Raw genomic sequence first — 72,089 nt, forward strand, 5'->3', positions numbered from 1 at the left:
TAGTTTGTTGTCTTCGCTAAACACTTAATGTGACTGAACTTTGGACATTCATCTCCCCCCTCCCCTTCACCCCCACCACCCTTTTGAGCTTGACTAATGGTGGTACCTGTAAAAGGCCCACAACGTTCTCAACCGCACACCGAGGTAGCGACGCTTTTCGCAGATTATAAGTAGTTAAACAGTGCTTTCGTTAACGCCCGCCCCGCCCCCCCCCTCCCCCCCCCCCCCCCGCCCACCGTTACCAGAGTTCGGGACTGCCAGACTCAGCATCGCACTGCAGACAAAGGCGTGAATTGTAAACAGCGAGGAGGAAAGAGATTGGCCGATACATGGTAAGCTGCATTCACTGAGATATTAGCACAGCTGAATGAAGCAGTTGTAGATATTTTTACATGCCATTGTTGGAGATAGAAAACGCTGATGGCAGTGGACAAGAAACATCCAGTTGCAACATTTCTTGAACAAGTTTCTTTTCGCGGAAACTGCACAATCAGTCAACAAATTAATTTTATATATCTTTCGAATAAATGTTTTTTGTATCCTTACATTTTACAGTATTTTTATCCGTACACATGTACTAATTATAATTAAAAATTACAGAACCTTGGATTCTATCACATCGAGAAAATTACTGGAAATAATTATGGGCAAAGCCCGAAAGTCCATTTTTATAACATTGGGTGGCAGGTAAGGGTAGGGAAAAAGAAAAAAATGAAATTATAATGAAATCCAGATCTTTAGCTGCTTACAGGTGTTGATAAATATCAACGGGGACAGTTGAAAAATGTGTGCCCTGACCGAGCCTCGAACCCGGGATCTCCTGCTTGCACATCAGACGATCTATCCGATTAACCTATCGAGGAGATCCCTTGTTCGAATCTCCGTTGATATTTATCAACGCCTGTAAGCAGCTTAAGGTCTGTATTTCATTATAATTTCATTCTTCGAGAGCTGCAAGATCATCAATGGTATCTGTACAGATACCAGCTTCATATCAAAAAGAAAAAAAGCAGGATAGAGCACTACAGTATGACTCTGGAAGTCTTAGGTCCGTCCAGAACGGGCTACTGTGAAATGAATGCCGGGAATAAAGGGCGGAAAAAGGGATGGGCTTGCCACCCTAAAAAAAAAAAATCTTACAGCACTTGCCCCCGCGGAAAGAAAACGTCCCACGCTCGAGTGCTGGTCCGGCACACGCTTTGAATCTGCAAGGAAGTTTTGTTTAATCCCGCCGAGTCGTCGTCAAATGTGGAGTGTCTAGGAAACCACCTTTCTCGGATCGTTAGTCAACAACTCAGGCAAATTGTATTATCGAGTTTTATTTCAATAAAGTGAATGACAATACTTAACTCTGAATTTGTACACAGATGCGTCGCAAGCAAAGAGCGGCAAGCAAAATAATCAATGTTCTGCATTGTAAACAGTCCTAATAGAAGCGAAGTAAGAGTTTTGACGCTTCTATTCAGGCCGCTTCTCTTCGACTCGGCCGCGACGAGTCAGGCGCGGCGCTTATGTCGTCTAGCATAGAGGCAGCTGGTGTCGCGTTGTCGTCCTGGAGAGGAGTCATTCAGCGTGTGATTGGCAGACGTTTTGTCACAGACCTTTCGGCTCTATCGTTCCCGACTGGCGTGCCGGCGCTTGACTTTACGCCGTAACAAGTTTCATATCAACGAACACTCCTCTGCAGAGTGAAAATTCATTCTTGATACTGTGTTGTTGTTAGTGTTGTAGTTTACAGTCAGTAGAATGGTTTAAAGCAGCTCTCCACGCCAGTCTTCCGCGTGAAAGCCTCTTCGTCTATGCTTAACTATTGCAGCTTGCAGCTATTTGAAATTCTCTACTATAGTCGCACCGCGGCCTTCCTCCACATATTTTACCCATCATATGTTTCAGGTTCCTGATTTACTATCCCTTTATGCCTCAGGATGTGTCATGTAACCGAGGCCTTCTTTTAGTGAGGTTCTTCAGTAATTATTTTCTCCATAATTCAGTCCCAACACCTCATCTACAGCTATACGATATACTTGACAGCGCATGGCAAAGGGTACTTTGTATACCACTGTTATTCCCGGCGTGTCTTGTACCAGCTGAAAAGAGTTCAAACGAGTAACGATTCGTAGTAAGCAGTGTGAGCTCTTCGCCAAATATAAGTGGAAGGGCGCATTATATTGGCTGAAATTTCTAGGAAAGTATTCTCTAGGAATTTTAACTGTAAACCACACATTCAGAATGCCTCATTTTCAGAGCCAGCCATTGGACATGGCTGAGTCTGTGACGATATCGCGCTTACTGAAAGAATCTGTAACGAAATACGCACCTCTTCTTCGAATCTTCTTTATTTCCTCTATCAGTCCTGTCTGGTGCAGATCCCAGAATGAGGAACAGTAATCAAGTATTGGTCGAACGAAGGTTTTATAAACTAACTCCTTCGTGGGAGGACTACGTTTCATGTGGATTTTCTCAATGAATCTCAGTCTGGTATCTCCCGAACCTGCAATCATTTTTATGTGGGCGTTTTACTTTAAATCGCTCCGTACACATACTCTCAGATACTAAATGGATTTTACAGATTCCAGTGACTGTTCTGAAATCCTTTAATCGTAGAATACTGGGCCATTCTGTCCATCCACGTACAATGCGTTACATTTCTCTACGTTTAGGATCGGCTACCAGTTTCTGCAGCAATTGTCAATTCTCTGCGTATCTTACGGCACTTCGCTACAATTTCATAGCGTTGCTACTTATCTGTGTGCAACAGTATCATCACCGAAATCGAGCTTGCGCCGTTATGTACTAGGTCATTAGTATATACTGTGAAAGGTAAAGATCCTATAACATGTTCTTGCGGTGCGTGTATACTTACTTTGACTTTCTGGCGTTCCCCAAGGTAGTGTTATAGGCCATCTGCTGTTCCTTATTTACATAAACGATTTAGAAGACAATCTGAGCGGCCATTTTAGGTCGTTTGTAGACGATGCTGTCGCTAATCGTCTAGTAAAGTGATCTGAAGACGAAAATAAATTGCAAAACGATTTAGAAAAAGTATCAGAACGGTACAAAATATGGCAATTGACCCTAAATAATGAAAAGTGTAACGTCATCCACATGAGTGCTAAAAGGAATCCGTTAAATTTTGGTTACACGAAATATCAGTCAAATTTAAAGGCCGTAAATTCAATTAATTACCTAAGAACTACAATTACGAAGAACTTCGACTGAGAAGAACACATACAAAATGTTGAGCTCTGATTTCCCTTATTTTATCGAGGTGATCGTTTCTCCGTATGTAGGTCGGTGTGAACAAAATTTTTTCGCATTCGGAGGAGACAGTTGGTGATTGGAATTTCGTGAGAAGATTCCGTCGCAAAGAAAAACGCCTTTCTTTTAATGATGTCCAGCCCAAATCCTGTATCACTTCAATGACACTCTCTCCCATATTTCGCGACAATACAAAACGTGCTGCCCTTAATTGAACGTTTGCATTGTACTCCGTCAGTCCTATCTGGTAAGGATCCCACACCGTGCAGTAATATTTTAAAAGGGGACGGACAAGCGTAGTGTAGGCAGTCTCCTTAGTAGAACAATGAATAAATATTGTTGCTCTGGTTTTCAGTCCGAAGAATGGTTTCATAAAATCCTCCACGTTGATTCGTCCTGTTTAAGCCTCTTCATCTCCGCGTAACAACTGCAACCTACATTCACTTGAACTGTTTATTGTAGTCAAGAGAAATTTATCCCCCAACCCCCCGCCCCTCACCTCTCCTATTATAATCAAACTAACGATTATGTGTCTGTATGAGTCCTAATCACGGATCACAGGCTCTATAATAAATATAATCTTTCCCATTTCAATACTGTACCTCTTAATTAGGTAAGCGATTATTCCATCTAAACTTTAGCAACATTCTGTAGCACACCATTTCAAAACCATTTTCCATTTTTTCAAGACCGTTTGCCGTCCACATATCACGTCCATACAGCGCCTTACTATGAAAATAGTCTCATAAAACAATTTCTAACATAAAATTGCTGGCTAGATATTGAATTTTTTCTACGTCTTCATCCACAGTTATTTTGCTATCGAAATAGCAAACTTCGTTTACTACTTTTAGTACCTCAGCTGTAAATAGTATTCCTATTAAGACGTCTTGTTTAATCTGTCTACCCTCCATTGGACTTATTTCACAGTTCTTGAAGTTAATAATATAACAGCATTTCAAGACATTATCCTTTCTGTTCAGTTTGATAGTAAAATTCCTTTGCCGTCTTAGACAGAATTACAGTATCATCATTTAATGAGTTTCTATTTCTTCTCCCTGATTGCTAATTCTCTTTCTTAATATCTGATTCGTTTCCTTTAGTGCTTGCTCAGTGTACGACTGTTGCATATCTTTCAGGGTATTCTACTTACGTCACTGAAATCTAGGTTCTGGACGACTGGTAGATAATGCTCTTTCCCGCGTTATCCATGATAGATTTCAAATTAACAAGAGAGTATTCTAGTCAACACTGTAGGAAGTTTTGTTTGGACTTATAAATGAACCGCTAGCATGCGTGTTGCTCTCAAGTATAAGCTGATAATGAAGGACACTAGGCTGATTCAATATTTCTAAGTTTCCGGAAACAGTTTGACACATCATCACACTGCACACTGTTTTTGTTTTTTGTATGAATGCGTGGTGCCTGTTCTTTCGGACATGTCTGCCAGAAAGAACGGACACCACACAGAATCCTGCAGCTTTGATAAATTATATGTAAACTGAATGTGGAGAGGGGAATAAAGGAAAGGAAAAAGATCACTGCTGTCAGCTGCATCGGGTCATTACGCGGAATCAGCGGTGACGAGTGTAAATGTGTACCAGACCAGGATTCGAACCCGGGACCTCCTGCTTACTAGGCAGGCGCGTTAACGACTGCGTCATCCGCGGCACAGAATAATCGCAGCTGCGCGGACCATCTCGGCATACCTCAGGGCAGATTCACATTCCCACCTAGCGCCAGCTATTCGCAGTTCCTTTCCACTATACTCCTGTTCACTCCTCTGAGAATCCCACAGGACGTCGGAGATGTTTGTGCACCCGCACTAAACAAGGCGGATTCATTGCCCAGCTAGGCGCATCAGTTATGCGTGGTGTTTGGCCTCTCGGACATGTCCCTCTCCACCTTCAATTTAGATACAATGTTTTCTTTTTAATTCATAGAATCATCACGTTGTCCATTGGGGACAAGGACATCCCTAGAAGTGCCGCAGGACAATGAGAGAGGACCACTCTTGTTCGCTGTATACATAAAAGGCCTGACTCTTTCACGATGGCACCGGCAGCTGTAGCCGAGCGGTTCTAGGCGCTTCAGTCCGGAGCCGCGTTGCTGCTACGGTCACTAGGACACCGGACTCGCATTCGGGAGGACGACGGTTCAAACCAGCTGCCGGTCATCCACATTTAGGTTTTCCGTGATTTTCCTAAATCGCTTCAGGCAAATGCCGAGATGGTTCCATTGTAAGGGCACGGTCTATTTCCTTCCCATCCTCCCCTAATCCGAGCTTGTGCTCCGTCTCTAGTGACCTCGTTGTCGAAGGGGCGGTAAACACCACTTCAGACTTCAGACTCAGGCTACGGTCGCAGATTCGAATCCTGTCTCGGGCATGGATGTGTCTCGTGTCCTTAGGTTAGTTATGTTTAAGTAGTTCTAAGTCTAGGGGTCTGATGACCTCAGAACGTAAGTCCCTTAGTGCTTAGAGCCATTTGAACCATTTCTTTCACAATGGTGCTATAGTGTACAAGGAAAAGTCGATGACTGTAAGAGGGTACTGGTTGACCTGATATAATTTCTGTTTAATACATGAAATGTATTCGCAGCGAATATGGCAACCATCAGGTGTAGAATGGAATGACGACAATGAAAATTTCTTGCTGAATCAGGACTCCAACCCCGATTTCCTGCTTATATCGAGTGGTCGCCTTACCTTTAGGCTACCCGTGTGCGCCTCACGGCCAGACTCAAACGTACAAATGTCGTCAACCACATGCCTAGAACCTGTACTCGCACATCGATTATGTATATTTTCGCACAATGTAGACATTTTACTTGAAAGTCAGTTTCTCGGTGCCGGCGGATAAATACGATATTGTAGCCCCTGTGTTATTCCGAATTACGATCCAAGGTTCATCTGGACATGCATGTATGTGCAAAGGAAATTAGCATCGTAATTCAAATGGTTCAAATGGCTCTGAGCGCTACGGGACTTAACATCTGAGGTGATCAGTTCCCTAGAACTTAGAATTACTTAAACCTAACTAACCTAAGGACATCACACACATCCATGCCCGAGGCAGGCTTCGAACCTGCGACCGTAGCGATTGTGCGGTTCCAGACTGAAGCACGTAGAACCGTTCGGTCACACAGGCCGGCTGGTAATTCAAAATAACACAGGCACTGAAGTATCGTATACACCTTCCATTTGGTTTCATGAAATGCAGCTTGTTCTACGTGTGGAAAAAAGTAAGTTAATGAAGACCAATCGTCAAATCGTACCCTCCCACACATCGCCAGTCTATTTTCTGTCTCTTCATAAAGATTAATTCCTTTCAAAAGCTTCGAGAGGCGTAAGATGTACAAATAACGTTTTCACTTATCTTCATTTTTCGTTGTTTGCTGCAGTTCGTCACATATAGGGTTCGATTCTGCAATTTCTAACCTTTTGCGTTCCATATGACTAGATGAATTTTAAGTAAGCCTGTTGCATGATTTCAAGATTGCACCTGTTTTTTATTATTTCACGTTCTTCTATAACACACTGACGTTACAATCACCACTTCCATAAACCATAAATTTACATGGTTATTGCCGAACATAAAAACACGTCCGATTCCATCCGAGGCATGCCCGCCCACCACAACTACATTCTGTGGTAGTAACTTTTGTGTTGGCAGAAGAGCCAACACCGTGTTACTAGTGGAGGCCGAAATGCACTCGTTTTATCTCACGCAGGCTGGCGTGAGGAGGGAAGAACTATACTGACGTGAGGTCTGGAACATGACAAGGAATGAGAATTCAGAAAGCGGGCGTAATTAGTTTGATACATAACTTTAATCCATTAATGATGGACGTCGCTCTTGACGGTACATGATTCACAATATTATCTGTTCAGTATACGTTCTTGAAGTAATTATAGTAAATGAATATGGCTCCTTGCTAGGTCGTAGCAAATGACGTAGCTGAAGGCTGTGCTAAACTGTCGTCTCTGCAAATGAGAGCGTATGTAGGCAGTGAACCATCGCTAGCAAAGTCGGCTGTACAACTGGGACGAGTGCTAGGAAGACTCTCTAGACTAGACCTGCCGTGTGGCGGCGCTCGGTCTGCAATCACTGATAGTGGCGACACGCGGGTCCGACGTATACTAACGGACCGCGGCCGATTTAAAGGCTACCACCTAGCAAGTGTGGTGTCTGGCGGTGTCACCACAGTAACAATATTCCAAAGAATGTACAAAACGAAAGAGTTTACCAACTTTTTTGACAAAAGAAGACACTTCACCAAGTTATTACCTTATAAATGAATCCAAAAATAAATTTAATAAATATCGCCAGATTCTGCAATTAATAATATGAATTTAAATATGTCATATATTTCGTAATTTTAAATGTTTCGAAAAGAAGAGTAATTTTAACTGTACATACAGAGTTAATAGATATCGATTGTAACAAATTAACTGCTTTTTATACATTTTAGCCTGAAATGCAAGGGATCGTATACAAAATCCCATGAAATTCTTTTAGTGGATCAGCTATTGAAGATTGGAAAACATTCATGGTATCGGCTATTTCTATTAAAGAAATGTAACTCTGGAGGGAAAAAAAACTGTAGTGTTCGAATACAATATTAGCGGTGTGCTCCTTTGCGCAGTCGCGGCGATTAAATTGTTGAAAGCCTTGAAATGGAAGGAACAAATAAGACAGGTTGTAGGAAACGCGAATGTCCGACTTCGGTTTACAGGGAGTAACCTAGGAAACTGTAATTCATCTATAGAACAGGCCGCGTACAGAACATTTGTGCGACCTATTCTTGTGTACTATCCGCGTATTTCAGATCCACAATCGAACCATTTCAGAGGCTTTCTGCCAATTTTTTTTACCGGCAGCTTCGATCAACAAGCGAGTATTACGGAAATTCTACAAAAGGAGGTCTCTGGAGGGATAACAACGTTCTTTATATGAAACACTGTTGAGAAACGTTAGAGAATCGGCATTTGCGACACTCTTTAGAATAATTTTACAGGTAACAACATCGCATTATGGATCGCGATGGTAAGAAAAAAAACCAGAACTCAATAAAGTGTATTCTAAATAATTCTAATTGTTGTCATACATGGTGCTGGTAAACCATAAAATGTGATTTATTATATTACAGAAAAGTTTTATAGACCAATAAGTCAAAAGACCCGTTTGACAATTCCGAAGACAATACTACAACTAAAGGTCGTATGTGACTGCGTTGTATCTTAGTCCAGAATCTTTAGTACGTAAGAACGCAAGTTCCTTGTAAACAATGGTTAGTAGTTATCTGAAGATAGCGTAATAAGCCGGAAACTACACTACTGGCCATTAGAATTCCTACACCACGAAGATGGCGTGCTACAGACGCGAATTTTCACCAACAGGAAGAAGATGATGCTGTGACATGCAAATGATTAGCTTTTCAGAGCGTTCACACAAGGTTGGGACCGGTGTCGACACCTACAACGTGCTGACATGAGGAAAGTTGCCATCCGATTTCTCATACACAAACTGCAGTTGACCACCGTTGCCTGGTGAAACGTTGTTGTGATGTCTCGTGTAAGGAGGAGAAATGCGTACCATCACGTTCCCGACTGTGATAAAGGTCGGATTGTAGCCTATCGCGATTGCCGTTAATCGTATCGCAATATTGCTGGTCGCATTGGTCGAGATCCAATGACTTTTAGCAGAATATGGAATCGGTGGGTTCAGGAGGGTAATACGGTACGCCGTGCTGGACCCCAACGGCCTCGTATCACTAACAGTCGAGATGACAGGCATCTTATCCGCATGGTTGTAACGGATCGTGCAGCAACATCTCGATCCCTGAGTAAAGAGATGCGGACGTTTGCAAGACAACAACCATCTGCACGAACGTTTGCAGCAGCATGGACTATCAGCTCGGAGACCGTGGCTGCGGTCACCCTTGACGCTGAATCACAACCAGGAGGGCCTACGAGGGCCTACTCAACGAACCTGGGTGCTCGAATGGCAAAACGCCATTTTTTCGGATGAATCCATGTTCTGTTTACAGCATCATGATGGTCGCAACCGTGTTTGACGACATCGCGGCGAAGGCACATTGGAAGCGTGTATTCGTCATCGTCATACTGGCATACGACCCGACGTGACGGTCTGGCGTGCCTTTGGTTACACGTATCGGTCACCTCTTGTTCGCATTGACAGCACTTTGAACAGTGGACATTTCAGATGTGTTACGACCTGTGGCTCTATCCTTCATTCGATCTCTGCGAAACCCAACATTTCAGCAGGATAATGCACGACCGAAGGTTCAGGTCCTGTACGGGCGTTTCTGGATACAGAAACTGTTCGACTGCTGCCCTGGCCTGCACATTTTCCGGATCTTTCACCAATTGAAAACGTCTGGTCAATGGTGGCCGAGCATCTGGCTCGTCACAATACGCCAGTCACTACCCTTGATGAACTGTGGTATCGTGTTGAAGCTGCATGGGCAGCTGTACCTGTACACGACATCCAAGCTCTGTTTGACTCAATGCCCAGGCGTATCAAGGCTGTTATTACGGCCAGATGTGGTTGTTATGGGTACTGATTTCTCAGGATCTATGCACCCAAATTGCGTGAAAATGTAATCACATGCCAGTTCTAGTATAATATATTTGTCCAATGTATACCCGTTTATCATCTGCATTTCTTCTTGGTGTAGCACATTTAATGGCCAGTAGTGTAGTTCATACAATCAAAAATTCAGTACAAAAAAAAACCGCCTAAGTGTTATTCAACCCTCAATCAGGTCTCAAAGTTCAGCCTACAGACATTCGTTCTCCCATTACTCCGTTTGTCAGTGGAAGAGGGAAGAGATTTACTTGCAGTGGTGCACTGTATAGTGGCTTACGTAGTTTTTGTGCAAATGTGAAACATGTACACAATGCGGCTCTCTTGGAAACAATTCCATAACTCTGTGCGCATCAAAGGTAAAATTGAGCTAGATTGTTGCCGAGATTTACGTCCTCTAAAGCTTGTCTTCAGTACCACGGTCACTTATTTATTATCACAATATCGCTTTCTCATATGCACGCATTTTTTACGAAATGAAGTTAGATGCGTACTTAAAACCAAAACACAAGTAAAAGAAAAATGTAATAAATTTTATGTCTCTCATATCTTGATGTATTTTCTGCAAAAATAAATACTCTCTTTAATCTATCTATGCAGTTATAATGTAGATTTTCTGCGAAACGAATGAAATTGGGCAGCACAAATTAGTTTCAGAGAAATTCATTTTACCAGAACAGCCTTTCCAACACGCATTGGGGATTTTTGGGGATTAAACGCATTTTTTTCCAGAGCACCCTGCGCTGGCTAAACTGAACATGGATTTTACGTGAAATGAAGCGAGCTGGAATTTTAAAGGCTCATCAATGTAATTTCGACAGTACGACGTGACACGGTTAATTCCGTGTGACCTCCAGATTACCAGTTTTATTTGCCAATTCTGTAGTTACGTGAAGCTTATGGTAGATGGCGGTGATATTACGCCGATACGGCTGAGGGTGTGGTGCATCCACTGCAAGGTGATTAATTACCGCGTTTCTGATTTAACGTCGCGTCGACGTGAGAGTCATTAGCGCCAAGCCTCAGCCCTTATCTGACGGAAGCACAGTTGCTGCTTCAGCGTGGAGCACGTAATCTGACGTACTTTGTCCTCAAACAGGAAATACTAATGGTCCGACAGGACTGCCTTCATCAATCAGGTCACTCATTTTAGGGTCATTTACGAAGAGAAACTTTGTATTTACGTTTTATTATTATCGTTTAATAATAATGATAAAAACATTGACCGAAAGCAACGGTCAGTTGATAAGAACTGTAATGATTGTCCTCATGTATGGAAGGAAAAAAATGAAAACATGGTTACATACAAATTTTGGTGAACAGGCTAATAATCGAACCGTGTTATAACTATACAAAATGCACGACTTGTCTCATAGGTAGCACTTTCACAGGTAGTCTTGTTACGCAAATCAGTCCCTCGGAGCTACGTAAAGTTATGTACTAGCTTTCTTTCTTTCTTTCTCTCCCTCTCCCTCTCCCTCTCCCTCTCTCTCTCTCTCTCTCTCTCTCTCTCTCTCTCTCTCTCTCTCTCTTTCTCACGCTGAAGCAGCAAGTGTGCTTCAAATGGTTCAAAGGGCTCTGAGCACTATGGGACTCAACTGCTGAGGTCATTAGTCCCCTAGAACTTAGAACTAGTTAAACCTAACTAACCTAAGGACATCACAAACATCCATGCCCGAGGCAGGATTCGAACCTGCGACCGTAGCGGTCTTGCGGTTCCAGGCTGCAGCGCCTTTAACCGCACGGCCACTTCGGCCGGCTAGTGTGCTTCCTTCAGATAAGGGCTGAAGCTTGGCGCTAATGTCTCTCACACACCTTTTGCGTTATTATACAGATATCTCCATAGCTACTTTCATCCCCTAAAAAATATTTTTATATCCAACCGAAGAGGTGCAATACCAGCTTTAACACACTTAGTTGTAAGATGTTTTTAATATAACGAAATATTTTCATAAGAATTTCATTCTCTATTGCACTCCCTTAGGGGTTGAATATCCAAAAACATTGAAACGTATATTTCATTATTTCTAAACAAGAAGTCAAACACCAACTGTCATAGATATAGCCTTAAAAATCCCTTGCACTTATTTAGTAATTATTTATTTTCAAAAAAATATTTCATCCCCAATTTTACCCCCTCAGTGGCTGAATTTCGAAAAACGCTGAAACACTTTTTTTTATTTTCTGACAAAAAACAAATACCAGTTGTCATAGTTGCAGCTTCAACATTCACTTTATAGTGATATACTTTCAAAAAGCCTTTCGTCCCAAAAAAAACCACCCTCTTAGGGTTGAAATGTCCAAAAATCGCTTCTTAAAGATGGTTAGAGTATAAGACCACCACCTTCCCCAAATCTGAAGTTTCTGTCCTTAGCGGTTTGGGCTGGGAGATGGCGAGTCAGCATGTCAGTAAGTCAGGACATCGCCTAGTATTCCAGAGCCTTTGCATCAAACGTCTAGGGGTGACAGTCTTCGTGAGCAACTGTAACAAAAGATGCTCACTAAGACTGTCGCCGCTAAACGTTTGATGCAAAGGCTCTGGAATACAAGGCGATGTCCTGGCTTACTGACGGGCTAACAAATGTACGCTGACGTTCCCCGAAGACAGTAATGAAAGTTTAATTGAGTCGGCTGGTCCTTGGGAGACGAAATTTCACCGACCTGGCAAGTAAATCAAGTGTGCTGCATACTACATGCCCCAGCAAGGTGCTAGAGTCTTCTTCAATACGAAAATCCTAGGAACGTGTGTCTCTTTGAGAAGACAGATATCATAGAAACGAATAAAAATCTAATTTTTCCCTTTCACGCAGTAGAGATGACTGAATTATAGGCAACACACATTTCATTCATATGTCACAGGGTGCTTACCCCCTGTCGTCTCTCAGGTGCATAACCGCTACGAGAGGATGCGTAGCATCCCATACGACAAGAGAATATGTAGTCACTGTCTTTATTACTTTATAATTCAACCCTAAAATAAGAATATATATATATATATATATATATATATATATATATATATATATATATATATATATATATATATATATATGGAAAAATAATTGTGAGATTTCCATTCGATTCATCTCTAAACACAAAATATATTTACAGAATTTATTACAATTAATAGTGAAAACTGATGCAGCAAATTACAGTTAACTGAAGCCAAAATGTTCTAGTAACTATGAGTAACAAAAATCATGGAATAATATCTTTGATATTTCCACTCGATAACTCTTGAAACACACAATATATTTAAATCGTTTATAGTAATTAACAGTCAAAGCCGACACAGATGAGAATACGAAAGGGTAACTGAAACCAAAACGTCTTAATAATCTTGCATTCGCAAATAAACAGTCTGCACACATGTGTTGCAATGATCCACCACAGACTTCAGGTTGAAATATTACCTTGATCGGTACAAATGTATTATAAATATAAATTTTTCGATTAAATCGTGATGTAATACCACAGAAGTCTGACGTGATCCTACGTGTTGTACATATGCCATCACACCGTTTCTCGTTGACTGTGAGCTTAAGGGTAGCAGGTGATCATCTCATTGGGCCACACATTATTCCAAGAATACATAGTGGTTCATTCCGTTTCTGGGGATAGACCTCCCATCCTCACATGGGAGTGTTCTCCTTCTACAACGCTGGGGAATATTGTACATGCATGATGGCATACCGGTAGCTTACGCTATGGAAGACATTTATAGCCTCAATATGGTCAAAGATGAAAAGGTCGAACAGGGCGTGTGACCTTGCGTGGTAGATCAACAGGTCTCAAACTTCTGGATTTTATTTCTAGGGAACTCTTAAGAGTGAAGTTCATAGCATTCTCGCCGATATGATTGAAGAACTGGAACAGTAAATCGTCAGTAGCGGCTTGTCAAGATTTACGAGACTATCCGTGGACTCAAGGCAGGGATAAATGCAGTGTTCCATGGAAATGTGAGGCCAACTCGTGGAACATCTCCTGTAACAGCTACATCTACAGCTACATCTACATCTACATCTACATCCATACTCCGCTAGTAATCTGACGGTGTGTTGCGGACGGTACCATAAGTACCTCTATCGGTTCTCCCTTCTGTTCCAGTCTCGTATTGTTCGTGGAAACAAAGATTGGCGGTATGCCTCAGTGTGGGATCTAATCTCTCTCATTTTATCCTCATGATCTCTTCGCGAGATATACGTAGGAGGGAGCAATATACTGCTTGACTCTTCGGTGAAGGTGTGTTCTCGAAACTTCAACAAAAGCCCGTACCGCGCGACTGAGCGTCTCTCTTACAGTCTTCGACTGGAGTTTATCTGTCATCTCCGTAACGCTTTCGCAATTACTAAATGATCCTGTAACGAAGCGCGCTGCTCTTCGTTGGATCTTCTCTATCTCTTCTGTCAACCCTATCTGCTATGGATCCCACTCCGGTGAGCAGTATTCAAGCAGTGGGCGAACAAGTGTACTGTAACCTACTTCCTTTGTTTTCGGAAGCATTTCCTTAGGATTCTTCCCAACAATCTCAGTCTGGCATCTGCTTTACCGACGATTAATTTTATATGGACATTTCATTTTAAATCACTCCTAATGCCTACTCCCAGATAATTTGTGGAATTAACTGCTTCCAGTCCTCCTATATTGTAGCTAAATGGTAAAGGATCTATACTTCTTTGTATTCGCAGTACATTACACTTGTCTACATGGAGATTCAATTGCCATTCCCTGCACCATGCGTCAATTCGTTGCAGATCCTCCTGCATTTCTGTACAATTTACCATTGTTACAACCTCTCGATATATACTACAGCATCATCCGCAAAAAGCCTCAGTGAACTTCCGATGTCACCCACAAGGTCATTTATGTATATTGTGAATAGCAACGATCCTACGACACTCCCCTGCGGTACACCTGAAATCACTCTTACTTCGGAATACTTCTATCCATTAAGAATAACATGCTGCGTTTCGTTGTCTAGGAATTCTTCCATCCAATCACACAATTGTTCTGCTCGTACTTTGTTCATTAAACGACTGTGGGGAACTATATCAGACTTGCCTGCGAGCTCATAACGTGGTTTTAAGGAATACACAGATGTATGTAGAACTTCGCAAGGAATCTGCCTACAAAGCAAAATTGCTCATGAACATCTTAAAAATAGTTCATATTAAAAAAAATTTTAGTTATGTTCCGGCATATAGGATGCAACTTTCTAATGGAATTGTAACATACCCGGAAATATTGGAAGAAGGAACTGAACATAACGGTGATGAACATACACAAGACCAAAAATAATTTGTGTAGAGAAATGAAATTTAGGGGATTATATTTGTTTAGGTATACATTTAAGTAATTGACGTCACAGGATCACAGGTTAATGCAAGCGCAAGATAAGCCATTGCAAATGTGAAATACTGGTACATTAATAACCAGTGTAACCACCACGAAGTTGAATGAAAGCATGTAACATGCATTCAATACGTTTCGCAGGCGTTGGATGTCACTTGGCATTCCATGCCTGTGGCACTTGGTCGGTCAATACAGGGATGATTAGTGTTGTTTGTGGATGAAGCTGGAGTTGTCCTCCGATGATGTTCATATGCGTTCGTTTGGGATAATACCTCGTGATCGAACAGGCCAAGGCAACGTGTAGACACTGTGTAGAGCATGTTGGGTTACAACAGCGGAATGTAGGCGCGCGTTATCCTGTTGGAAAGCGGGTACTGCAACGCTGTTCATGAATGCTAGCACAGCAGATCCAGTCACCAGACTGACAAACAGTTTTGCAGTCAGGGTGCGTAGAATAACCAAAAGAGTGCTCCTGCTGTCATACGAATTCGCACTCCAGATCATACACTACTGGCCATTAGAATTGCTACACCAAGAAGAAATGCAGATGATAAACGGGTATTCATTGGAAAAATATATTATACTAGAACTGACATGTGATTACATTTTCACGCAATTTGGGTGCGTAGATCCTGTGAAATCATTACTAAGATCAACCACCTCTGGCTGTAATAACGGCCTTGATACGCCTGGGCATTGAGTCAAACAGAGCTTGGATGTCCTGTGCTGGTACAGTTCCCCATGTAGCTTCAACATGATACCACGCTTCATCAAGAGTAGTGACTGGCTTCTTGTGCCGAGCCAGTTGATCGGCCACCATTGACCAGACGTTTTCAATTAGTGAGAGATCTGGAGAATGTGCTGGCCAGGGCAGCAGTCGAGCATTTTCTGCATCCAGAAAGGCCCGCACAGGACCTGCAACATGCGGTCGTGCATTATACTGCTGAAATGTACGGTTTCGCAGGGATCGAATGAAGGGTAGATCCACGGGTCGTAACACGTCTGAAACGTAACGTCCACTGTTCAAAGTGCCGTCAATGCGAACAAGAGGTGACCGAGACGTGTAACCAATGGCACCCCATACTATCACGCCGGGTGACACGCCAGTATGACGATGACGAATACACACTTCCAATGTACGTTCACAGCGATGCCGCCAAACACGGATGCGACCATCATGATGCTGTAAACAGAACATGGATTCATCCGAAAAAAATGACGTTTTGCCATTCGTGCACCCAGGGTCGTCGTTGAGTACACCATCGCAGGCGCTTCAGTCTGTGATGCAGCGTCAAGGGTAACCGCAGACATGGTCTCCGAGCTGATAGTCCATGCTGCTGCAAACGTCGTCAAACTGTTCGTGCAGATGGTTGTTGTCTTGCAAACGTCCCCATCTGTTGACTCAGGGATTGCGACGTGGCTGCACGATCCGTTACAGCCATGCGGATAAGGTGTCTGTCATCTCGACTGCTAGTGATACGACGCCGTTGGGATCCAGCACGGCGTTCCGGATTACCCTCCTGAACCCACCATATTCTACTAATAGTCATTGGATGTCGACCAACGCGAGCAGCAATGTCGCGATACAATAAACCGAAATCGCGATAGGCTACAATCCGACCTTTATCAAAGTGGGAAACGTCATGGTACGCATTTCTGGTCCTTACACGAGCCATCACAACAACGTTTCACCAGGCAACACCGGTCAACTGCTGTTTGTGTATGAGAAATCGATTGGAAACTTTCCTCATGTCAGCACGTTGTAGGTGTCGCTACCGGCGCCAACCTTGTGTGAATGCTCTGAAAAGCTGATCATTTGCTTATCACAGCATCTTCTTCCTGTCTATTAAATTTCGCGTCTGTAGCACGTCATCTTCGTAGTGTAGCAACGTTAATGTCCATTAGTGTAACTTTGGTTACAGCTCCAGCTTGTCTTGCATGGTTGCACGCCCTTACCTGTCGTCCGTCTAACCAACACAATGACGTCACTGGCATGGAGGCAGAACCAGCTTTCATCAAAAAATACTACAGACCTGTACCTCGCTCTCCAGTGATTTGTCACTTGACACCACTGAAATCGCAAATGGCGGTAGTTTGCGGTCAGTGGAATGCACATTACAGCGCGTCTGGCCAAGTGCTGTTCTTCAAGTAACCGATTTATAACAGTTTATTGTGTCACTGTGATGCTAACTGCTGCTAAAATTGGTGTTACAGATGCATCTGGATGGTGCCACAGCCATACATCGAACACGATCTGGGTAGGGCCACGTTGACGTCCGGAGTCCGGTCTTCTTGTGACCGTTCATTCTCGTGCCACCTATGCCATCAATCATGTACAGTGGCTACATTCCTGCCAAGTCTCCCTGCAATATCACAGAAGGGACATTCAGCTTCTCGTAGTCCTGTTACACGAGCTCGATCGAACTCAGTGAGGTGCTGATACTGACAACTTTGCCGCCTTAGAGGCATTCTCAACTAACATCAATGCACCACTTCCAACGTCAAAGGTAACTGACGCTTACAACCGTTACAGCTTGCATTTAAGGCAAATCTTATCCGTGTTGTGTTGACAGAAGAGCCAACACCGTGTTACTAGTGGAGGCCGAAATGCACTCGTTTTAGCTCACGCAGGCTGGCGTGAGGAGGGAAGAACTATACTGACGTGAGGTCTGGAACATGACAAGGAATTAGAATTCAGACAGCGGACGTAATTATTATGATACTTAACTTTAATCCATTAATGATGAATGTCGCTCTTGACGCTACATGATTCACAATATTATCTGTTCAGAATACATTCATAGTAACTGAATATGGTGCCTTGCTAGGTCGTAGCAAATGACGTAGCTGAAGGCTATGCTAAACTGTCGTCTCTGCAAATGAGAGCGTATGTAGGCAGTGAACCATCGCTAGCAAAGTCGGCTGTACAACTGGTGCGAGTGCTAGGGACTCTCTCTAGACTAGACCTGCCGTGTGGCGGCGCTCGGTCTGCAATCACTGATAGTGGCGACACGCGGGTCCGACGTATACTAACGGACCGCGGCCGATTTAAAGGCTACCACCTAGCAAGTGGCACCACAATCTGCAGCCTCTCTGTGTCGCTACTAACGACAGGCACGAAATTCGAACAGATATCTTTCAGACGTAGAAACAAGCATACAACTATAGATTATCTCGCAGAAGCCCTTCTTGGTGATGCGGCTTTTTTGCCGTATGTAAATTTTGATGCAATAATGTTTCAAATTAGTTTGATAAAAGTATAAAAAATAAATTTATATCCTCAAAATATAAGGCCTCTGACTTGTATTCCACATTGTTTACTGCGAAAGGGGCACGTGTCCATTTTAAAAAATAAAAGTTATGCTGCCGGTAAAACAATTAGATTATGGAAAGCACCTTTCAACCACATATATTTAGAAAAAAAATCTAGAAGAGTTTCGGTTGACAGGTTTTGTATAAAGCAGTGTTTTTGTCTCTCTCACTAAATTTGTAAAACTGGGCCTATTCCCTTTCCTCAGTTAATAGGCTATATGCAGACCGGCGGGGGCAGCATTATGCTATGGAAAATATTCGAGTAGACTTGCTTGTGGATTGTCTTACTAATTGGCGCCAACGCGACAAATGTCGACTACGTGAACAATATCGCGGATCACGTGCACCCGTTAATGTCGTCACCGCCAACGATGGCATCTCGCCGAAATATAAGGTTCCGTGTTCCGAGGCCAGAATCGCCTTACTGTTGTTTAAGAACCGAGGTGGTGTAATTTCGCTGATATCTTTACCACCAAATCTGACTGATATGAACCCGGTAGAACACATATGAGACGCTAAGATGTGCCAGCCCTGCGGCCTCAACCAGCAGGCAGCAGTTTTCTCGAATTGAGTGACCTGTGCGTACGCATCTGCTGCCACACACCTCTGGAAACCTACTGAGGACTTGTCAAATCCATGACACGCCGAACCAAATGCCGAAGAACGCTCTATTACGCAGGTAGCAATAGTCCATTGGCTTACTGCTGCATATGCAGTATCAAGATTACCGTCAAACATTTGAAATGAGCGTTTCCATAAACGCCTTCTGTTGACTCTGGCATGCATTACAATCGTTTGCTTTACTTTCGCATTTTGCTACGGCATACTATTTAGGGTTCTATGTGTTGTGACTTGGCAAGACAGCCAAGCCACTATGAGATAGCCGAAAGGCACGCGTTTAAGCTCACGCAGGCTGGCGTGAGGTCTGGAACAGTTAAAGGAGTTGAGTCTAGTAAAAAAAGTACGTAGCTTCTGGAATACTTAACTTTAATTCATAATTGGTGAACATCGGTCTGACGGTACATGCATCACAAGATAAATAGCAAATGATAATGGCGCCTTGCTAGGTCGTAGCAAATGACGTACCTGAAGGCTATGCTAACTATCGTCTCGGCAAATGAGAACGTAATTTGTCAGTGAATCATCGCTAGCGAAGTCGGCTGTACAACTGGGCGAGTGCTAGGAAGTCTCTCTAGACCTGCCGTGTGGCGGCGCTCGGTCTGCAATCACTGATAGTGGCGACACGCGGGTCCGATGTATACTACCGGACCGCGGCCGATTTAAAGGCTACCACCTAGCAAATGTGGTGTCTCGCGGTGACACCACACTATGCTCCAGTCGGTAAAAATGAACCCTTATCGGATTGCTTTGTTACCCGTTTCTCTATGTGTCTGCCTGTTTGTCCGACAGAACCGGTAGAAGTATCCAGTTGACATTTATGTCACATTCCAAGGTCTGTGCTCACTTAGTGGTGTAAAAAACGGAAGCTTCTAAGTCAATGCAATCTAAAGACACGCCCATTTGTCACATATTTTAATATTCTTAAAAATCACTCAATAATGGTTCAAATGGCTCTGAGCACTATGGTACTTACCTTCTGAGGTCATCAGTCCTCTAGATCTTAGAACTACTTAAACCTAACTAACCTAAGTGTGTCGCATTCTCGGGAGGACGCGTTGTTGCTCTTTTTGTCTTCGTATCGCTCTCAGCCCCGAGATGGTCGCTCGCCGACTGAGTTGCTCCACGGTCGTCCTCATCGAATCTTGATGTCTTTGCTGCATCCGCCGCATCAGGTTCCTGTGCAGCGGCAGACTCCTGCTTTTGCTCCAGGCGACGTTGTCTTTTATCGCAACTATCGCGGTTCACGGCGTTGGATCTCAGGGCGCAGTCTTCGCTGCCTCGGCCGCGCGATGTATTTTTGTTTTGGGGGCCTCTGGTGAGGTACGTCGGCATCTCAATCAGCTACGCCTCTGTCGTCGCACGGGTTCTGCCGCTCCCCGTCTGCTTTCAGCGACGGTGCCGTCCGGTCAGCGCCCTGGGGACCCATCTACTGGCTCGCCTCATCCCCAGGTGTTACCGACGATGCCTTCCATTTTGCCCCATGGCGACGCGCCGCCGCAGCCGCCGCCGCCGCCGCCTGTTCTCCCGCCGGCGCCGCCCGCATTCGACGCTTCGCTGCAGCAGCTAAACGCCTCCCTGGGTCACGCGCCGCCGATCGCTTCCCGTGACCAGCTGCCTTCCGCCATGGAACTCTTGCCCACATGGCGTCTTCGCGCGTCGGATACCCCGACGCAATGGAGGTCGACCCTTCGGCCCCTCCTGTCTCTCTACGGGCGCATACACCGCATGTTGACGTGCACCCTGGACTAGGTTTTCAGGCGTTTCCTAGATCCCCTCCGACCGAATGGCCGGGTGCGGGTGGCACAGCCTCGCCTGTTGTTAGGCTCCCCACCTCATCGCATACGTCAACATGGGGTCCTCCCCACGGCGGGCGGATGCCTTATAACACGACCGTTCGCCGATTTGCGGGGGAGGAATGTGGTGTCACCGCCAGACACCACACTTGCTAGGTGGTAGCTTAAATCGGCCGCGGTCCATTTAGTACATGTCGGACCCGCGTGTCGCCACTGTGATCGCAGACCGAGCGCCACCACAAGGCAGGTCTGGAGATACGGACGAGCACTCGCCCGAGTTGAACGGACGACATTGCTAGCGACAATACGGACGAAGCCTTCCTCTCATTTGCCGAGAGACAGTTAGAATAGCCTTCTGCTAAGTCCATGGCTACGACCTAGCAAGGCGCCATTAGCCTTACCTAGTTTGAGAGTTATCGTATAAATGTCTCAAGAAGAACGTTGTAAACCAACAAGGAATAAAGTTAAGTATCTTCCAAAGCTACGTATTTTCTTGATAGCAGTCATAACGTATCTTGTTCCAGACTTGACGCCAGTCGGCGTGTGTGTACGCGTGCCTTTCGGCTCCCTTCTCAGTGTGGCGTAACTAGCTTGTTACGCCACAACACTAAGGACATCACACAAAACCATGCCCGAGGCAGGATTCGAAACTGCGACTGCATAAAAAATTACTCATCATAACCCTTAGGTTACTTACCATGAAATTTGGCAAAAAAGAAGAGTTCACACAACAAAAAAGGAAAAAATCCGAAAATTGTAAATTTGTATATAATATCCTATCTGACTAACTTTTCGTCCTTCTCTTACGACTCCCTTTATCCCAAAGACGGGCGACCTATCATCCTGAAATTTACGTCACTTACTAAGATAATTAGACCCTTGGTAGTGCAATAAGTGTAAATTAAGTCAATGCAACCAAAGGCTACGGATATTTAGGTTTCGTATTTTGATACTTTCATACTCATTCATCAAGACATTCAGGGCACTTCCTGTTCATCTGTAATGACGAAATTTGACGAGGAGCAAGGTTTCACAGTACAAGCAAAGGAAAAAAGAATCTAAAAACTTTGATCTGCAATTATATCACATGATATTTTTTGTCATTCGATATCAGATACTCTTATTGTTCTTCCGTATATATATATATATATATATATATATATATATATATATATATATATATATATATATATATATATATATAGTGGTCCATTGATAATGACCGGGCCAAATATCTCACGAAATAAGCACCAAACGAAAAAACTACAAAGAACGAAACTCGTCTAGCTTGAAGGGGCAAACCAGATGGCGCTATGGTTGGCCCGCTAGATGGCGCTGCCATAGGTAAAAAAAGGATATCAGTTGCATTTTTTAAAATAGGAACCCCCATTTTTATTACATATTCGTGTAGTACGTAAAGAAACATGAATGTTTCATTTGGAACACGTTTTTCGCTTTGTGATAGATGGCGCTGTAATAGTCACAAATGTATAAGTACGTGGTGTCACGTAACATTTCGCCAGTGCGGACGGTATTTGCTTCGTGATACATTACCTGTGTTAAAATGGAGCATTTACCAATTGCGGAAAAGGTCTATATCGTGTTGATGTATGACTATCGTGATCAAAATGCCCAACGGGCGTGTGCTAAGTATGCTGCTCGGTACCCTGGACGACATCATCCAAGGGTCCGGACCATTCGCCGGATAGTTACGTTATTTAAGGAAACAGGATGTGTTCAGCCACATGTGAAACGTCAACCACAACATGCAACAGATGATGATGCCCAAGAAGGTGTTTTAGCTGCTGTCGCGGCTAATCCGCACATCAATACCAGACAAATTGTGCGAGAAACGAGCATATCAAAAACGTCGATGTTGAGAATGCTACATCAACATCGATTGCACCCGTACCATATTTCTATGCACCAGGAACCGCATGGCGACGACTTTGAACGTCCTGTACATTTCTGCCACTAGTCACAAGCGAAATTACGGGACGATGAAGATTTTTTTACACGCGTTCTATTTAGCGACGAAGCGTCATTCACCAACAGCGGTCACGTAAACCGGCATAATATGCACTATTGCGCAACGGAAAATCCACGATGGCTGCGACAAGTGGGACATCAGCGACCTTGGTGGGTTAATCTATGGTGCGGCATTATGCGAGGAAGGATAATTGGTCCCCAATTTATCGATGGCAGTCTAAATGGTGCGATGTATGCTGATTTCCTACGTAATGTTCTACCGATGTTACTACAAGATGTTTCACTGCATGACAGAATGGCGATGTACTTCCAACATGATGGATGTCCAGCACATAGCTCTCGTGTGGTTGAAGCGGTATTGAATAGCATATTTCATGACAGGTGGATTGGTCGTCGAAGCACCATACCACGGCCCGCTCGTTCACCGGATCTGACGTCTTCGGATTTCTTTCTGTGTGGAAAGTTGAAGGATATTTGCTATCGGGATCCACCGACAACATGCGTCAGTGCATTGTCAACGCACGTGCGAACATTACGGAAGGCAAACTACTCGCTGTTGAGAAGAATGTCCTTACACGTACTTCCAAATGCATTGAGGTTGACGAACATCATTTTGAGCATTTATTGCATTATGGTAGTATTCACAGGTAATCACGCTGTAACAGCATGCGTTCTCAGAAATGGTAAGTTCACAAAGGTATATGTATCACATTGTAACATCCGAAATGAAATGTACAAACGTACCTACGTTCTGTATTTTAATTTAAAAAATCTACCTGTTACCAACTGTTCTTCTAAACTTATGAGTCACGTGTTTGTGACTATTACAGCGCCATCTATCACAAAGCGGAAAAAGTGGTCCAACTAAAACATTCATATTTCTTGACGTACTACACGAATATGTAATAAAAATGGGTGTTCCTATTTAAAAAAACGCAGTTGATATCCGTTTGACGTATGGTAGCGCCATCTAGCGGGCCAACCATAGCGCCATCTGGTTTCCCCCTTCAAGCTAGACAAGTAGTTTTTTCGTTTGACGCTTATTTCGTCAGATCTTTGGCCCGGTCACAATCAATGGACCACACTGTACATTTATATATGTGTGTGTGTCTGTGTGTTCCTCAGGAAAGAGTAGACGTATCACGTTCAAATTTATGTTACATATTAAGGTGTACTGTCCCTTGCCGGGACAATAAAGGTTAGCTTCTATGTAAAAAGGTATGGCCATTTGTGTCACAGCCGGCCGTTGTGGCCGTGCGGTTCTAGGCGCTTCAGTCTGGAACCGCGTGACCGCTACGGTCGCAGGTTCGAATTCTGCCTCGGGCATGGATGTGTGTGATGTCCTTAGGTTAGTTAGGTTTAAGTAGTTTTAAGTTCTAGGGGACTGATGACCACAGCTGTTAAGTCCCATTGTGCTCAGAGACATTTGAACCATTTTTTGTGTCACATAATTTGATACTCGAAAAATCACTCATCAAAATCTGTAGGGTACGTCCCCTTGATCTACAATGATGGAACGGTAAAAGTCAAACGTCAGGCAAGCAATTACTTCACAGCTCATATGACGCTTTCCGGTATTTATCCATCACCCGATATCCAGGAGCGATTACTGCACCTATTTCGCGTTTCAAGTTGCAACAAACATTCGCAGACTAGTCATTCCTTGCCTGATGTTCAACTTTCACGACTGCGAACCAGTCAGAGCTACTGACTATCGTAATAATGGCGGCTTGCCTCCTGCATTCCTTTATGTCACATTTATGTTATAGAAATTAAAAGATCTTGGAATCATGGGATACATATCTTTATAGTACCAATGTCGATAACAGTCAAAAATGATCCCCATTCTCTGTTCCCGGAATGGATCAACTATTTAAATGCATAACTAACAGTTTTAAACATGGTTGTCTCTCAGTAACCGTAAGTAAGGTGCAACATAGGAATCACGCAGCCGACTGGTTGCAAGTAACTGTCTGGTACATCGACGAAGGTTTCGACACCTCTAAGGAAGTCTTTATCAGAATGAAATTTTAAGAAACCCTGTAAAATAATACATACAAAATTAACTTTGACAAAATTACTAACGAAGATGGCAAGTGTCGCGGCACAAAAAGTTTACTTACGTAAAATTACATTGCGAGAAAGCAATCGTCGTAGTTCCGAGGAGATATAACCAAGTCAAGAATTAAAAGTTAACACACTTAATTCTTTGGCACCTGCACCTATTTAGGAATATCAGACTTATCGTCCCAGTGCCCAGTGGATATCATTGCTGGCACGAAAGCAATAAAAATTTCGTCTCCTATCGGGTGCGGAGATTGACATGTGCCCATTTGACACATTATAAAAGAAGTAATTGAATTAAACAACAGTTAATCATAAAAACAAAATCCAAAGCATGAGATTTTAATGTACTCTTGAAAATACAAAAAAGCTGAGCAAATGAATAATAACACAAATTTCTATTAGGCTATACAGAAATTGTTATTACGTAAAACAGACGATATTAAAGAATGTTTATACAAACAGCTGCACAATTCAAAAAATATCTGCGTCAAGACAATTTTAGTAGTAAACATCTACGAGATGCGAAGAAAAAGGTGTTTCGGAACTAGAGGCTGAAAAACAGTAAAAATTGAAGGAATCAAAAACCCGCGAGTTGTGGATTAACGCTATAATAAAGTTTTTGTTACATTATTGTAACTATATTAAGTCAGGCGATGCTGAGGGAATTAGATTAGGAAATGAGACATTTAAAGCAGGAGTTTTGCTATTTGGGGATCCAATTAACTTATGATAGTCGAAGTAGAGAGGATATAAAATGTAGACGGGCAATGGCCAGGAAAACGTTTCTGAAGAAGAGAAATTTGTTAACATCGAGTATAGATTTAAGCGTCAGGAAGTCGTTTCTGAAAGTAATTGTATGGAGTGTGGCCATGTATGTAAGCGAAACGTGGACGATAAATAGTTTGGACAAGAAGAGAATAGAAGCTTTCGAAATATGGTGCTACAGAAGAATGCTGAAAAGGAGATGGGTAGATCACATAACTAATGAGGAGGTATTGAATAGAATTGGGGAGAAGAGAAGTTTGTGGCACAACTTGACTAGAAGAAGGAATCGGTTGGTAGAACATGTTCTGAGGCATCAAGGGATCACCAATTTATTATTGGAGGGCAGCGTGGAGGGCAAAAATCGTAAAGGGAGACCAAGAGATGAATACACTAAGCAGATTCAGAAGGATGTGTGCTGCAGTACGTACTGGGAGATGAAGCAGCTTGCAGAGGATGGAGTAGCATGAAGAGCTGCATCAAAACAGTCTCAGGACTGAAGGCAACAACAACAACAACAACATTGTAACTGTTCATTGACGATGAGACCATCGTTCTTAGAAACACTCGTATGCTCCTGCTCATCGAGTACCTTCTTTTTACCAATGCAATACAGAAATTTCTTCAATACTTTTCGATTTGTGACCGGAAATTAACAGATGGTCAGCAAAAGTGTAATTATGTACTGTAGTCTCTCTTTTCTCCAATACATGTTCCTAGAGCCTGACACTCAAAGATCTTCCAGTTTGTCCTATATAATAAAAGGGATACGTATCACAAGTTATTTTATAAACTGGTGTATAAGAGCAGATGTAGACTTGAGAGCGTAAATAAGTTGTTGTTAGTGGAAAAAGCAACCTTGCATCCATATGTTTTTAACTAGAAGACGACGAATTATATATACGAAAGAGGGCCTAAAATGGAATGGAAAAAAACTTTTTTGTTCTCGTTATTGTCAGAAACAGCATTGATGGCTAAAGTAGTCACTTTAGCATCAGTTTTTAACTTCAGAGGATCTTTTCAACTAAAGACGGGCCATAACAGTTATTAACTACAACAGTTTTTATTAAACTCGTGTCTTCATTATGCTTGTCAGGGGACACAGGTATAGCCGGCTGGTGTGGCAGAGCGGTTCTAGGCGCTACAGTCTGGAACCGCGCGACCGCTACGGTCGCAGGTTCGAATCCTGCCTCGGGGATGGATGTGTGTGATGTCCTTAGGTTAGTTAGGTTTAAGTAGTTCTAAGTCTAGGGGACTGATGACCCCAGATGTTAAGTCCCATAGTGCTCAGAGCCATTTTAACCATTTTGACACAGGTATAGAAACAGCACGATGAACGGCTGAAAGGAAAAATAAGTTTTTGTAGGAATGAGAATGAACTGAACTAGCAGACACAATCTGATGTGTGTTAGGGGATTTTCTAAAAATACTAATGAAAAATCTGTCGTTTTCAGGAGCAATACTAAGGACCAAGTAATAAAGCTGACGATCGCTATTTTCTGATTCACAGGTCAAGCGGGTTTCCAGAATTAACTAAGTTTACGCAGAAGCCTCACTGCGCATGTTACAGTCGCCTCTGGCCAACATTTTCTTACATCCACCGAAGTGCCAGACAGGTTCTGTGTACAGCGACTGGCGTTCATCGATCCCCAGCACAGCTGGGACTTGACCCCGACTCACGGTTTAGGGGGCAGAAGGACTGCAAAGCGGATTTGCCGCTGTGCCACTGGGTGGCTGGGTTGTTGCCTTGTGCTGGCCGGATGCAAAGTGGGGGTGCTTTCTTTCATAAAATAAAGACAAGAAAGGTATGGTAAAGAGTAACCGGCTATGAAGAGCGTAGGACTTTTCTGATCAGTAAACCAACAACAGCAAACTTCGGTGGGAGAGGATGAAGGGACGGAAACAGTATGTGAGGTGATGAAAGGATAGCTCAGTATACAGAGTGAGGCATTTAAAACGGCTTGTAGGAATATTTGGCGAAATGCTCATCGGATTTAGAAAAGTGGCAATAGACGTTGTCAGTGTCCAAGAGAGACATAGATTAACATAATGCTCGACCCCCTGCACTACCCCAGGTGGAGAGATGGGGAGGGGGTGACATCGAAATCTTAAATAGGAAAATATATGTAACTTTTATATGACATATTTCTTTCATTTCGTGATAGATGGCGCTGTAATCGGTATACATGAATATGGGGTGACAATTATTGGCCGTGCGGGATTAGCCGAGCGGTCTGAGGCGCTGAAGTCATGGACTGCTAGGCTGGTCCCGGCGGAGGTTCGAGTCCTCCCTCGGGCATGGGTGTGTGTTTGTTCTTAGAATAATTTAGGTTAAGTAGTGTGTTAAGTCCCATATGATTTCACACACATATTAACATTTTTTGACAATTGTTGCCAAACGGTACTATTTCACAAAAATGCACATCCGATCAGGAAAATCAAAGCAGGCTACATTGTTTCATACTTCGGAAAATGCTATCATGTGACACCGTCTACCCTTCCGCAGCGCACTTTTACACTACATTTAGCGTTAACAAGGGACGACGAAGAGGACGTAGTAGTAATCTGTTCCCTTCGGGATCCTTGATTCTGCTGAGTCCTCTTGCCTCTCATTATCTCGGGGTGTTTGATTACTATGAGTACCCTTGCCTCTATCTCGGGTATTACAGTTTTGTAACAACTGTCTACCCATATTCATGTGTGCCGGTTACAGCGCCATCTATCATGAACCGAAAGAAATGTTTTATAGAAAAGTTACATATTTTTCCACGGAGGACCAAAATCTGCAATAAAAGTAGGGGTGCCTGCTTAAGATTTCAGTCACATCCCCCCTCCCCCCGCCCCCCACACCGCCGCCCCGGGATTGGTGCAGGGGGCCGAGCGTTTTGTTAATGGCTGTCCTCTTTGAGGAGAACAACATCTATTATACTTTATTTTAATCCGATGTGTATTTCGCAAATACTCCAACAAAAAGTCTTAAATGCTTCATCCCGTATAAACGAAGAACAGCTGATAATCATTTAGGATTTCAACACGGCACTGGAAGAAGGAATGGAAGCAGCGTTAGATAAGAACACGGGCCCATAGTAGCAACCAGCAAACACACTACACATTAAGGCCAGGTTCTCATTCAAATGAGCCAAAAAACAGGCAAAATAGGGAAATTTCTTTCAGACAATGACAAGACATAGAAAGGATCAGTTCGAGGATTATTACTGATCGCACTTTGAACTCTATCTTAGATTTTTAAAAAAATGGCGCCCATAATTAAGGTTTCATCAAGGGCCTGCGAGTTTGAAGTACGTGGTGTGTAGCCCCAAAGGAGTTACCTGAAATAAAAAGTGAATAACATTAGCCGATACTACATACAATTTACGGGAGATTATGCCTTGCCACAATGAAATAACCTTAAATTTAACGATATAGTGCTAACTCGAACTTGTGTTTTTTCGCACTTTGGTCTTTAGAAAAAATAGCTGATATTAACAAATTTCATATATTACGGGTATAAGCTCCCACTGAAAGTGTTTGCTTTTCGTTGGTCAAATGTAGAAATTAAGAAGTTGAACCGTTTTTATTCCATGTTCCAAGCAGTTTTCAAAGATCTTACTTCGAGAAAAACCTGTTTAAAGTTTAGGGTTCAAATGGCTCTGAGGTCATCAGTCCCCTAGAACTTAGAACTACTTAAACCTAACTAACCTAAGGACATCACACACACCCATGTGCGAGGCAGGATTCGGACCTGCAACCGTAGCAGTCGTGCGGTTCCAGACTGTAGCGCCTAGAACCGCTCGGCCACCGCGGCCAGCTGTTTAAAGTTTAGGGAAATTTTCAGATGTATTATTAGTTCAATTTGCGTAAGAACTACATATTTTTATATAGTTTTGATGTTGCTGAGCAGAAATGTGAAGTTGTATCTTCAAAATTCAAAGTGGATAATCCAATATGGTGTACCAAAAATAACGTTTCGATCAGTTTTGAGAAAACTTAGGCAAAACAAGGAGTTTTCGGTGTTTGCGTTTACTCTGTAATTCGTGGACCTTATATCAACCCTTACTCCAACTCAAATTGTTCCTGGAGAGCGATTCCCTCTTTCTTCTTGGCGAGGAAAGCCTACCTGGCTAAGCTGGAGATACTGCGTTCGACAACTGTACACTTTGTTCGTGAGCTTTTTCGGCGAATAAGTTTATCCTGTAATTAAATCACTTTGTGAACGTGCGCCACGGCACGACAAGTCTTCTGCCTGAGCCAGGCGTCTCCGGTTGAGAGCGTCCAACGGTGGCCGTGACACTAATTCGAACAACGGGCTGTATCAATTTTTGTAACGTACAGACCAAAAAACATTTTTGTCCAAAAATTCTAGACACAGATGCTTTTCAAAGGATCGAATAAAAACCAAATTTTCGATCATTTTTAATGTGAACCTGGCCTTAAAGAATCAAACTACCATGTGTGAGAGCGCTTCAAAAGTCTGGTTACAAATGAACTGACGTATTAAATACATGACATTGTACATGTAAGCGAGATGGAGTTTACAAAAAAGTTTCAAACTGTGCTACTTGTTTGCTGGGAATTGCTAAATAGTCTCATTACGAAACACTCGAATGCAGCTTGGGTAAATTGCGCTCCATTTTAATCAATAGCGCTTAAATGCTTATGATATCTCTCGAATTACGTTTTGTACATTAATTAAATGTTTCATGTACATTCAGTGACATATGTAGATATTGTCTGCGAAGTCAGATGCAGATATAATTAATACTAAGTAAATAATGTATTAAAATGTAATGCCTCATGTTGAAGTACCGCTGCGGTCCGTGTTAAGCGAAAGCTATTCTCCACATGTTTCACGTTTATTACGTCATATCTTCTCAACTGTGTGTCGTACCCTGACATATTTCTGCAGGTACATTCAGTAGTATATGTGGGTACTGTCTGCAGACTGGGTTGCCAGCAGAGTCGGCAGAAAATAAGAGGTAAATTGATGCGCCATGCCTGATGCTGAATTTTTACTGCGCGAACAATGAAAATATAGTAACCGAAAGTTCTTTTATCTTATTTTCATTAATCCCTGAGAGGTGTCAACGACAAATAGTTCAGTGAATCTGTTACTATAGGAACAGAATTATTTTCAGTTCAATAATTAATTGTATTTACAAAGGGTAGGATTACCAGTGGAATCTCCAGTGTCCGGAACCATAGCAAAAACATTTATGAACGAAGTAGAACAGATTATATTTAACAAGATAGTGCCAAATAGATACAACAACCTATACTGGATTTGACATATGGATGATATCTTGTGCCTGATAGACGAACCAAACAATAAAATTGACCAGTTACACACAGACATAAATCCTGTTCATGATAAGATACATGTTACAATAGAGAAAGAGCAAAATAGTTAAATTTCTTGGACATCACCACAAAGATTCAAAACAACCAAAACACATTTGCCATTTACCGAAAACCGACAACAACAGACACAATTATACATGAGACATCACAACTCCCCAATTCTCAAAAGTAGGCAGCACTTAGATACATGCTCCACAGGCTAAACACAGTACCGTTAGATACAGACAATTATGAAAAAGAAATGAATACTAGAATACAAATAGCCCAAACAATGGATACATAGAGAACGTAGTAACAAAGCTAAACAAGAAAATCAAGAAACAGAAAAGAACAAACACCCAACTGTCAGCAACACAAGGACAAAATCACACACAAACAAGTGCACAAATACAAGAATAGAAACAACACAAAGTAAATAATCTATAATAACAGATATTAACACGTGCTGCGGAAGATGGCCACACAAAACAGGTTTAGTAAATGTTTGAAATTATGTGTGATGTTTCTTGGACGTCACTAAGTCTATCATTCTTAATTAGTGGATGCATGTGGTCTGCATATCTGCGCGGCATTATTTAGACGGTCTCAAAACAAAAAACACACAGTTTCTAACTTTAAAACTTGTCTTATTGTCTTAAAATTTTCACATCAAACTATACTTCTTAATGAGCATAGAATGGTAGAATTTTAAATTTTAAATTCAATCGGTAATTACGAAAAGTAATGAATATAAATTTTTTTGTTGCCTCTGGAAGTCGCTAGACGTGCAACCTCAAACTTGTTCAGGATCCTGGATTAGTGGCTTAGTAAAACGTGAGAGTGTATAGAGAGACATTTCGGCGATACGGCACTCAAGCTCCCGTCGTCTGGCTGTCTAACAAGGAAACGCTTTAGTGCGAGGTTGCGAGTTCAATCTATACTAAAGCCATTTGAAACTTTTATGTTAAGGCTTATGACAGGAAAAATATTAGCTGCTAATGACGCACCGTGTGCATCAGGAGAGTGACAAAAACTGAGTGTCCGGGAAGGGCAGGTATCAACCCTGTATGAGATGTATGTATTACACTCCACTAAATGGACATCGTCTACATTGAAGAAATGTTCAGAACAAATCATTAACTCTCGCCATGAACACCGAATGGAAAATGGCACACCACAGTGATCACAAACATTCGCACCATTAAGGTCGAAGGCGATATCTTTGTTGGTTACAGAACGCGCGAGACATTCAGCCACGTATCCTTTAAGCCGTAACTGCAGATAGCGCGGTAATATGTTTCATAGGCACGGAAAAAACTAACATCCAGAGACTGAATTTGTACAGTGGCTTTAGGTAGTATCAAATGTAATGTCACACACTTTTCAGAAGAGGCAGTTTGCTCTAAAGGAGTGCGATTTTTGTACGCGGACCAGGAATCAAGCAAAAGCAGTATGTTTTGACCAGCTATTGGTAAATAGAAGTGCTCATACTATAGCTCATTTTCCCACTCTTGCTTTCTGTGACGTGAATATTCCCTACCGCCCTTGCAAGAGCACGCACACGAGAAGGAATCGTTAGGGTCAGGCTGCCTCCAACTTCTCTCAGAACGATAAATGACTCTCCAGACAATTTACCACCCAGATGAACAACCGGCATACTCACATGTGAATACGTTAAGGCATTATTGCTAGTTGATCTTGATACAACTTTGATACCCCTAATTTCCAGGGTTCCTTTCATATACATCCGTTACGGCCCGTTTATGACGAGTCATGAAATTTTTTGATGAACTACCTCTGAACGCTAGTATACCCGCAAAAATCACTTTTCAGAAGATGATTCGAAGTGGCGATGCATGGCGATGTTCGCAATTCTATTCATAACCGCAAGCCTTCAGTTACAATTCAGAAAGCGACTGCAAACACTTTGCAGAAAATTATTGCTAGTTCTAACAAATCTGTTAGGCTGCTTTTGCAATAGGTAGGTGTTGAACGTTCACAGCGTCGTCCTGTATTTAGAACCTTACACCAGTTACCTTACCGCGGTTGATGTGTTGGGGCATTACTTCCAGCTAGTAAAAGGAATAGTATCAGGTGATTGCAGTGGTTGTATAGAAAGACTGCAGATGGCGAATTTAACTTCACCTTTCCGGCCATGTGAATAGCCACACTAATTGGTGTTGGTCCATCAAAAACCCACATATTTTGCATCAAATTCCTATTCACGATAAAAAAAAAGTTGGCTTTTAGCTTCAGACGCTTGTGAATCATTTTCACGGTTACAAAAATGCAAGATGCCGTCCTCCTCCTTTGCAGCAAGATGGAGCTAATTCCATATGTCTCTCTCGTACTCATGAAGCACACTAAGCAAAGCTCGTGGCTGCCTCGTTCGCTGCACTAGCTGCTTGTGATACCCATCCATGGAGGTGTTTAAAACGGAAGAAGTGCAATAATATTCGCACGTCAGTATACCAACGGAAGGGATACGTATGCCTGAGATTTGAAGGAATCGATGTTAGAAAGCTTGAAGAATGACAGTATGGCGTTATTGTCCGGGAGTGCCCAGGGTTGTTTGGCCTCATGGTACAAGTCATTCAGTTTGACGCCACTTCGGCAACTTGTACAACTTTGTGATGAGGATGAGATGAAATGATCAGAACGACACAAACGCTCAGTGCTCGAATGAATAAAATCTCCGACCCTGTTGCGAATCGAATTCAATACCCCCACGATTTAGAGCTCTAGACCAAGAGATGTGACGGATAACAATGTTACCGTATAATATAAAATAGGTATGAATGTGATTTCACGAGTACAAAAATACATCCAAGGCAGCCGGCCGGAGTGGCCGAGCGGTTAAAGGCGCTACCGTCTGGAACCGCACGACCACTACGGTCGCAGATTCGAATCCTGCCTCGGGCATGGATGTGTGTGATGTCCTTAGGTTAGTTAAGTTTAAGTAGTTCTAAGTTCTAGAGGACTTATGACCACAGCAGTTGAGTCCCATAGTGGTCAGAGCCATTTTTGAACATCCGAGGCAAAAAATATTCTGTACATGCTGAGATTTTTAAATTGTAAATGTTGAAAATTTTTAAAGTTATTTCCACACTATAAATAAAATAAGGGTCTCTGCAAGTTAACCTCTGCTGAACCTGTAAAAACATCATCGTATCATATAAGGACTATCTATGCCCATGTGGGTAAAGTGATTACGAGTACAGCAAAATGGGGTAAATGGAAGCAGTGGTATCGAGTAGAGACGGAAGTCCCAGAAAAGTTCCACGCTAGTGTGTCGAATGACATATGGGAGTATCATCGAAATAACGGGAAGATTATGAATTTCAAAGCTGTCGAAACTGTTAGTCGATACATTTTTCAATCTGTGACCAACAGTGGATGTGTTGCCGAATTTACTTAGTTCACACATTATTTGTAAGTACCAGTCACAATTGTGTTGTACTCATTTACATACATGGTAAACAAATAAGCAATACTGTTTCATTAACAAAAAGTTCAGTTTTAAACTATACTTTATTCTGACTTGTGTTTTGGCTAGTTGAAAATGTGGTGCTTTCGCAATTCGTGGAGTGAACAGAACCAGTAATCGTCGTCTTTCTTCAGAAGACATATAACTTCGTTGTAGTTTTATTACATTGTTTATATTTTATCTGTATGCCCCTCTATATTTATAGTAATCTATATTCCAGAGTATAGTCTGAAGACGATTCGCCTTTGGGCTGAAACTGGTCACCAATGAATGTGATATGTGCGATCTAGACTGTTTTCCGAAGTACAATTAGGAAACTGATTACTGTTCTCGAAAATGTTTCCGAAAATATTTGTGGAATCTCTGAACAAACGGAAGAACAGATTGGGATTTTTTTTGTCTGATATGAACCCAAAAGAAATCTTGTTCCAACACGACAATGCACGACCAAATACAAGTCTCAGAACTCGGTAACACATCACTAACTTGGGTCGGACGTCATTGGCTCATCAACTTTACAGCCTAAACTTGGTGCTCTCCAGCTTAAATTTCTTTGGGCCACTTGGGAATTCTCTGCATGGTACACACTTTGAAGATGCTAATACTTTCACAGTGCTGGCGTAAGGCCACAAAAAATATGATGGAGACAACGTAGAAAAATACCACATAGACAAGTGATGGTGAAGCACACTGGCGTAAAAATATAGCTCTTAAGAGCGAATCTGTTCTCAGAGGAAAACTGTAGGAATTATGCACTGAACGAGCCCCGTAGATGTGGCTCGTACAAAAAACTGAAAACACTTCGTGGGAAATATCGCACGACAGTAATTTTCCCTGCTAGGGTGGGAAGCACTACGAAAGAAGGTGAGGTTAGCACGACTGGCTAGCTAAAGAGAATAAAATCGGGTTTAACGTTAGGAGTGAAGCTGGCGTGTGCTTTTGGTAACAGACGGGTGTTTATGGATTGGACTGTCGCCCGTCACCGCTGTTCTTGAGAGTCAGACAGGAACCGTCACTGCGATATAATCCACAGGGGAGGGGGTGGCTGAGCTGCAGCCGACAGCTGAGCCGCGCTGACGCGTTTCTGCTGACATCGCCTGACGTGTGGCGTATTTTCCCGGTGGTACAGGAAGCAGGATACAGCGGGACACATGACACGTGTCTGATATGCGAACGGGAAAAGAAAACGCGGAACAGGTCTCTGCCGCTGAAGGCTGGTTAGCTCTTTTCATCTGCATCCACACCCACATCGTAACCGTACAGGACACGTAAAAATTTCGCCCTACAGTTTTATCATGAGTTTCAATTCCTGACGCTCAAAGTCTTTTCAGAAATTTTATGTGGTTTGCACGACGTTAATAACGAAGGTATGTTGAGAGAAGTCATACATGATAACCGCCGACTGCTACTGATACATAATTTTTTGTTGTTTTGATCTTAAGGACAACTTAAATTAGAAGGAACACACAGAAAATGTCGTGGGGAAGGGTAACCAAAGACTGCGTTTTATTGGCGGGACACTTAGAAAATGTAACAGATCTACTGCGGAGACTGCCTACACTACGCTTGTCCGTCCTCTTTTAGAATACTGCTGCGCGGTGCGGGATCCTTACCAGATGGGAGTGACGGAGTACACCGAATAAGTTCAATGAAGGGCAGCACGTTTTGTATTACCGCGAAATGTGGGAGAGAGTGTCACTAAAATGATACAGGATTTTGGCTGGACATAATCAAAAGAAAGTCGTTTTTCGTTGCAACGAAATCTTCTGACGAAATTCCAATCACCAACTTTCTCCTCCGAATGCGAAAACATTTTGTTGACACCGACCTATATAGGGAGAAACGATCACCACGATAAAATAAGGGAAATCAGAGCTCGTATGGAAATATATAGGTGTTCGTTTTATCCGCGCGCTGTACGAGATTGGAATAATAGAGAATTGTGAAGGTGGTTCGATGAACCCTCTGCCAGGCACTTAAATGCGATTTGCAGAGTATCCATGTAGATGTAGATTTTCGGGTGTCATAAAATTACGTAGAACAGTCTATGCGATACCTGGAGGTGGTCATAAGACCGAAACCTACACACAGACCAACTGGCAGACCAACAAATTAACCTTGTGTAGTCGCTCTCTCCAAAAAACCGACCAACCCTTCCTGTGATCAGGACGTCGTTTGGGTTTGACCTCACAGGCATGTGATCTCACGTCGCCCCTCCCCTCAGCCCCCACCCAGAAAATTTCGCACAACAAATTGTACCGTGTGTAGCGCTGACGTGTCGACGACAAACCTTCATCTTTTGTCACTGCGCGTGGAGTTTAACGCCGCTCAAATATGGGTAACATTACAGAGTACGAGATGGATTAAACGTTAATGACAGTGTATCTGCAGGAATTTGATGATATTTGTGGGACTCGTCGCGCGAGAAGTAAAGCAATAGAGAAGCAAGAATTGAAGTCCTTGTTTCAGTTTTTAAACGAATCCATAATGGTTTCATGTGCCGCACAGAGGTAGTAAAAGACATATATTTTAGGAATAAAACTGAGTCGACATTTTGTAGTTCAGTTTTTAGGTTTTCTTTCCGATAAGCTAACTTATAGGAAATGAAATCTAAAAAACAAAATAAATGGAGGAGGAGATCAGTAATGTCTCGTCGACAACGATGTCATTAGAAGTGGAGCAGAAGCTCGGATTTTGGAGGATTGGGAAGGACATCGGTCGTGCCCTTTTCGGAGGAACCATCCCAGCGTTTGCCTGGAGCAATTTAGAGAAATCACGGAAAATCTAAATCAAAATAGCAGAACTCGGGTTTGAACAGTTGTCCTCGCGACTCCACTGCGCCACTTCTCTCGATAAAGCCATAACAGAGATAGGTTGGATCTTACTTTTCGTTTCCGATACGTATCGGAAATAACCATTTTAGATAATAATATTGAGGATACAGCTGCACTGAATTTAAGGCCCTCGAAACATCTGCCAGTTGCTAGAAACTGTAAAACAGTTAATGGTCTCCAACTGCACAGTACAGCTTTTCCCATGAGTGCATTATATCACGTCAAATATTTTTCATGATATTCAGCAGCTCCGAAAACCATGCTTCTCGTCCATTCTCAAACAATTCCGAGTTCCTAAGCAACAGAGAACGGGTGAATTTCTGCAATCGCATTAACCGTTTCTTTGCTCACGGGTTTTTCTCGGATTTTCTAAACTTCTAAAACAGACAAGGTAAAGCCCTTTTTTTCTTCTGTGTAAAATCAAACGTCATAACCTCAATGAACCGGCTTAAGCAATTTACAAACAGCTATAGGAATAGGGTGGCTCTGTAATAGCTAAGAAAAATCGGTGGGGGCACCCGTAGACTGCACATGAAATTGGTCGAGTGGTCGATTGGTTCATGTTTGCAAAGAGCCTTTACGGTGTCACAAAACTAATCACAAAAATCTGCACACCTTAAGATAAATATCAGACAGTATTCAAAAGTAAATAGTACGTTATTTACCTACAGCTCTTGGCATTTTTCAAATATAACTGCTTCAAATACTCACGAGCTAAGCACCATCATCAGCACAAAATACACTACCAGACAAAAGAAGTGGAGCACGTGGATGGAGGGAGGGCACAAAATGAATAGTCATGGTTTTAGAGGATATCTGATGTTTCTTCTCTGATTACAAAATAGTCAAATTACAAAGAACAAAAGATAACTGAGAGTTTCAGATGCAGCTTCAGGCAGCGTTTAACTGAAACGGGAGAAAGCAAAATGAGAAAAATGTCTACTGAGAACGAACGAGTAGCTCTGAGAGATAAAATACTGCAGGCAGCATAGCATCATTTACGTAGATAAAAAGAAAAATCCTAGCTGAAATTCTTGAGTACCACTGGAGATATAAAATTTGGTTGCGGAAAGCAGAAAAAGTAAAAATGTGCGGCAAATGAATCAAGTAATGGAAATACAGCACGGTAAATGTTTACAGAAGGTACTAAATGAGTAAAGAGTTATTGTTTGAAAATACATGCAAGTTCGTGGAAGCATGAATGTGAAAAAAGATAGGAAAATTAAAGAGACCTTGGGAAGCAGAGGTACAGACATCAAGAGCTCTGATGTGAAGCCAGTGCTAATCGATGAAGGGAAAGTTGAGAAGTGCAACGAACACATAGAAGAGCTATAAAAGGGAACTGAAGACTATAGAAAGCAAAGGGTAAGTAATTTAGGATTTCATGGGAGACATTCTGTGAGAAAAATTTCATAGAGCACTGAAAAAACCTAAGCAGAAGCAACGCCGCTGGGGCTGACGACATTCAGAATTACTGAGGTCATTGCGAGAGCTAGCTACGACGAAAACATTCCACCTGTCTATAAGAGAGAGCCAAGATACACTCAGATTTCGAGAAGAGCGTAATTTATCAATTCCAAATAAGACAGACGCTGACAGGCGCAAACATTACAAAACTACCGTATTAATAAGCCATAGTATCAAAGTACATACACGAATTATCTACAGCAGAATGAAAAACGACTAACAGATAGCTTCAGAGAGGATCAATATGCATTCTAGAGGAACGAGGAGTACATAAGACCACAGAGATCTTTCAACTTATCTTAGACAGAAGAAAGGTATGCATATTTGGCGACTTAGAGGCAGCATTTGAAAACTTTGACAGCAATACACGGATAGAAATTTTGAAGAAGGTAAGGATAAAATACAAGGAGCGAAGTTTGGATATAGACGGAGGTAGTAGCTTACAGGTCTGTATCCCATAGATGAGGTCTTCCAATCCGTTCATTGACCGAGCAGTTTAGAAAATCAAGGAGAAATCTGGAAGCAGGAAAAGAGAATTAAAATATAGGGAGAGGAAATAAAGAGATTGAGGTTTGCTGATGACTGTATAATTCTGGCAGAGACGACAAAAGCCTTGGAAGAGCAATTCAATGAATGAATAGCGTCTTGGAAAGAAGGTACAAGATCCGCGTTAGCAAAAAAAAAAAAAAAGGCAGTTGAAGTAGCTGAAGTAATCAGAATAGAAGATGAGAATCTTAAAGTAGTTTACAAGTTTTGCTATTTTGGCTGCAAAATGACTGATGATGGCTGAAGTAGGGAGAATACAAAATACAGACTGTCAATAGGAAGAAAAGAATTTCTGTAGAATAAAAGTCTGTTAAAATTGAATATAAACTTAAGAAACAGTTCAGACAGCTAGGGAATAAAATTATCTGTGATGTGGTGCTCAGGATTTAATGGGTAGACCGCATAACTAATGAGTACGTATGCAGAGATCAGTTCATGCGACAATTCCTGAGGCCTTACGGGATCGTTTATTTGATAGCAGAGGAACAGGTGGTGGGTACAAACTTATGCAGCAGTAGGCCAAGACTCTAATACAGTAGCCAGATTTATATGGATGTAGGTTGCAGTAGTTATGCTGAATGACTAGATGAGCGCAGACAGCAGCAGTAAATCAGTTATGGGGTAAAGATCATAACAAAAACGACAGCATAAGTCAATGTACGAAAAAAGTCTCACACAGACTGCAATGGCAGGCTCCAGACGAAAATTCCTTTTTTCAGATTTTTTTCGGCTAACTGTTTAGTCAATAAGCAATGAGTTCACGACTCCATAAAGGCCCGCATCTCGTGGTCGTGCGGTAGCGTTCTCGCTTCCCACGCCCGTGTTCCCGGGTTCGATTCCCGGCGGGGTCAGGCATTTTCTCTGCCTCGTGATGGCTGGGTGTTGTGTGATGTCCTTAGGTTAGTTAGGTTTAAGTAGTTCTAAGTTCTAGGGGACTGATGACCATAGATGTTAAGTCCCATAGTGCTCAGAGCCATTTGAACCATTTGAAATCCATAAAGAATGTAACTCCCTCATATGAAACAGCGTCGGACGTCTGATTACTTTGCAAATGTCGTAATGTCTTAAATGTTTAACGTTAATCATGTATGTGAGAAGAAGTTGAAAATATTTGAAATTATGTTTCAAGTTTGTCAAGTTGCTTACTGCTGTCATTCTGAAACAATGAATGGATATAGTATGGTTAACTTACACTCCAGTTTAAACAGAAACAAGTTTTTCGAGCATCTCAAGTTTTAAGACATCATATGTGCTGAACTACGTGCCGTACAACAATATAATTTAATGAATCTTATCCATACTGGATGCTGTTGAACGCCGTGGCTGTTCCTTTATGGGGTTGTAGCAGATATTTTTCTACAACCCCACAATATAATTTTGCAGGTACTTCAGTGGTATACATGGATACTGTTTGCACGGTGTGTTACGAATAGAGTTAGTTGCGAACATGTAATAAATGGAAACGTCACGCCTCATGTTGAATTTTCGCTATGCACCATATAAAGCAGAAGGTAAACTTTCACGGATCTAAAAGATGTCATATCTCCTTAGCTTTGTGTCGTACAATGATGTAATTTTGCAGGTAAATTCAGTGGTATATGTGGATACAGCTCGCCTAGTGTGTTGCAAATAGGGTTATTAGTGAAGAAGTAATGAATTCAAATGTCATGTTCGGTGCGAAGTTTTACTGCATAGACACTGAAAATGTAGCAAGCAATATCAATCTTTTTCATTTACTTCCTACTATGGCGGTGTCATCGAGTAAACGTGTCGTGAATGTTTGTTGCAAGTTGCTAAGTTTTGATATTCTCGAATAGTGGATGAATAAAGCCCGGGTATTTGCGCGGTGTCAATTATATTGCCTCTAGACAATCACACAGTGTCCGATTGTAGTATCTTTGGTATTGTGTTATACTCTAAACATAAGAATATACTTCTGAATGAGAGCATTACGAAAGCATTTTAAATTTTTAACATCGTTAACCGAAATACTGAAAATCCAATTTATGTTGTCCCCTGGAAGTCGTTAGGCAGGCAACCTCACATCGAGTTCCTTGTTCCGGAATAACCGCTAAGTAATGCATATTAACGTCAAATTGCCTTTCGTGTACAAGAACGACTGTCTGAAATCACATGTACCCAGAACAGACAAATGCATGCTAACGCTCGGACAAACTGCCGCATGGGTGAGTTCTTGTTTTGTGACACTAGTTCGATGATGTTCGCTGGACAAAGGAACAGCATCAGATCTTTATAATGTGATAATTTTATTTATGATTGAGTCAGTATTATGTTTCTCCTACTCGCCACTTGTGAACTACTAAAGAGAGATGATAGCTCCATAACACATCTTTTTTATTTTAGATATAGTCAAAAACAGAAGGAAAGAAGATATTTTGCTCTGAGAGGATATTCGTCATCTTGTGGCCAAAGCAAATCAAAGGTTCTCTTGCCTACTTTCCATATCAGCAAACAGAAATTTGAATTTAATCTTCTTCTTTTAATGAAACTGTCGAGATATGGGTGGAAGCGAATGCAGATAAATTGTTCGCCTATAGCACCTCACTGTTTATTTTTCCTGTTATCAACGTGACGTATACTCCGTATGTGTGTGTGTGTGTGTGTGTGTGTGTGTGTGTGTGTGTGTGTGTGTGTGTGTGTGTGGCTCACTATGAATGTCGCAATATTTTGATCAAATACGGGGTGATATCCACTACTTTCGTTGCGATTCACACTTATCGTCTACCCTGTGGCCCAGACGCCTTCGTGCGTGGTATTTAAAAAAGTCCTAAGTGCATAATTCCAACTGTGAACCATGGAGAGTGTTCTCTGATGGCATGAGGATGTTTTAGAATGAACAAAATCGGAGATTTGGTGACAGCAGACGTAAAAGTGAACCAAAAGGATTATCATGATATTCTCCAGTGACAAGCCAAGAGATCTAGGTTTGTCTTGGTAAAGGGTGTGTTTTGCAGCAAGACAACGACCTGAAACATACGTTCCGCTTGTGTCAGAACTATGTGAAGTCGCTAGGCGTTCAAAAAATTCAGGAAAATATGGACTGGCTTCCATAGCCCCCTTATTGTTACCTAATCGAGCTACTCTGAGATTAGTTGGACAGGAGAATCTATAAGTAGCGAATCGTGAGAAGGACACACTTTTGGGATATCCTGCAGCAAGAATGGAGACGAATTCCAACTGAAACCCTGATAATAACTGACCAGTCACATGCCGAGAGTATGCAAGGCAGTGATTGAAGCAAAGGGTGGCTATTTTGAGAAATCCAGAATTTAATTTTATTATATATTTCCTTTTAATTGCCCATAATTACTTGGTATTTCCCAACTTATGGAGGGAAGTGTCTGTATCTGCTTTCATTGCATGGAAAAAGTCAACTACGTATTCATTGTCATTTCACGAACAGAAATAATGAAACTTGAAATTTTGTAACGTATTACCTGTTGGCATAATATATCTTTCTCTCTACAGTAGAGCGTATACTAGTCCCTAAACTTACTGGCAGATGAAATCTGTATTTTATTAAGGGAGAAGATACTGGTGAAGTCAAACTGTGAGGTGGGTGCGGGGGGGGGGGGGGGGGGGGGGGGAGTGATTCGTGCTTGAACTGCTCAGTCGGTAGATTGGTTGCCAATAGAAAGCGAAGGTTCCGTGTTCGCGTACTGGTTCAGCTCATGAGTGTATCAATACACCTTCCATGCCAATGTCAAATAAGGAACCCCTTGAATGCGATTTCGGAAGTTAAATCTTAAGGAAACCTCTTTTTAAAGTGTTGTGTTAACGATTACGACAGGAAAAATACTAGCTACTAATGACACACCATGTGCATCTGGAGAGAGACAGAAAATGAGTGTCCGCCAGGTGCAGAGTTCAACCTTACATGGAATACAATTATCACATTTCACAAAATGGACATGGTGAACAATCAAGAAATGGTCAAAACAAACCATTAACTTGCACCATGAACGTTGGATGAAAAATGGCGCGCCAAAGTTTTGCACCATTAATATCAATGGCGAAATTCTTGGAAGTTACAAACTGTGCACGACATTCAGCTAGATATCCACTATTAAAGAATGCACATAGAATTATATTGGTGTAAGAGAATAATGAGAACTGATGGAATGTGATACCATGTAAGTGAAGGGAAACTGTCTGCTGTGGAGCTTTTCATGAAACTGTCTATCCTTTAAGGCGTAGCTGGAGCCATTGGTACATTATGTTTTGTAGGCAGGGAAAAATCAAAATATGCAGAGGACGAATTTGTCCAGTGGTTACAGGTGGCATGAGTTGCAATATCATGCACTTCTGAGGACGGATAGTTTCCTCTAAAGCAGTATAACTTTTATGCACAGAATATGAATAATGCAAAGGCAGCTTATTTTCACCAGCTACTGGTCCAAAGAAGTGCTCATGCTATAGTAATAGTTCTCTTACGTCCATTTTTCCACTCTTCATTGCTGTGACGTTAATATTCCCTACTGCCCTTGCAAGATCACGCACACGGAAAATATTCGCAGGGTGCAGAACACCTCCAACTACTCACAGCAAAATAAATAACTTTCCAGCCAATTTATCATCCAGACTATCAATCAGCATAATTGTATTCCAATGCGTTAAGGTATTGATGTTGGTTGATTTTGATACACCGCCCCTGCTACCTCTAATTTCTAGGGTTCATTTCATATGCATATCCTCTTCAAATCCCGACTGGCCGAAGTTGAAAACAAATTCCTCACCGAACGATGGGATAAGTTTGTTTATCTCATCAACAAATTTTTGGGCCGATTCCACTGTGCGCTGTGCATCATCATGTTGACGATTTGTTTGAAATTTCGCTATATTCCGTCTTCCAGTTCTGTAGAACTATTTCAAGTTATGCGACCATCTTCTACTTCCCTTGAAATCGCTGTAATCTATGTCGCGTGCAGTTTCATGTGCGTAATTCAGTAGGTCACTATCATGCGCTTTCTAGAAACTGTATTGAGCATCCTTGAGACGCCCAAGCACCAGATTTTGTTAAAAGAGAGACTTTTCCTCCGTTGAATATCCGTAGTTTTTCTAATGGACTAAAGGGTCATATTGCTGCAGACTTATTCTGAATCTGTACATAATTGCAGCGGATGATCTTACATGTATGTACTTATGTTTAGCAAGGATTGTCCTTTACTATGTTCCACTGGAGGCCGTACTTCTGGCTGCCCGTCCAACAACCACGACGAATTACTTTTCTACGTGATTCAGTAACACTTTCACATGTTAAGCAATGCTTTCTTTGTTTATCGTTGCCATTGCTCTGCTTTGTATTGACACCACTAGCACCGTAGCACTGTTGTGAGTTACTCGTCGACTATGCACTTCAACTACGCTCCATATCCTCTTGCTGTGTACCAATGGATATCTCCAGTCCTGTCCCTTGTTGCTATTAGCAGCCAATATTTTTCTTGCATGGTAGACAATATGTGAGGCGTCGAACCTTTTGCGACCTCGCATTCAAAGGATTCCTTATAAGTGTCTCATGAATATCAAGAAACACGAATTGAGTGTGTGAATGCCTGAATAACAAAAAAGGGCATTGATCAATGTTTTCAAATTTATTAACTGTAGAAGATTATTTACTGAAATTTAATATCAATATATAAAAAAGTGCGAGTATACTACAAAAAAAGGTGATTCTGTCGAGGAAGATAACAAGGACTTGTAGATTATTTCTTAGTTTCAGTGACTGCTGATACGACACAGGAAATCTTTCATTTCGGCTATCACGAAAAATATCGTCAGTTTTAAATGTTACACATTTTCGTTACCATGTGGATGAAACTAGCCTGAATTCATTAAATATCTTCATATTGTGTATTTATTTCAAATTTTTCAATTTATACATGTACATGACTACCCTGCGGTTCACACTTAATTCCCTAACAGAGTTTATCGAACAGTCTTCAGGCTATTTCTCTTCAATTGCACTCTCGAACAGCGCACAGGAAAAAGAGAACACTTCACTCTTTCCGTGCGAGAGCAGAAAAATATTTTCGCATCCGTGAGAGAAGACTATTGATTGAAATTTCGTCAAAAGATATCTCGGCAATGAGAATCGCTTCCGTTTTAATGACTCGCGTATCATATACTGCCGTTGTTATCACATATCGCGCACAATACTCCTGAAGGCGATGGACAAACACAATGCAGGCATAGTGATTAAAATTCTTCCGGGTATTATGCCGCGTCATTGCTAAAAAACTAACAACAATAACAAACTAAAACCGACGTTTCGGCCTAATTGCAACGGCCTTCCTCAGGGCACGACTGATTTTGCATGGGGATGGGTGCTTCTATTTATTACAGACTATCGATGCCTGACGCCACTGTTGCAAAACTTTTAATTGGCCCTCTAATATGATTGGCTGGTCACGACGTAAGGGAAAATGGAAGGAAAGAGGCTATTAGTGGATGTCCATGTCGTCAACGATTGGTAGCTGTCCGCCAATCAGCGTTCGGCTTCTGTCGGACTGACAGTTCCTCTACAGCTGTTTGTGCACAAACATCCATGCCCGAGGCAGGATTCGAACCTGCGTCCGTAGCGGTCTTGCGGTTCCAGACTGCAGCGCCTTTAACCGCACGGCCACTTCGACCGGCCCGTAATTTGTCAGTGAACCATCGCTAGTAAAGTCGGCTGTACAACTGGGGAGAGTGCTAGGAAGTCTCTCTAGACCTGCCGTGTGGCGGCGCTCGGTCTGCAATCACTGATAGTGGCGACACGCGGGTCCGACGTATACTAACGGACCGCGGCCGATTTAAAGGCTACCACCTAGCAAGTGCGATGTCTGGCGGTGACACTACAGAGTGTGTGTGTGTGTGTGTGTGTGTGTGTGTGTGTGTGTGTGTGTGTGTGTGTCTGTAGACTTCATCTGTTTGTGCAGTATTTATTTGTAAAATTCCTTTAATGTGTTGAACAGTGTACCCTTGCAGAGTATAGTGTATTCGTTTATGGCTCAAATGGCTCTGAGTTCTATGGGACTTAACTTCTGAGGTCATCAGTCCCCTAGAACTTAGAACTACTAAAACCGAACTAATCCAAGGACATCACACACAGCCATGCCCAAGGCAGGATTCGAACCTGCGACCGTAACGGTCGCGCAGTTCCAGACTGAAGCGCCTAGAACCGCTCGGCCACTTCGGCCGGCTATTCGTTTATGACCTGTTTTCTTTGTGCTATTGCTTTCTGTATGTGGAACTTTTCCTCAATGGTCATTTAACAAAAATGTACACATTACAGAATACATAAAAACGAAAACCCACTGATGATGGCACAGTGGTGCCGAAACATGTTTGGGTACTGAGAAAAAACGGTGTTCCGCATAACTGGCGGAACTCACATCCAGCAATAGTAACAACGCATATAGGTCAGTAGGAAGCGGTTCGTGATCGTCTTGGGTGAAGACAGGATCCAGTACGGCATTGTAGTGTAATGGCAGCCGCAGGTGTGGAAGCGGATCCACTGTGCCCGGTGCTACCTGCTGCCTGTCCTCCGGGCTCGCCTCGAGCCGTCCCACAGATTAGACGTCCCGGTGACCTCTGACCCCCTAACCCCCGCGCCCTGACGGTCGGAAATCGGCTTTGGTCCCAGGGGAGTATACAAGCGGCTCTGGGGCGTCCCTCTCTGCTGCGCTGCTACACTCGGCAGGTTCTGTCGATACTCGCAGCCGGCGACAGGGGAGCAGAGACCGCTGTCAGCGGTGCGGGTCGCCGGTACTTCCCAGTCTGCCGGCAAAACGATCATCACTCCACAACCCGCCGGTCCCGTCTGTCTCCTCGAGGGGATCGCCTCAAGTCCCGTCACGGCCGCTATCCTTCCGGTACAGAACGCTCGTTCATCTCCCACGGAAACATTAACTTCCTTCGTTATAAGGCCACAAATACACTGAAGCGCCAAAGAAACTGGTATAGATATACGTATTCAAATACAAAGATATGTAAACAGGCAGAAAACGGAACTGTGGTGGGCAACGCCTATGTAAGTCAACAAGTGCCTCGTGCAGTTGTTAAATCGGTTACTGCTGCTGTTATAAATGGTTCAAATGGCTCTGAGCACTATGGGACTTAACATCTGAGGTCATCAGTCCACTAGAACTTAGAACTACTTAAACCTAACTAATCTAAGGACATCACACACATCCATGCCCAAGGCAGGATTCGAACCTGCGACCGTAGCGGTGTGCGCTTCCAGACTGAATGGCCTAGAACCGCTCAGCCACATCGGCCGGCGCTGCTGTTATAGCAGGTTATCAAGATTTAAGTGAGTTTGAACGTGGTGTTTTAGTCGGCGCACGAGCGATGAGACACAGCATCTCCGAGGTAACAATGAAGGGCGGATTTTACCGTACGAGTGTACAGTAAATATCAGGAATCCGGTAAAACATCCTATCTCCGACATCGCTGCGGCCGGAAAAAGATCCAGCAGGAACCCGACCAACGATGACTGAAGAGAATCGTTCAACGGAAGACAAGTGTAACCCTTACTCAAATTGCAGCAGATTTCAATGCTGGGCCATCAACAAGTGTCAGCGTGCGAACCATTCAACGAAACATCAGCGGTATGGGCTTTCGGAGCCGAAGACCCACTCGTGTACCCTTGATGACTGCACGACACAAAGCTTTACGCCTCGCCTGGGCCCATCAGCACCGACATAGAACTGTTGACGACTGGAAACATGTTGCCAGGTCGGACGAATATCATTTCAAATTGTATAGAATGGATAGACGTGTACAGGTATGGAGACAAGCTCATGAATCCATGGCCCTGCATGTCAGCAAAGGACTGATCAAGCTAGTGGATGCTCTGGAAGAGTGTGGGGCGCTTGCAGTGGCAGTGACATGGGACCCCTGATACGTCTAGATCGACTGATGAGACGTACGAAAGCATCGTGTCTGATCACCTGCATCCATTCATATCGACTGTGCAGCCCGACTGACTTGGGCAAATCCAGCAGGTTAATGTGACATCCCAAACGTCCAGAATTGCTACAGAGTGGCTCCAGGAACAATCTTCTCAGTTCAAACACTGCCGCTGACCACCACACGCACCAGACATAAGCATTATTGAGCATATGGGATGCTTTTCAGACAAGATCTCCACCCCTTTGTACATTTACGGATTTATGGACAGCCATGCATGATTCATGGTGTCGATTCCCTCCAGCACTACTTCAGATATTAGTCGCGTCGCTGTCACGTCGTGTTCAGGCACTTCCTCGTGTTCACGGGGGCCCTACACGATATTAGGCAAGTGTAACAGTTTCTTTGGCTCTTCAGTGTATGAAACTTCCTGGCGGATTAAAACTGCTTGCCCTCTTTCGCGGGCAACTGCTCTCCCATCTGAGCTACGCAAGCACGACTCACGACCCTTCCTCACAGCCTTACTTCTGCCAGTAACTCGTCTCTTCAGTGTATGCTGTCGCATTATAAACACACTCGAAACCAAACCCGGTTGCAGCGTCAGCAATGAAACACCACACTTAGCTGATGAGAGCACGTTTGTCAGGAACAGCAACGTACAGCCACAACAAAACTGACCTCGTGAACGAAGAATTCAACTACTTACAGGAACAATGAATATTCCATGATGCTTGTATTTATAAAATCTTCCAATGTTCCAAAATATACAAGCATTACATATTTCAAGAAACTTCCACAAACGTTAAATACTAAATAACGAAAATGAAAGCTCGAAAACTAGCTTCGAGGTAACATATTTAATATTCTACAGGACAACCCTGTATCGGTTTAATTGCCACGATCAAATGCCCTGCGAAAATAACACTGGCTTGATTTATCTATACGCAAATCGATGCTGTTTTATGTTTACATTTGCATCGGTACTTTCGTGTAGTCGGAAGCGACGACCATATTGCATTTATGAAAAATTTTTTCGGCAAGTCGTTGACAAGTACAATTTTTTTTTTAGTTACAAAACGTAAAAATATGTTTTTGACAGATATTTTGAGTATTCAGCTCCTTCATGCGACGCTATATGTTTTCAAAATATATACGGCTTTCAACAGATGATATTACATTTCGTTATTTTTCTTTTCCTTCTAATTTTATCTACTATCTGGGGTCCGTATCGAAGAGGACAGATAGAGAAAGTAGAGAAGATCCAAATAAAAGCAACACTTTCGTTACAGGTTCACTTAGTATGCCTGAAAGCGTCACGAAATAGGTCAGGCAATTACAGTGGCAGACGCTGCTACATAGGTGTTCTGCATCACGGTGCGGATCACTCTGAAAATTTAGACGGTGTACATTTTTGGAAGAATAACCCGATGTCGTACTTCCTCTGACGTACATTTCGCGAAAAGACTTTGAAGATCAAATTAGAGGGATTTGGTTGCGCAGGAGAGCGAACCAATAATCATCCTTTCTACGAAACATTCGCAACTTGAAAAGAAGAGGGAAGTAAACACAAGGTACATTCCGCCATACATCATAACGTGGCTTGGAGCACATAGATGTAGATGTACATATTTCATTTACACTGAGTGGCAAACGTCATGTGAGATACTATATGAGCGAAAGTATCCGGACATCCACAAAAACATACGTTATTCATATTAGATGCATTTTGCTGCCACGTACTGCCAGGTACTCCATATCACCGACCTCAGTGGTCATTATAAATCGTGATGGAGCAGAATGGGGCGCTCCGCAGATTTTACGGACTTCCAACGTGGTCAGGTGATTGCGTGTCACTTGCGTCATGACACACGTCTGTACGCGAGATTTTCACACTCCTAAACATCCCTAGGTCCACTGGTTCCGATGTGATAGAGAAGTGGAAACGTGAAGGGACACGTACAGCACAAAAGCGTAGACTCCGGCTTCGTCTGTTGAGTGACAGAGACCGCCGACAGTTGAAGAGGGTCGTAATGTGTAATAGGCGCACATCTACCCAGACCATCACACAGCAATTCCAAACTGCACCAGGATCCACTGCAAAAACTATTACAGTTAGGCAGAAAGTGAGAATACTCGTATTTCATGGTCGAGAGGCTGCTCATAAGCCACACATCACGCCGGTAAATGCCAAACGTCGCCTCACTTGGCATACGGAGAGTAAACATTGAACAATGGAAGAACGTTTTGTGGAGTGACGAATCACGGAACTCAATGTGGCCATACGATGGCAGCGTGTGAGTATGGCGAATGCCCTGTGAACATCATCTGCCAGCGTGTGTAGTGCCAACAGTAAAATTCGAAGGCGGTGGAGTTATGCTGTGGTCCTGTTTTTAATAGAGGAGGCTAGCACCCCTTGTTTCGAGTGGCGCTATCAGAACACAGCTCTACAATGACGTTTTAAGCTCCTTCCTACTTCCCACTGTTGAACAGAAATTCGGTAATGGAGATTGCATCTTTCGACACGATCGAGCACGTGTTCATAATGCACGGCCTGTAGCGGAGTGGTTACACGACAATAACATCCCTGCGATGGACTGGCCTGCACAGTCCTAATTTGAATCCTACAGAGCACCTTTGGGACGTTTTCGGACGCCGACTTCATGCCAGACCTCACCGACTGACATCGATTCCTCAGCGCAGCCCTCCATGGAGAATGGGCTGCCATTCCCCAAGAAACCTTCCAGCAGCTGACTTGAACGTATGCCTGCGAGAGTGGAAGATGTCATCAAGGCTAATGGTGGGCTAACATAATACTGAATTCCAGCGTTACCGATGGAGGGCGCCTCAAACGTCTAAATCATTTTCAGCCAGGTGTTCGGAAACTTTTGATCACATGGTGTAACTCCTAACATCGTTTTGTACCGCTTTTGTCCAGGCGTAGCGCAACAAGTCGACGTGGCATGGACGCAACCAGTCGTTGAAAGTCCCCTGCAGAGATACCGAGCCATCCGTAATTGCGAAAACGTTGCCAGTGCAGGATTTGGTGCACGACCTGATCTCTCGATTGCTTCTCATGAATGTTCGGATTGATGTAGAGCTATCTGAGTGGTCAAATGATTCACTCTAACTGTCCACAATGTTCTCCAAACCAATCACGAACAATTGTGGCCCGGTGACATGACGCATTGTCATTCATAAAAATACAATCTTTTTTTTAAGAACATGAGGTCCATGAGTGAATGAATATGGTCAATATTCGGTTCTGTTGGAGCAGCGGACCCAGCCCATAGCATATAAACACAGCCCACACCATTTTGGGCCCACCACCGGTTTGTACAGTACCTTGTTGACAACGGCTTCGTGGTTTCTTGCTACGCTCTCGGACGCTAACATCAATGCTTAACAGCTGAAACTGGGACTTATATGACTACAACACGGTTTTCCACTGGCTTGGCGTCCAACATATATCGTTACGAGTCCAGAAGAGGCGCTGCAGGCTATGTATTAGCAACGGCACTGGCATCGGTCAATTGCTGGCATAGCCCATTAACCACATATTTCGCCGCCCTGTCCTAATAGATACGTTTGTCGTATGTCCTACATTGTTTTCTGCGGTTGTTACGGAAGGGTTGCTTGTCTGTTAGCGCTGCCAACTCCACGCAAATGCCGCTGCACTGTGTCGTTAAGTGAAGACCCTCTGCCACTGCGTTGTCCGTGGTGAGAGGTAATGCCTCACATTTGGCATTCTCGACATATTCTTGACAGTGTGCCATTCGGAGTATTGATTTCCCCAACCATTTCCGAAATGGGATATCCCATGCATCTAGCTCCATCTACAATTCCGCATTCAAAGTCTATTAATTCCCGTAGTCTCGCCATAATCAATTCGGAAACCTTTTCACATAAACCATCTGCGTACCTCGGGCATGGATGCGTGTGATGTCCTTAGGTTAGTTAAGTTTAAGTAGTTTTAAGTTCTAGGGGACTGATGACCTCAGATGTTAAGTCCCATAGTGCTCACAGACATTTTTGAACCATCTGCGTACAAATGATAACTCCGCCAATGCACTGCCCTTTTATACCTTTTGTAAGTGATACCACCGCCATCCGCATATGTGCGTATCGCTATCCCATGTATTTCATATAAATGTGTAGCGAATTCCACCGTTCAGTTTCGTTTTAATCCCGTAGACACCTGCAATTTTTGGCTGGATAATGTGGGAGACGTTTCAAATTTTTGCGTGTGAAGATGTTTGTTCCATTTTATTACAAGGAACTATTTCATCTGATTTCTTCACATTCACCAGCATTCCTTTCAAATTTTGTTAATCGCAAGAAGCGGTGTTTAATTGAAATTTAGAGGAGTCTTGAAAGCGACATTTATTTCAACTTTGAAATACTACTCTAAAGCTCTGACCGATGAACGTCCATTTCACTTTAGGCAATTTACAACAATCTGCCTCCGTAGATGAATGGTCAGCGTAGCTGTCTGCCACGTGGTTCAAATCCCAGTAGTACCAATGATTGTTTCTCATTATGAGGACTGGTACGCCCTACCCCCAGCAACCAATTAAGAAGCTGCTTGACAGAACAGAGAACATTTAATGTAAACTGTTATTTAATTTTTGTATTATTCAAACGTTATAATTGTTTCAGCGAACCACGGTTAGTACTGTAGATGAAGTTCAGATGAAGAATTTGATGCAGGACACTTATGGTCTATCAAATCGGGATACTACCTGAAACAGCTCATGAGCGACGCGCGAGATTTTCAATATTCTCGCGCACTCTTCGCGACAGTTGTTAGTCCTAAAGAAAAATCAATAAAATCTCGCTTGCCGGAAGTTTCCTGTAGTTCAATTTTGGACTGCTCCACACTTTCGTTGGAGGGTGTGGTTTTGGACTCATTCACCGAAAAGGCACAAAAGTGATGTTAAATGTATTCTGTGCTAGAAACGATACCGGATAGCGCATATGATCTCATGAAATTTTTTGCTCGGAAATCACTTATACTGTCACCCCTCAAAGCATATGTGCTTTCCTCCTCTGTATAAAAACTGCTTTGTAACTTAATTACCATATAAATATTTTCTCCTGTCTATCACGTTTTTGATTCTACTGAAATGAAATGCACAAGAAAGAAATCGTATCAAATTAAAAGATCCTGGTAGAGTTGGAATAGGAAATGAGACTCTGAAGTGCTAGCTGAGTTTCGGTGCTTCTTCAGGAACGTAACTGTCGTGAGAGGGTGACAACAGAAAGATAATTACTTCTGAAAAAGACAAATACGTTAACATGATATGTAGAAATAAGTGTTTAGAAGTTTTTCAGTAAATATTTCTCTGTAGCCATGTATGAAAGTGAAACATAGGAGATAAACAATATAAGCAAGAAGACATCAAAAGCATGTGAAGTATTGGGTTACAGAAGAGTGCAGAAAATACCGTAAGGTAAACAATGAAGCTGTATCTACAATGCAACAAGTGATCATTGTGGCACAATTGAATGGGAAGAAGGAATCTGTCGCCAAGATAGAGACAAAGGCACCAAGAAATAATCCGGCAACAGAGGTGAGTGAGTGGGATAAAAATTTGCAGAGAGAGACCAATGCCTGAGCAGTAAGCAGGTTGAAGGAACCGTAGGCTGCATTAATTATGCGTGGTCTGGTACACATCCAGACGACATGAATAACTTACATATTGATATGAAACGTATAATTTATTGATCTGACGGTGTCGTTTTTGGGAGCAGCTTTTCTTGGTTTATGATGTGAGATGGCACCTCCACTGTGTCTCGTCTTTGCATCCGTCGTAAAGCGAAGGCGAAAACGAGCACTGTGCTACGGCGTGGCAGGTGCTTCCCCTGGGACGTAGGCTGCGCCGCGCAGCCACGGCTCGCTGCGTGTGAATGGCAGCTGAGGATGAGCGCGCCGGCTGAAACTTCTGCCGACCCCCACCCCCTTCACTCTCCGCAATGGGGGCGTCAGACCGTGACTCTCCCCCTCCTGTCTCTTCCACCGCCTCTCTCCATCCCACTGTGGCCTGACACCCGCCCCTATCCTGAAAGCTCCCGGCGATGGGACGATATCGTCCGCCTGGCTGCACAACGATCAAAGCTCCCAGACTCCGCATTCAACTTAAGGAGGCAGTAATTCGTGCGGTATTATGTGAGGGTCAGTACCTCCCAAGGAAAAGCTTTGTGACTCTCTGTATGGGACCGCAAAGAAGTCCTGAGACTTTTTCTCTCTCCGTAAATTAATGTTCTCGGTACGTATTTTCTGCAAGGTCCTCATCATAATGAATTACCAGAAAGATGGAATTGGACTCACAGCAAGTAAAGCATCAGTTACATCAAACCCCCTCAAGTTAATGTTATGCTATTAAATACGTAGTAGTCCCTATTTACAAAAGCCAGGAAGACTTAAGAATAATACTTCAGAGATATTTAAAAAGAGGTTGACAGTAAAATTAACATAGAATGTGGATTATGCATAAAAAGATCATAGGTTATGAAGGATAGCAGAGAGGAGTATAACAACATGGAAATGACACACTGTTGCAAACAGTGAATGAATCCTGTCATCTAGGAAGCAAGACTATTGCAGGAGAGTTAAAGCAACGAAGATATCAGTAGTAGATTGGCTAAGCTAAAGAAAGCCTTCTTCAGGAGATCAGATTCACTGATATCAGACATTGACTATCGAGAAAAGGAAGCGAGAGTGTAGTGGGTATGATATGCGAATTGAGCTGGCTATTATTCAGCAGTGTCGTTTTCGATCTTCTCATGAAATTACAATCACCAAGTTTCTCCTCCAAATGCCAAATATTTTTCGTTGGCGCCCTACCTACACAGGGAGAAATGATCATCATAATAAAATAGGAGAAATCAGAGATCGCACGCAGAAATTTATGTGCTCGTATTTCTCGCATGCTGTGAAATAGCGTAACAGTTGCAAGGTGGTTCGATTAACAGTCTGCTAGGCACTTACTTGAGAATTGTGCTGTAATAATGTAGACGTAGATGTAGATAAATTGAGGAGAACTTTCCTGAGTGTGCAGATCTGCAGTACAGCGTTGGATATATGTGAAACGTGGGTCGCTGGAAACACATTTAAAACATAGTGCGCCGTCGAAGAATTTTAGAAATTAATTTTTTGAAAGACATCGTGTTTACGCCAGTGACTGTTAAACTTTTTATTTCCACTATTGCTTTTATCAAGTGCATAGGTTTTGGCTTTAAGCCATGTCTACTTTATGCAGGCTGACACATCTATATGTCTTTGTTATTCGCTCTTATATACATGTCCATATGTATGCTCGCACTAATTAGCAGTGTTACGACTGTATATACCAGCAAATGAAAACGACATATAAATTTATAAAGTTGACATGGCTTAAAGCCAAAACATCTGCCCTTCATAATGGCCTAAGGCCGAAATTGCAATAGTGGAAATAAAAAGTTTAACAGTCACTGGCGTAAAGATGATGTCTTTCAAAAAATTTTACATGATTGTGAATCCGAGTTATGAGAAGTTAATTTTAAAATAAAGTTGAGACTAAGGAGTCTGTTACAAGAAGAGGGGAGGGGTTAATGGACAAACAGGAATAGATAATATGACGCTGAGAGGAGTTGTAGAGCAGAAAACTATTGTTACTTGTAGTATAATACTGAAAACCGTTTACTCGGTATAGTAGCTTCCAGACAGTAGGTACAGACAGAAAGGTACGAAAACGTTGAGTGCAGCATCGAGGGTGTCGAAATAAAATTTAAAAAAAATAGCTGAGATGTTTTATACTAACCAAAGATCTGAAACAGGTAACAGTAGCTGGTAGAAGTTTCTAGACTAAAAAGTGAACCTTAAATTATCAACAGTTCTCTTACATCCAAGATCTGCGTATAAAACATAAGAGATTGTCCGCTTGGGGCATAGGTATCGTTACTATAGACGAAATTCTGTTTCCCTTATGTTAACACACGTCACACTCTCACACTAACCAACTGTGATCTTGATCTGATAAATAGCTGAGTAACTCCTGCTTTTTAAAGTGGCAGAGCTGTGTATGGTTCATTCTCGTGTGACGACGCTGGGATCACAGATTTACGCCATACTTTGTACACCGTTAGTAGGCGATTAAAACAACATACTGTGCTAGTAGTAAGGTAGATGGGGAAGATCACATAAACTTCATGCAACACGTGATAACGACCCATTGGACACGCTTGCGGATGACTCGATATCGACACCTATGTAAAAAATTGTTGATACGCATCATGAGAGATTGGTGGTGGTTTTTCGGCGATGTTCTCGTTTTTTTTCATTCTCTTTCATTTATTATTTTCTACCACATTTTATTCTCCCACTTGCAGCTTATACTACAATTTGACTATGGTCTACTGAAGTTTCTGGTAGTACCAAATACTTCGCCAGTGGAAACAACAAGATCAGTAACCGTTAACTTTCGACGCTGCACTAATCACGACTTGAGACGCAATGAGACCTAATGTGTCCACTTTCATTGCATAGGAAGTAGGTTCCCTCTTCACCAGTATAAACGATACGGTCGCGGTAACCACACACTTGTAAATGTGATGGAATGTTGTGTTTGGTATGCATTTCCACAGAACAAATTCCACTTTAACATTGTAATCTAAGCTGAGTAGACCAACGATCACGACGGACGTTTTCCACGTTACTATAAAGAGTCAATATGTCCTTTAGAAAGTTGTCACCAACCTCGGTCGGGAGGTGGAACACTCGAACCTTGGTACAGTCAACTTCAGCCTCTGCGAGTGACAACATACTAACGGGATCATCACGATTTTTGAACGGCACTTGAGAACCATGCCTCGACAGTAATCCTAGAAGGAGGTCCATAAATTTCACGTAAAACACTTACTCGTCTTCGTCAAAAGAAGCGGTGTGGACGTGATCGGAGTTCACATGAATTGAATCGACAGGCCAGTCAATGATTTCTAGAAACCCGGGCTGCACGTGTCGCTTTGTTTTATTGACAGTGAAGCTCACAGTACCTTTTCGTAGAACGCACGTGGAATCCACGGTAGCCACAGCGAAACGGCCGAAGCCGCTGCAAGTAGACGAACAGACAGACAGACAGTGTGGCGGAGCGGAGGCGCTACAACTCACTCGCCAGAACCAGAAGGAACAACACCAACGAGGAAAACCTCACACAAGCGATGCTGCGGCAAGTGAAACAAACAAGAACCTTCCCGCTCGGCGCTCGCAGTGGAACTGGCCATCAACTCTAACTCCGACACCTATGGAAAGGTACGTCAGTTGAATAACAGATCGTAAAACTTCTCTCCCGATTTTCTCGAGATTTCCATAGTGGGGCACTTTACTACTTGCACATTATGTTGTTTTAATAGCCTGCTACAAGTGTACAGAGTATAAAGTGAATCCGCGATCCATACGTCAGGGCCTCCCCTTGTGAGTTGAAGTTTCCTTCTGTCTAAAACATATTCTCTGCCAAAAAATTTGAAGAATGTCAAATGTAAGGAGGACACTTCACTATTTGAGACAGTATGTGATGTTACGTATTTCAGCGATTAAAATATGCAGTTAAATTAAAAGTATAAACACAGTTATCAGTATGGTGCTTCAAGTCCTCTGGCCGGGGTGATGGCACTGATTCTACATCTACATTGATACTCCGCAAGCCACCCAACGCTGTGTGGCGGAGGGCACTTTACGTGCCACTGTCATTACCTCCCTTTCCTGTTCCAGTCGCGTATGGTTCGCGGGAAGAACGACTGTCTGAAAGCCTCCGTGCGTGCTCTAATCTCTCTAATTTTACATTCGTGATCTCCTCGGGAGGTATAAGTAGGGGGAAGCAATATATTCGATACCTCATCCAGAAACGCCCCCTCTCGAAACCTGGCGAGCAAGCTACACCGCGATGCAGAGCGCTTCTCTTGCAGAGTCTGCCACTTGAGTTTATTAAACATCTCCGTAACGCGCCGCACTTCTTTGGATCTTCTCTATCTCCTCCGTCAGACCGATCTGGTACGGATCCCAAACTGATGAGCAATACTCAAGTATAGGTCGAACGATTGTTTTGCAAGCCACCTCCTTTGTTGATGGACTACATTTTCTAAGCACTCTCCCAATGAATCTCAACCTGGTACCCGCCTTACCAATAATTAATTTTATGTGATCATTCCACTTCAAATCGTTCCGCACGCATACTCCCAGATATTTTACAGAAGTAACTGCTACCAGTGTTTGTTCCGCTATCATATAATCATACAATAAAGGATCCTTCTTTCTATGTATTCGCAATACATTACATTTGTCTATGTTAAGGGTCAGTTGCCACTCCCTGCACCAAGTGCCTATCCGCTGCAGATCTTCCTGCATTTCGCTACAATTTTCTAATGCTGCAACTTCTCTGTATACTACAGCATCATCCGCAAAACGCCGCATGGAACTTCCGACACTATCTACTAGGTCATTTATATATATTGTGAAAAGCAATGGTCCCATAACACTCCCCTGTGGCACGCCAGAGGTTACTTTAACGTCTGTAGACGTCTCTCCATTGATAACAACATGCTGTGTTCTGTTTGCTAAAAACTCTTCAATCCAGCCACACAGCTGGTCTGATATTCCGTAGGCTCTTACTTTGTTTATCAGGCGACAGTGCGGAACTGTATCGAACGCCTTCCGGAAGTCAAGAAAAATAGCATCTACCTGGGAGCCTGTATCTATTATTTTCTGGGTCTCATGAACAAATAAAGCGAGTTGGGTCTCACACGATCGCTGTTTCCGGAATCCATGTTGATTCCTACATAGTAGATTCTGGGTTTCCAGAAATGACATGATACGCGAGCAAAAAACATGTTCTAAAATTCTACAAGAGATCGACGTCAGAGATATAGGTCTATAGTTTTGCGCATCTGCTCGACGACCCTTCTTGAAGACTGGGAAGCGTATCACAAGCCAGGTGCTGTGCCGGGGAGAGAAGTGTAGGTTCTCGCGCTCTAACAGGCAGATTTGTTACAGTACAAAAACGAAGTAGTAAATAGTAGAATTACGGGTAGCACTGGTAGGGAAACATACATAAATGAATATATGAGGGGCGTTCAAAAAGAAACGAGCCGGAGGCATAATTACAGAAACCAGTACATGTATGTTAGAAGTATTGACCCTGGCTGTTGAGACACTTGTCCCACTGTGACGCAAGGTGGTGAATGACTTTCTCATAAAATACCCGGGCCTGCGATGTTAACCAGTTCCGCACATACAGCTGGACGTCGTCGTCCGAGGTGAGTGGTTAGCCCCTCAGAGCCTTTTTAAGGGGATCAAAAATGGTGTAATCACAGGGAGAGAGGTCCAGACTGTATGGAGGGTGGCCGAGAACCACCCATTTGAGTTTCTGCAGGAGTGCCGCGACTGTGGTGGCCATATGAGACTTTGCACTGTCGTAGAGCAGAATGACCCAACGGGTGAGATTGCCTGGTCGTTTTGATTTAATCGCTTGGCGAAGGGTGGTCAAGGTTTGCGAGTAACGCTGGACATTAACTGTTGTCCCGTGCTACAGGAAGTGAATCAGAAGGGTGCCATCTGGGTCAATGAAGGGGGAAACGACTCACCTCTGACGACGACGTCCAACTGTACGTGTGGAACAGCCATTCACTGCCTTGTGTCACAGTGGGACAAGTGTCTCAACAGCCAGGGTCAATGCTTCTAACATGCACGTACTGGATTCTGTAATTATCCCTCCGGCCCGTTTCTTTTTGAACGCCCCTTGTATAAGAGAATTCGCTTTCTTTGTTTGTTTGTTTCTTTGATTGTTTGTGTTGCACGTTATTAGAACCGCACGCCATTCAGTATTATTTCATTGCCTATTCTATGCCCTTACACAGTATAAATTGCATTTCACAAATAATAAAAATTAATTGATCTCGTAGCTTCTGTACCTTTATATAACGAAGGAATTACTTTTGGTACAAGTGCAGTTTACAGGGACAAACATAAAAAGATACATCATTATAGTTGTTATTTTGTATACAGTAGATCGTTCTTCATCGTGATAAAAGGCAAGAGTTTCCTGTTATTTCTGATAAATGCGCGAAACGGTAACATGTTTTATATAAGCTCGACGAAGTACTTATGCGATGTTTGATATATTTTTATTTTGCGTTTTTATTATTTTACTCTTTTTTAGGAACTTATGTTTCCTAGCGGTATATGATAAATCTGTATCGTTTTATTTAGTTTTACTACAACGCCCCTCGGTTTCACGTTACAAATAACACTTTTCGAGTAAAACCCGGAATAAACAATCAGAATTTCAGTTTTACTGTAAATATATGTTATTTTTAAGTAACACATGTAGTACAAAATTTTCCGTAGGTTACGTGGTCCTTTATACAGTCCTGGAAATTGAAATAAGAACACCGTGAATTCATTGTCCCAGGAAGGGGAAACTTTATTGACACATTCCTGGGGTCAGATACATCACATCATCACACTGACAGAACCATAGGCACATAGACACAGGCAACAGAGCATGCACAATGTCGGCACTAGTACAGTGTATATCCACCTTTCGCAGCAATGCAGGCTGCTATTCTCCCATGGAGACGATCGTAGAGATGCTGGATGTAGTCCTGTGGAACGGCTTGCCATGCCATTTCCACCTGGCGCCTCAGTTGGACCAGCGTTCGTGCTGGACGTGCAGACCGCGTGAGACGACGCTTCATCCAGTCCCAAACATGCTCAATGGGGGACACATCCGGAGATCTTGTTGGCCAGGTTAGTTGACTTACACCTTCTAGAGCACGTTGGGTGACACGGGATACATGCAGACGTGCATTGTCTTGTTGGAGCAGCAAGTTCCCTTGCCGGTCTAGGAATGGTAGAACCATGGGTTCGATGACGGTTTGGATGTACCGTGCACTATTTAGTGTCCCCTCGACGATCACCAGTGGTGTACGGCCAGTGTAGGAGATCGCTCCCCACACCATGATGCCGGGTGTTGGCCCTGTGTGCCTCGGTCGTATGCAGTCCTGATTGTGGCGCTCACCTGCACGGAGCCAAACACGCATACGACCATCATTGGCACCAAGGCAGAAGCGACTCTCATCGCTGAAGACGACACGTCTCCATTCGTCCCTCCATTCACGCCTGTCGCGACACCACTGGAGGCGGGCTGCACGATGTTGGGGCGTGAGCGGAAGACGGCCTAACGGTGTGCGGGACCGTAGCCCAGCTTCATGGAGACGGTTGTGAATGGTCCTCGCCGATACCCCAGGAGCAACAGTGTCCCTAATTTGCTGGGAAGTGGCGGTGCGGTCCCCTACGGCACTGCGTAGGATCCTGCGGTCTTGGCGTGCATCCGTGCGTCGCTGCGGTCCGGTCCCAGGTCGACGGGCACGTGCACCTTCCGCCGACCACTGGCGACAACATCGATGTACTGTGGAGACCTCACGCCCCACGTGTTGAGCAATTCGGCGGTACGTCCACCCGGCCTCCCGCATGCCCACTATACGCCCTCGCTCAAAGTCCGTCAACTGCACATACGGTTCACGTCCACGCTGTCGCGGCATGCTACCAGTGTTAAAGACTGCGATGGAGCTCCGTATGCCACGGCAAACTGGCTGACACTGACGGCGGCGGTGCACAAATGCTGCGCAGCTAGCGCCGTTCGACGGCCAACACCGCGGTTTCTGGTGTGTCCGCTGTGCCGTGCGTGTGATCATTGCTTGTAGAGCCCTCTCGCAGTGTCCGGAGAAAGTATGGTGGGTCTGACACACCGGTGTCAATGTGTTCTTTTTTCCATTTCCAGGAGTGTATATCCTCAGTCAGTTTCTGGATGATTCACCATTTCCAATTCTTAGGGGAACCTAGTAAGCTAGCGACGGCACACGTGAAGAAAGTGCTTATTACGAGGTAACGCCCAATAGGTATGCAACATATTAACGTGCAGGTAACGCAGGTACAGCCTTAACTGACCGAAGCTGCTAGAAAAACTACAGTACTCTACGCTTACTTATGAGAGTCTACTGTAGCGTTGGGTAGTTTTACAACTCTACTCGCCATACCATCACGCCTGGTAGAATGGTACTGCCGAGGTCGCCAGCAGTCTCACAGACGACGGTCAGCCGGGATGCACCAGCAGACCACTTTGCCACGTTATTCCTCATCGATAGATGATTCCTGGTCACGGCGGCACTTAAAACGCAAAGGTCTGCATTGTGATGTTAAAAGCAGCCCACGGATGGGAAGGCAGTTCCGTATTCCGGCTGAAGCTAATCTGCAACGAGTGATAAGGGTTGACACAGAATATGCCAGGGAGTCTAGTACTTGCTGTTGGACGTCAGTGAAGGTGTTGGGATGTGTTTGGTGCACAGTACGTCGATCCTCCCTTGTGCTGCACAGACCTGAAAGACCGGAACTTTGGTGATGACTATGCCTGACCGCACATTCCCACAAACTCCAAAATCTGGCCACTGTGATTTCTGGATGCTCCACAAATCTGCATACTCCACCGTTCGACCTGCTACCCAAGTGGAGGCTGCAGTGACGCGTATTTCAAACTACGTGTCACGTGAGTATGCGGTATGTCCGTGGACTTGTCAATTATCATTCAGCTTCTGACGGTGTTCATGTCCCTTTTATATCCTACCAAGCCTTGTGACAACACAAAATACAAACAACACTTATCCATCATCTCTCTCTGACCATCTCCTCCTTCCCCTCTCTTTCTACATCATCTATCTCCTGTCTCTGTCCTCAACCCCCCTCCCCAACTCTCTATCGGTCTTCTCCTATCCCCTTTCTCCTTCCATCTGCTGTTCCCCCTCTTTCTGTCCAAGTCGTCCTACCCCTTCTCTGTCTCATTCTCTCCCTTCCTCCCCTTCCGTCTGTCCATCACCTCCCACCTCATTTTCTCCCCATGTTATCACCATCAGTCCAATTGGAGGCTAATGGTTCTTACGCCACAGTATTTCAAAAATATGCCAAATTTGGTTGAAATCGTAGGAGGGGTTTAGGATGACATTTTTACCCATGGCTTTGCCCCTATACACACGTGTCAAACATACTTCACGTGTATTTAACATACTTCAGACATAGTTGAACACATACCGCACCTGCATCGAGAGAATTGCGCCCTGTAGTTTCATTTTCACACAACTCAATGTTTATTACGTTGAATGATTTAACAATGCCTCGTTCCACTACGTAATTTTGAAGATGCACCCAGTGGTATATGTGGCTACTGCATGCTAAAAGTGTTATGAACAGAGCTCTTAGTAAATAAGTAATAAATTAAAAAGCCATGAATGATGCGGCAGTTTTTCACAAGACTCAGTATTTGACATTATATCTGCTGAACCATGTCTTGTACAATGAGATAATTTTCCTGGCGCTTTGAGTGGTATATGTGAATACTGTTTGCAAAATGTGCCACGAATACAGTTAGTAATAAATTACAGCGTCGTGTATTGTGTGGCATTTTGACTGCATGAACAGCGGATATGTAGCAAGCGAAAATTGTTTTTCTCTTCACCATTTCATGGGCGTTGTTTGATATCGTGAGTAAATTTCGTTGCAAGTCACTAAGTGCTCTCATTCTCATATATGGGCAGTGGTAGAGTAAACTATGGGTATTCCCGGGCCGTGGGCTACGCTTTTTTTTCACCCTCACTCTCATCCCTTTCATAGGTAGTTTATAAAAGGAAGCCTTTGTGTTAATTCAGAGTATAAGCTATCTCCATTCCAAATTTTATCCAAATACGTACAGCCATTTCAGTGTGAAGGAACACATACACACACAAAGTTTCACATTTATAACATGTAGTATACAGGATTCACCTTAGTGGTAGGGCCGTTTCAAGAACTTTTTTCCACACAAGCGATTTATCATTTGGTGCCCCACTTTTTCCCGGTACAGTTTCAGCAGTATCAAGTTACGCTAGCACTTGTGACACGCTGTGCACAAAAACCTTACAGTTCTGGCCCTCTGGCAGTCCTCTGTGCTTGGAGCCCCAGTCGGTGACATGTGTTACATGGACCTTAAGCCAGTCTTGCTTAGTGGTAAGAAAAACACTGACTGGCAGAAAATTAGAAAAATTGTGATATGATCTGGTAATCAGATAATATTTGCTGTGTGTTAACAATATTTAGTTACTATGTAACACATATATGTGCGGGGCTCTCCATTCATAGTGTGTGGTGTAACTTGAAAATTTGTGTCTGAGGAGGCATGGTAGATAGGTCAGCTCACGTGCTTGTGGTGATCACTGTAGCTGGATGGAGTAGCAGTCAGCGCATCTGCCTAGTAAGCAGGAGAACCGAGTTTGTATCATGGAGTGGCAAAAACTTCTCCATTGATTAAGTCAATGCCCAGTGGTAGCTAATGTCTTTAATTACTTTGCCCCATTAAATAATAGTAGAAAACATAACACCGCAAGAAATGTTAACATCGACCTTAAATTTATGTGTCAGAAAGCCTTTTGTGAAAGTGCTTCTCTTGAGTGTTGTGTTGTACTAAGGTGAAACATGAGGGATGGAGAACAAATTCGGAAATTTGTGGTAAGGACTATGGGACCAAACTGCTGAGGTCATCGGTCCGTAGGCTTACACAGTAATTAAACTAACTTACGCTAAGGGCAACACACACACACACCCATGCCCGAGGGAGGACTCGAACCTCCGACGGGGCGGGGTGGGGGTGGGGGGGGGGGTGGGGAGCCGTGACAAGACGCCTCAGACCGCATGGCTACCCCACACGGTGGGGATGGAGCTTACAGTCAAGAAGATAATATAATTATGTTTTAAATGTAGGGCTTTAGAAGGATATTGAAGACCATATGGATAGACCAGGTAATCATTACTCCTGTATACAGGCCTATTGAATTACCTGAACATTCTGTATTTTAACAGGGTTATAATGGCTTTCCCGGAAAATTATCCCTAGCAGAGAAACAAAAACTATAACGAAGCGTTAGAGTAAAATATGCATGTTGGTACTTGCAACTATCGGCGGGAATTTGGGGAAGTTCACTGTTGTGAATAACTTAAGAACGGAAGTATCTCTTGCATGATCATGCTTAGAAACAACTGCTACACTACAGTACGGAAGCTATCAGAAAGAAATAGACAATGAGAGGAACAGAAATCGTAGTTTTTACAAAGCCGATAAATACACTGAACCACGATTAATGGACGTTACAAAAGGCGAGGCATGGATCTTAATAAGCTGTGTGGAAACCACGGAAAACAAGCCATGCCGTGTAACATCGTCCCATGCTGGGCAATAAGTTGGTGAGGAATTCTTGTGGCAGGGTATTCCATCCCTACAACAGCGCAGTTGACAACTGCTGGATTGTCGCTGGTGCATGTTGACATGCCTCAATATAAGAATTCCAAGCCTGATACATGGGACGTAAGTCGAGGGACCGGGTAGGTCAGTCCATGAGCCAAAAATCCTCTCGTTCCAAGATTTCCTCTATCTGCGGAGCACTGTGGAACGTCATTCTCTTGGTGGTCTAGGTCTCTGAATGTGGTACAATCATTGGTCAATGTTAATGGAAGCCCGAACCCCATTAAAAATGTTCTTTTTGTAGGCCTTTTTTAGATGTCATTTTCATGGATGACAATTCAAAGGAGTCTACTGGGACACACTTGTATGATATGAATATTAACAAAAACTAAATTGAAATTATGTTATTATAAACAATGTGTGTCTCTTATAGGCTTTATAAAGCGGATTGCTCACTGTGCACGACCGCAGAGCCAAAGATACTGCTTCTGGTCTGAGTTTGTAGTGTTGAGTACGAGAGCACGTGCGCGCAGTCTTAGGTAGCAGTCTGCGAGAAAAAGACGATGGAGCGGGCAGTAACTGTGGTGTGCTCTGTGAAGCCACCAAGTGTTAGATTCATGTACGTATGTCAGTACTGTAGAAAATGGAAGCAGAAGAAGTCTTTATGCAGTCGTGGTAAAGATGTTAAATAATTATGATTATCGCTTTGCCGCCACGCTTGTGTAGATGAACTGGTTGATAATTTGTAATTGTTGAGTAACTCCAGAATGTACGTAAACTGACTAATAAAAAGGCTAGTTATATACTTGACTTTTGTAATGCTCCCAAGATTTGTTATTAGAGATATGTGTAATTTGATGATCTGCTGACAGACGTTACACCTGCTGTAAAATTCTCATTGTTTGTTGGACAATTAGTAAATATCATGTGTTTTTATGACCATATTCAGCTGTCAAATGTTTCAGAAAGACGAACTTAACTTGCAATATAATTTCACTGAAAATAATCAGTGTTAGTAATTCACCATAATCAGTACCGCCTTCCTGTCCAAGTCATATATTTTTCAAATAAGCTGGATTCTCTTAAATGTTCTCGTTTATCAGCCAAAAGAATTTCATGTGCATTTCAAGTATAATGGCCAGCATTGCACACTGCTGAGCCTGTAGCCAGCATATTTTTATTTTTTATAGGACCAGAATATATCGCGTCCCACACTTGCTGCTTTAAAGGTAACACAGTTAAGTTTATTTTTTATGTGCGCAGTGACTAAAGTTATAAGTTTTGAACAGGGCCAGAGGATTCAGTGCCCAAGGGGCTGAATGTATTTTGCAGTGACTGTATTCCTTTATTGGAAACGGGAATTACATTGCCTGATCAGTTCGTATAAAGTTTTTCCAGCAATAACACAGAATACGCATACCATTTGCAGTTAGAACACTCAATAATTCGAGTTCAGTACCCACTCCAAAAGTGAGACATTCATTCAAAAATGCATGTAAGGAAAGTTATTTATTTGCTATGTCCACAGTTCATTCAATGTAATCAATATAGATTCAGTATTATTTTAAGAAAGTCACTCTTGGCGACAGCTCTGCTAGACGTTCGCTTTGTCAAATCTTTGATATGAAAGCAGTCAGGAAGATATATTGTTCTCTCAACCGCTCTGTAACAATAACAGTTGTTAATTTTTTTTTTTTTTTTTGACGCAACGCAATTTACTAACTTGTACAAAATTTATTCCACAGTTCATCGGCATGCTAGTAGTCCGCCTTGTTTTCCATTTATCTGATTGTTCAATATTATTTTTATCTCTGGCTTGTACTCTGCATGTAACTTATGATGCCACTCAGTGTTATTACGAATCAGGTGCGCAATTTGGCTGTTAACAATACTGTCATGAATAATTTCCCGGGCCGGCCGGAGTGGCCGTGCGGTTCTAGGCGCTACAGTTTGGAGGCGATTGACCACTACGGTCGCAGGTTCGAATCCTGCCTCGGGCATGGATGTGTGTGATGTCCTTAGGTTAGTTATGTTTTATTATTTCTAAGTTCTAGGCTACTGATGACCTCAGAAGTTAAGTCGCATAGTGCTCAGAGCCATTTAATTTTCCGGTTAACGGTAACAATAACTAATTTGCAGTGTTCCACAGATAATGCCGATTCTCAAAATAAGGAACAAATTCCACACGCTATAATTTCATCCACTAATGTGACTAGTAATCACACGGTAGCTTCCCGTAATGTGGACGCCGCTGTTCTATACGTGGCTGACATGCACAATTAAAAGATTGATTGTTTACCGAGAGAGGCCAGTGATTTACCATAATTTTCACACAGTCAATCAGAATGCCAATAATATGTCAGACGAAGCAGTAGTGCAAAGTACTCAGCCTATTTTTAAACATCCGTCAGATTCCATTAGTAATGCAACAAACGAGACGACGATGGTTGTAGCTGATCTCTCCACATCACAAAGCACAACACAGCTCACACCGGACGCATCAGCTCATAAGAACGTGGAAGCGATGCTTCAAAATTGCATGCAAATTATGGTTAAACAAAATAACAAAACCGATCAGTTCAATGGACGATTTAATGAAAAATGATGAACAGTTTTCTCGCATACATGACGAGCTTCAATCGTACACAGAAAAGATTGATAACCATTTGAAACAGGTAGATACAGGTATTAAGGCCAGTGAAAAACGTCTTTGCGGTAAAATTGAAGGTATAGCCAGGTAATGCGTAGACGGTACGAGACCTTTGAGAGATGACATTAATGCTTTGGAACATCAATGTAGTGAAACCTACAAAAAGCTTACAGGTGAAATCTAATCAGTTAATGAAAGAATAGATCAACAAGACACTCGGTTGGATGCACATGTTAATGTTCACACAGAAATGCGATAGTAAAAAGTTTCTCCGTAAACACAGAGGTAAACAATCAGTTTTTACAATCATTATCAATACATAGACAGGAGGTAGAACAGCTGTTGATCAATAGTCTTACAACCCGTGTTGACGCTAGTATAAACTTCGTTACAGGCGTTACCATGCTGCAAACCTCACGTCCTATTCAAAAACCCATCGACAATACAGAACAATTTTTCTGAGAAATTAAGCGTGAACTTTATTAAGCGGCGTGAATTTGTCAGTTTTTCCTTCGACGCTACTGCCAGCAACAGCTGTTTGATAATCCCGGAAAACATTAATGACCCCTTTGTGCCTACCAAACCTGATAACAAAGCAAAGTTTCCCACGTCAGAAATTTCATTGATACTAACGACAATACCGTCTGGAGTGACGCTCATGACCGCTCTGTTGAGCCACCCATGCAGTCTTAAACGGTTAATAGTGAACTTATCAAGCCCCATATTAAGCATGATGACACTAACAGTAAAGAAGTTTTCTGTCAAATCAAATATGGTACACACAACGCCGCCTTTTTTTATGGAAACCTTCCGTTCACACCACAGCTTGCCGTTTCATCGTGTGCCAACATTTCTGCTTCAGTCAAACTTAGTGCTGTTAAATGCTGGTCCCCACCGATCGATTTGCAGACCACATTCATACAGCAAAATCAAACCTCAACCTTTCCGTTTATCTCTTTCAAAGCAGCTACATTTAATCATGACAAACTACACTCAGAACGCAAAATTAACAACTACAATAAGACGATGTCCATTACTACAGAAAATAAAACACAGAAATTTCATGAAATTCACATTCAGTATTTCAGCACGTATACAGATGTTATTTTGAGCAGAGTTTTATTATCGACGATAAGCCAGCCCAATCTGATGTCACATCCCGTAAGAATGATGCTCACAACTGTTCGAATTTATTTCAACAACCCACTTCTAATTCTAACGAACAGCATATTTACTTTGATTACATAAAGAACTACAATTGACTGCAGCTTTCATAAAAAAATTATGTTCTGGCACAGTTGACTTTACACTGTCCAGAAACATTTGTGACATTTCAGACAAAATTTGTGAAACCGCTCAGAGTAATACTTTCAGCAGCAGTACAAAAAAGCTTAAGCCCCGAAATAAAAGTCGTAGGAAACATTTTCAGATGACCAGTATACTGTATATGCAGATGTCATTCTGTGTGAACAGGATTTTACTACCTACGATCAATCAGCTCTATCTAACGCGACAGCCCGTCAGGATAATGCCAAAAACAGTTCCAAATTATTTTCACAACAGACTACACAAGAGTGAGAAAATATTTTACATTCAATTCACCACCAATTATTTATTTAACACAAGCAAACACACAGTTTCCGATATACCGACCCGCACATTTAGAGTAACATTTAGAGACTGAAAATCACGCCAACCAGCAACAGTATTTTATTTATTTTTTTATAAATATTAAGTTGCCATATATAAGATTTCATATGTTGGCTGAAACTGATTATTTCTTAGGAAGTTCGAAGGAGTGATGGAAAACAGTGCCTCCAAATTTCTTACGTGAAAACTCTTAAAGATTTTTAAACAAAACAAACTTAATTAACACTCTATATCCTTATTCTTGATGTCCTAATATTTACTCCTCAACATAGTCATCCCAATGAGAAAGACGTCTGTTGATACCGTCACTGCAGAATGTCTGTCTTAGTTGGTGGAGCCATAACGTCACGTCTGGTTACCGCTTCATCACTATCATCTACATCTACATCTACATGATTACTCTGCAATTCACATTTAAGTGCTTGGCAGAGGGTTCATCGAACCACAATCATACTATCTCTCTACCATTCCACTCCCGAACAGCACGCGGGAAAAACGAACACCTAAACCTTTCTGTTCGAGCTCTGATTTATTTTCGCATTCGGAAGAGAAAGTTGGTGACCGAAATTTCGTAAATAGATCTCGCCGCGTCGAAAAAACGTCTTTGTTTTAATGACTTCCATCCTAACTCGCGTATCATATCTGCCACACTCTCTTCACTATTACGTGATAATACAAAACGAGCTGCCCTTTTTTGCACCCTTTCGATGTCCTCCGTCAATCCCACCTGGTAAGGATCCCACACCGCGCAGCAATATTCTAACACAGGACGAATGAGTGTAATGTAAGCTGTCTCTTTAGTGGACTTGTTGCAACTTCCCAGTGTCCTGCCAATGAAACGCAACCTTTGGCTCGCCTTCCCCACAACATTATCTATGTGGTCTTTCCAACTGAAGTTGTTCGTAATTTTAACACCCAGGTACTTAGTTGAATTGACAGCCTTGAGAATTGTACTATTTATCGAATTCCAACGTGTTTCTTTTGGAACTCATGTGGATCACCTCACACTTTTCGTTATTTAGCGTCAACTGCCACCTGCCACACCATACAGCAATCTTTTCTAAATCGCTTTGCAACTGATACTGGTCTTCGGATGACCTTACTAGACGGTAAATTACAGCATCATCTGCGAACAACCTAAGAGAACTGCTCAGATTGTCACCCAAGTCATTTATATAGATCAGGAACAGCAGAGATACCAGGACGCTTCCCTGGGGAACACCTGATATCACTTCAGTTTTACTAAATGATTTGCCGTCTATTACTACGAACTGCGACCTTCCTGGCAGGAAATCACGAATCCAGTCGCACAACTGAGACGATACCCCTTGGGCCCGCAGCTTGATTAGAAGTCGGTTGTGAGGAACTGTGTCAAAAGCTTTCCGTAAATCTAGAAATACGGAATCAACTTGAGATCCCCTGTCGATAGCGGCCATTACTTCGTGCGAATAAAGAAGTAGCTGCGTTGCACAAGAACGATGTTTTCTGAAACCATGCTGATTACGTATCAATAGATCGTTTCCTTCGAGGTGATTAATAATGTTTGAATACAGTATATGCTCCAAAACCCTACTGCAAACCAACGTCAATGATATTGGTCTGTAGTTCGATGGATTATTCCTACTACCCTTCTTAAACAATGGTGCGACCTGCGCAATTTTCCAATCTGTAGGTACAGATCTATCGGTGAGCGAGCGGTTGTATATAATTGCTAAGTAGGGAGCTATTATATCAGCGTAATCTGAAAGGAACCTAATCGGTATACAATCTGGACCTGAAGACTTGCCCGTATCAAGCGATTTGAGTTGCTTCGCCACCCCTAAGGTATCTACTTCTAAGAAACTCATGCTAGCAGCTGTTCGTGTTTCAAAATCTGGAATATTCCATTCGTCTTCCCTGGTGAATGAATTTCGGAAAACTGCGTTCAAGTCATCGGAGCTGTTCTTTAAGTTTTGGAAACAGATAAAAATCAGATGGGGTCAAGTCTGAACTGTATGGGGGAAGGTCGTTAACAGTGAAGGCAAGGGGTCGGATTGCTGGATATGTTGCAACGTTCGTTTGTGGTCTGGTGTTGTCGTGGTGAAGCAGAAGGTGCTCCAAGTGTCGACGAACTGCTCAATTACTGCACGCTGTTTCTCACACACCGACA

The sequence above is a fragment of the Schistocerca piceifrons genome, chromosome 9 (assembly GCF_021461385.2).
Source record: "Schistocerca piceifrons isolate TAMUIC-IGC-003096 chromosome 9, iqSchPice1.1, whole genome shotgun sequence".
NCBI lineage: Eukaryota > Metazoa > Arthropoda > Insecta > Orthoptera > Acrididae > Schistocerca > Schistocerca piceifrons.